The sequence below is a fragment of the Vicia villosa genome, unplaced genomic scaffold, assembly GCF_029867415.1.
Source record: "Vicia villosa cultivar HV-30 ecotype Madison, WI unplaced genomic scaffold, Vvil1.0 ctg.000622F_1_1, whole genome shotgun sequence".
NCBI classification, from domain to species: domain Eukaryota; kingdom Viridiplantae; phylum Streptophyta; class Magnoliopsida; order Fabales; family Fabaceae; genus Vicia; species Vicia villosa.
This window is the reverse complement of record NW_026705280.1, coordinates 585947-658035: the sequence shown is the minus strand read 5'-3', so window position 1 is coordinate 658035 and position 72089 is coordinate 585947. Positions and strand designations below refer to the sequence as shown.

General features: G+C 35.0%; 2 protein-coding genes and 1 long non-coding RNA gene across 20 annotated transcripts in view; 1 reads left to right on the top strand and 2 right to left on the bottom strand.

Moving 5' to 3' along the window:
* Positions 1-1076, bottom strand: part of LOC131629932 (putative F-box protein At3g25460) — a 1203-nt gene extending 127 nt beyond the window's left edge. Inside the window, exon 1 of the mRNA XM_058900739.1 lies at positions 1-1076. This exon is cut by the window's left edge and continues 127 nt beyond it. Coding sequence (XP_058756722.1) covers positions 1-1076 — 1076 coding nt within the window.
* Positions 1077-15245: 14169 nt separating this feature from the next.
* LOC131629922 (auxin transport protein BIG-like) lies at positions 15246-37616 on the bottom strand. The gene is made up of 14 exons (XM_058900725.1): positions 37124-37616; positions 36456-36565; positions 34352-34514; positions 28145-34239; positions 26880-27497; positions 26603-26783; positions 25407-25641; positions 20802-25328; positions 20496-20718; positions 19880-20278; positions 19646-19789; positions 17268-18293; positions 16552-17055; positions 15246-16295 (listed from the first exon to the last, which is right to left on the bottom strand). The coding sequence occupies exons 1-14, from the start codon at positions 37362-37364 to the stop codon at positions 15462-15464; spliced, it is 15300 nt and encodes a 5099-aa protein (XP_058756708.1). The 5' UTR covers positions 37365-37616; the 3' UTR covers positions 15246-15461.
* A 12226-nt stretch (positions 37617-49842) lies between these two features.
* LOC131629921 (uncharacterized) lies at positions 49843-55248 on the top strand. 18 transcript variants are annotated; one of them, XR_009292160.1, is made up of 10 exons: positions 49843-50297; positions 50413-50796; positions 51480-51786; positions 51995-52088; positions 52441-52572; positions 52722-52827; positions 52916-52992; positions 53135-53723; positions 53852-53940; positions 54147-55248. It is a non-coding gene; the product is annotated as an uncharacterized LOC131629921 (long non-coding RNA). The 18 variants fall into 18 exon arrangements; XR_009292157.1 differs by having other exon boundaries at positions 49844-50297; positions 52916-53723; positions 54147-55244; XR_009292158.1 differs by having other exon boundaries at positions 49845-50297; positions 52722-53169; positions 53281-53723; positions 54147-55241.
* Positions 55249-72089: the final 16841 nt, after the last annotated feature.

Genomic DNA, 72089 nt, shown 5'->3' with positions numbered 1-72089 from the left:
TTTCCAACTCCAATCGGATGCTCAATGTATGGAAAAGGCCAAACAGTATAGAATTTAATCCATGATTCTTTCACACCAACTTCTCCCAAAATTGATATATGAAAAATATCATCACTTGGATAGTTTTTAATGTGATTTGAGATTAAAGCAATGCAACCATTTAATACTACTAAGTCTTCCCAATAAAGCATAGATCTAAAAAAATTATCCTCGGGTATGGGTGTTATAAGGAATACCTCCTTACTTATGTCAAATGATAGTAGGTATGCTTCATCGTAATTTTCATTACTATAGCCTTCTTCACCCCACCAGTGACACATTCCGTCAAGACACAATACTCGATCTATATAATTATTAGGGAGATTAGATTTAAGTTTCTTCCAAGAGTTACTTTGTAGACTATAAATCTCCCAAAAGACTTGGTAATATATATCTTCAGATGACAAATCATCAATGTCACTTTCACTATCGCTATTTGGATTATACATTATTTGTCGAATCACCTTGTAGTCATCTCTATCAGAATCATAACCAAAACCATATCGAGTAATTTCAATATCCATATATGGTGGTACAGACTCACGAAAGCTGGTAGGAACAACCTTGAATTCCTCACTAACAGGGTTCCACAATACAAGTCTTGTATTTGTTTGGAGGGAACTAATTATTAGACAAAGAATCCCGTTAACACTACGAGACCCCAAAATATCAAATTCGAGATCTTCCTTTTGAATAGGATTTGGCCAATTTAATTTGATCTTATTCTCAAAGTGCTTATCTGATAGAGAATATAATAAATCGCTCGATGTCGTTTTATGATGTAGGTGTAGGAGAAGAGATGTATAACCATAGTAAGAATGATTATAGAGGTTTTTGCAGAATAGGCTCATGAAGTAAGAGTTTTGAAATAAGAGGGTCCATAATTTACATACACATTCAAAACGCTTCAAAGTTTTTGCAGATAATTTTGAAAGTATGAAGAAAGAAAGATCATTAGGTATGCCGATACTAACCTTCTTAATTCCCGTAGATAAATTTTTTTCCATCTCCAGAGGCTTTAAAGTTATATTTTCCATTGTAGTCATCTTCATTTTCAGATCTAAGAAAACTCAGTCGACTTTATTTACACTTTTGAGAGAGATAGATAGAGGGAGCGAGAGAGAGAGAGAGGGGGGAAACTAATACATTCAGTAAACTTATAAGATAATTTTATTATTTATTAATTTAATTTTTTTAAATGAAAATGCAAGCGTAATTGTTAAGCAACTCAAAATATGTTTTTTTACGAGATATGTTTGCGTAATTAAGAAGCAACTCAAAAAAAAATTCATTAAGTATGTTTTAATTAAAGTATTTACCTTTTTTTAAGATATGTTAGCATACTTGAGAAGAAACTTAAAAAAAAAATTAAATTTAAAAGATACTTTTATATAAATGTATATTTTTAAATTGGTAAAAAGTACTTTTTGTATAGGTATGTATAACTTGACATCTCAACTAGTTTGACACTCTAAGATCATTATTTAACCATACCGTAATCGATATTATTAAATTAAAATCACAAGAAAACAAACTTGGGTGAGTAGACCAAAACCTAATCATACAACCCTCTTCAGTCTCCAAACATGACACAACTAATGCTCTAACACTCTCATAACTATCCTGACATGAGATAACTACAATCTGAATAGAATCATCATTTCCCTTTTTCTCAGGACAATCCCTCATGAAGTGACCTAGTTTCCCAAAAGTAAAGAATTTTACCTTTGACTTGACAAATATCTTTGATTTGGACAACCCTCTAAGCTCACTTCCTCCTTTTAAGACACTTAAGCCTTCACCATTATCGTCAATTTTCAAATCTGTCACCTTTGAAAATTATTTAGATCGCACATTCATTTGGACTTAGTCCAAAGTAATAATATCTTCCTTACCATAAAGAAGGGAATCCTTAAAGTAATCAAAGGATCATGGAGATGATATCATCAATAAGAGTAGATTCTTGTCCTCATATTCAATCTTCCAAAAATTGTTAAAATAGATTACAAATGAATTACAAGAAAAAAACTTTTGATATGTGATGACATGTTGTCATTGCACGTCATTTATTAACAAAAATCAAACAAATCAGACTTAAATGAGCAAGTTAGAAGAAAACATGTGGAAAAAGCATGGAAACTGCTTTTGGGTGAAGAAAATTACTTATTGAGAAAATTGTTGTAAAAAGGAACAAAAACACATTTCTAGCTACTAGATTTTACATAGTCGCTCCATTCCATTATGCGACCGTGTTGAGCTATTCATTATTCAACGCGCTCGCATTGATACCTAGCACGCTCGCGTTGTTGCACTTTCCTGACAGGCTTTTGTTGGCTTTAAAAGGAAAATGAGAAGAAGAAAAAAGGTCTGATTCCATAGAGAGAAAGTGATAAATTTAGGAAATTTTGGAGCTTTTGGAGTCAGTTGGAGCCATTGGAGATCTTTTTCTTCGGTGATTCTTCATGTTATTTGAATCTACACTTATGGTATTGATTTATGTCAACATGAGTAGCTATATTCCTCTTAGGTTATGTATTATTTGATGATGACCTATTTTTATTTGAGTGAGATATATGATCGAATGATGTTAGTGTAACTGTTTTAACTCTTTGTTATTATTCAATTATTGATTGTACTTATTTCCTATTGTTTGTTACGACATTCAATTTGATTTTGATAAGTAATGACTATTGACCCTGGGGCTATTTATCTGAACTACTTTAACTATTGATTTCCCTGATTGACTAGGGATAGTATAATTATGAATTGTGACTTTAGGACTAATAAGCTTTGTTGCCTAGTTTGACGGTACAATTGGCCTGAGGGATCAGGGAATCAACGCTTAGCCTAATGAGATGCACACCAAAGGATTGGATGTAGTGGTAGAGTTAGTCTATCATGTAACTTTCTAGTCATTGCATGTTTGTTAACGTGCGTTTCATCAATCAAGTAGAAATAGGGGATTCCGATAATAAGACCTGACCGCCTTGATCATCATTGTTATAAAATGAGTCTCTTGCATTTTCAACCAAACAACCTGAAAAACATATGTTTAATATTTTTACTTACATCGTGCAACGTACCTTGTTATAAATTCTTAATTATTGTGGATACAAAGTTATTTTTATTAGTTCAATAACAATGCTAGTACTCTTGCTAGTAAATTATCCATCAAGTTTTGGGTGTCGTTTATGGGGATTATTGATATTTTTATAAGGCAATAGTGTGTAATGTTATTAAATTTTGTATTTAGTTATTTTTAGTTTTGAAATTTTGTAAATAGTTTTCCTTCTTTTCATTTTAATTTAGTTTCTAAACTTCTATTCTTATTGGGTTTTATCAGTTAGTGCAGTGGTACTAAGGTATTTTTCTTTTGATTGTATGTGGTAGGTAAATAAAAATGTAAAATGGAGAGGATATTCCACATGTATTGTTAGTATGCATTGAAACCTTAAAAAAAGAAAATTGCATCCTTGACTCTGAGTTTGAAAAATTTTAATCCCATTGGAGTGTTATGATGTGACTTCTTTGGCGAAGGTCACTAAAATGGTAACTGTACACCTGAGAGTTACATTGCAGATGCGCAGTGTGCGAGAAACCATTATGAGCCAAACATTTTCTTCAATACCTATCTAAGGTGGGATAAGCATTTGAGTTGTAACTGGGACTGTAACACCCCCAATTCTATACTAAACAAATAAGGCATACATTCGCATAAATCAGAGTAAAGAAGCATGCATCTCACGATGGCGTTACACATATTTTAAAATAAAACAACATGCAATGGTCATTTCCGAATAACACGGGATTTAAAGCAACATGCGAAAACACAACGGAGTAATCATCTCATCAAATAAATGGTAAAATCGGATGATTCCCATACATCATCCACCATATCTCAATATTTCGGCTCAAGACCATTCATCAACAAAATAATGTATTCAAATACGAAATACAATAAGAGTAAACAATTATATCATAACAACGAGTTATAAAATATAAACCCAAATCCCATGTGTTACATATGACCATAGCACAAGTGACTACTTAGTCACGACACCTTACAAGAGATCTAAATCTCTAAGATAAGCCTCCTTCGAAGCATCGCTATCCACGAAACCTGCATGTTACCAACAAAGGATAACATTCAAACAGAAGGGTGAGAATTCAAATTCTAATAGAAAATATAATAATGGGAAAATGCAACATAAGTAAGCATACATTTCACAATTTCTCACTCCTCTCAAAACATGCATTTATCTCCAATATAAAGTTAACATGTTTAATACAATTAAGTATCACAATCAAATTCACAACCTCATATATTTATGATTTACATATATACACATATATCACCCATACATATATATATATATATATATATATATATATATATATATATATATATATATATATATATATATTTCACATTCCATATCAAATATGTATTAATCACATATATCTCAATCTCATCACATTCCCTAATTCATATCAAATGGTTCATCATTCCACATAATCAAACATGATTACTAAACAATGTACATAATTATATTTCACCAACATATAGATTCTAAGTACATATAATTTCACATCTACATGACATATGTTTCAATCACATATATCACAATCATAACACAGCAATCATTCATATCAAATGAATCACCAAATTCACTTATCACATCTCATACACACATAACATAATCACACAACACATTCACACCGACACGTGCGACTCGAGTGTGACTCTATGCAACATGAAATGTGGATCCCTGCTTGTTATCATTACGGTAAACCGATTGCCACTCTCTACGGACAAGATAACCATCTCAAAGCTCCATTCGGCGTTAAGCTTTCAAATCCCATTCGGCGTTAGATTCGGGACAAGTAAATAATCCTCTCGAGATTACCCAACATTGCCATTTTCAAAGACTCGTGCTTGTGTACGTGAGCAACAAAACAAGACCCATGCATTTAAGACAATCTCTCTATATCTTAAACTACACAATCACATCTTTACAACTTTGCACAACATTACACAACATGACATTCAACTCAATCTCAAGCATCAATTATAATGTAGCAATCAATCACATAATTCACGGTTATCATATCACATAATGCATCCATAAACATTGATCATGCACAATTCATCCATAACATACACATATAATTACATGTTATTCCCAATTAACATCATAATTAAATTAAACAATTGCCAACCAATCCTACTCTATCATATAGACAATTATTTAAGTTTCACCATGCTTCAAACGACACATAAAAAGGAGTTACGGATCAAAAGTTATGCTAATTCTAAGTTACAAATATTTTTCCAAAATACACAGTGGAACTCGGTTCCTCCCCATGTGGGAACCGGGTTCTGACTTTCTAAAAAGCTCGTTTCTGGTTTTTACTATGAGAAATCGGGTTAGCACATCTAGTAACCGGTTCCCACGTAACAGTAGCATAAAAATCAATAGTTTTGACAGCAAAACACATTTCAAATCATACCCAATCCAACCCAAATGAACATAAGCATTTAGAATCATCAAATCAACTTATTAAACACCCAATTCATGCAACAATAACATCATTTATCACCACATAACAACATAACAACAAGAGATTCACAAAATGAGCAAAAGTTACATAAACCCTAACATTTCCAAAACTATGAAATTGAAAGATGAAGAGATTCACATACTCAAACAACATTTACCCAATCATAGATTCTACAAGAACTTGGATTCAAACCCTTACCTAATCTCTTAGTCCACCCTCTTGATGATTCTACAACCCCTCTTCTCTCTTCTATGTTCTTCTTCTTTTTCTCTATCTTTCTCTTCTTTCTATTTTTCTCTCTTTTACAAAATTATGACAAATGACCTAACTCTCTCACTATCTTCCCCTCTAATTTGGGCTTAACCCAATTATTACCCAACACTTGTTACTAATTAGGTTCAACAACTTATCTTCTAATATTCACTAATAGTCCAATAAATCAAATTAGCACAAAACACATATAATTAAATATTCAAATAATTATTATATCACATAATAACTAAATAAATAAATAATTATTAAAAAAACCAAATAATATAGTTACTAATATAATTAAATAAAAATACTAATAAAATCGGGCTGTTACAGGGACAACAATCACATTTAAGTTGTAATTGGGATAACAATCACATTCAAAAGCTAATCTAAAAACATACCAGAACAAGAACATCGAGGTCTCTATTAAGAATTTAGAGTTGCAAACCAATCAATTGTCACGACAAATGGAAGCCGTGGTTAGTTTGAGTGGGGGGTTTATTGCTAATACAATTGATAACCCAAAGAACGAGAATTTTAACTCCATTGAGTTGAGAAGTGGAATGGTGAGTTCTACCCACAAGACTAGTAGGGAGAGAAAATAAGACACATGCACACCACTAGATGAAATGATGGAATCAGGAATAGAAAAATTTGAGGTGAGGAATAGCCTTGGGAAAAGAGCAAGAATACCAAGAGAGGATGGTTTGGTTACGGATGAAGTTTCAAAGGCAAAAACTTTTTAGATTGAGATATCCAACCTGAAAATATTCAACCACAACATGTCTCCAAGAGCTATCTTGGAAACAAAGAAAATGGAAGCGAATAAATTAATAAATTATTGGACTCTATTTATGCTTTGTTTGCTATTATTGAGCTAAAGAAGATTTGGGAACCACGTCAATTATTCCTCAAGTTCATTGGAATCCTACCAAACAAGAGGAAAAATAAGGATGATGTGTTTTTCGTATCATATATACCACCATAACAAAGAAGCAAACAGATAAGCTAAGGACCATAAATAATTGGTACATGCGAGGCAATCCACTATTTGGCAATGTATTTTATTTTAGTCAAGTTAATTTCATTTAAGTCAATTTTAATTTTTCAGCATGTTTTGAGTTTTGTGTGTTTTGTTATTTTTAATGTGTGTTGAATGTATAGAAATTTGAAAGGGAAGTGGAAGCAGCAAGTAGCATTGGCTTTTTGACTTTTGTCGCTCGGATGATAGTATATGATTCAAAAAAATTAGTTGTATTTCTTTTCATTTTGTTATGTGTCTCATATGCACCAATCACCAATATGATAAAGAGAGGGAGATTATTGTAGAAGAAAGGCGGGGATTATTTGGGTGGCGGTGGTTTGGGGCATTTGGAAGTTAAGAAATGAAGTTATTTTCAAGGGAGGAATTTGTAATATGGACGATCTTATGTGGAAAATTAAGTTGACGGCGTGGAAATGGTTGCTTACCGGTAAAATTGCGAACTCCAAGTGTAATTTCTACGAGTTTAGTAGAAATCATTTGTTTTATTTCAAGTAGATTTCACTTGGTTTGTAATTTTCGTCTTTGAGCTTTGTTGCGCTTTTGTAAGCGGGTTCGAGTACCCCTAGTACTCGTTTAGTGAATTCCTTGCTTATAAAAAAATGATAAAGAGAGAGAGCAACTAGAATTTGTTGTGCACCAAATTTTGTATTGTTTCGTTCTCTCTATTCAATGAGTTTGTTTGAGCTGTCGCGACGCGAAAAATACCCGAGCGTAACAAACACTCGAAATAATAATAGAGTCGCCACTGAAGTTTATTTATTCTAAGAGGAAAGGGAAAATATCGATAAAACATTTAAAGAACAAAAATATGGTCATCGCAATCAAATTAAGGTTCGGGAGTTGGTTATGTCAGGAGAAGGTATTAACACCTTTTACATCTGTTGTACTCAACAGGAACCATTCATTTAGTTTTGTGAAAATGTTAGCGTAGTGTTATTTGTTTTCTTCTAGTTATTATTATGTGTTTAAAAAGAAATAAAGGACTAAAAAATAGATTTTGTATTAAGGTGTTTGACGAGACGTTTAATCTCGCTCCTACGTATCAAATGATGTGAAAAGAGAGACAAAGCTATGTAGTTCTTATTAAAAAAGAACAGGTCGGATTGAAACTCTGAAATTAGAACCCTAATCACACAAAAATGCCCAAATTAAACCAAAACAAACCCTTAAAATGTAACCCCTAACCACACTAGAACCTAAATTGGACCTCCTCAACAAAGCAACAATCTAAGAAGTCAATCAAGCAAAAATAAACCCCACACCTTAAGAACCCTATCCTCAACCACTTCTTGAATCGATTACATGCAAGTTACAAGATAATAAAGGAGAAAAGGGGTTCGGATCAACACAAATTAACAATAAAACATGAGCCTAGCTGTAATACCCCGATTCTCCGACACAAGTTAATTATCATTTAATTGGTTAAGTGATGATTAGAAGGCATATTGATATTGGATTATATTAATCTAAGAAGGATTATTAACAAGAGTTAGTGGAGTGGTTAGAATAAAAGATAGATTATTGGAATTGAACCAAGTGGCAAGGTGGTAATTCTCATTCAATTGGAGGGCTTAATGGACTTATGTATTACTTGCATGTGGACATAATGGACATTGGACTTTAATTGCATGAGCTTCAGTGTTGTTTGGCTTGCAAATCAGAATTTGAAAACAAGATAGGAAGAAGAACTCATGAAGCAAGTTCCATTTTCGCAACTATTGATACAGCTCCACTAAATCAGGTATAACTCTCAACTCGTAACTCCGATCGTAATGATTCTGGTCCCATTGGAAAGCCAACGAATTTCTCTTCGATTTGCACCTATGGTTCGCATTTATAGCTTCTGTTTTGAAGGAGGAAAACGAGTTTGAAGTTGGGTGGTCAATGCTGAATGTGTATGAAGGTGAGCTACGAATTTCTTGATGATGGAGATGGAAGTTTGAGCAAGAGGGAGATGCAATGGTAGCAAGAACACCATCTTAACCTCTATTTGATCCAAGGTGAGTCCTTTAGATAGAAACTTGGGAAATTGCATGCAAGGGTTGTATTTGGGGTTTTGGGATTTTGAGAGATAATTAATGAACCTTGATGCTAGTGTACTTTTGATGTGTAATTCTAATTGCATGTTAATAATCAATGTTTCTTTACTTGCTATATTCTGATATGTGTAGCTAGAAATATGATTTAGAATGTTATAGCATGTTGGGTTGGTTTAAATTAAAGTTAGAATAGATTTAGAACCCTTAAAATGCTGAAAAACTCATTCTGATGCAGAGTAATCGGTCACGGGTCTTTGGGTAACCGATTACGCTGTTAAAAATGCAATTCTGGGCTGTTTTAGAGCCAGTAATCGGTTACTGGACTCTGGGTAATCGGATACTCTGGGCGCAGAGGGGAAAAATCAGCAAACTTCAGAAATTCGTAACTTTCGGCTCGGGTATCGGAATTGCGCAAACTTTATATCGTTGGAAAGCTAGCGACGTGGACTTTCTAATAAAATTGGTCCCCAAACCAGAATGTTTGATTTAACAATAGTGGAACCCCACTTAGTGAATCAATGAATTAGTATGAGAACTTATGTCTCTATAATTCGATTAATAATTCTCATGTTATGCGTGGCATATATTATCTATTGCTTACTATGAATGTGACATCCATATTAAGAATGTTATGCCATTATGTTTTATACATGAAAATCTATGGACACCGTCGTTTTGGTTAAACAATCGGTATTGATTGCTTTGTTTGTGACCTTGACATTACGTCATATTTCTGTATGCTTGAATCGAAGTGGCCGGAAGGCTAGATTGGGACGCTGCTCCGACTATGTAGTCTATGAGCCCTCCCGGACCGTGTAGTCCAATGGAATAACCCGTTCATGTGTATTGTTCGATATGGTGTGCATCTGAGCTACCGTTGCAGTGTGCTCGTGAGTTTCCGTACGGGGTTTTACTCACTTGTCGTTAACACACTTGCGTGCTCGGTATGGTGGGGTTATGCGGCCATGTAGGCTAATGCATAATGAGGTAACTCACCTCTAGTGAAGTCACGTAGACTAATACTAGGCTTTCGCCCGATGGGCTCAGGCGTCAAGGTGGCGGTTTGTACTCGGCGTAACTCACTAGCGTGAATAAGGTTAACGGAACAATGACGCCATTTAGGCAAAAGTCATCTCGCGGCCATTTAGGCTTGTGCGAACCCGTTTAACCGTCTTGCAGTGTGCTTGTACAAGTCCCTTGACAATAGGCAGGAGGTTACTCATCGAGGATGCATTTATTCCATAATCTAGCCGAGGTTGTTACACTTCTGGATTCCCCGTGTGTGGATGCGGGTTTGCATACTTGTTTGCTATACAATGTGTATTTGTTTAAGGCAAGTCCAATGGTGGACGAGTCACTTTTCTCCGTACTTGTACCGGATGCGAGGATAAACCCTGGATCAATGGTGGATTCGATTTTGATGCATGTACCCTGTAGAACCGAGTGGACCCATAGGATAGGAGGACTCACTGAGATTTAGTAATCTCACCCCAATCAACTTATATTTTTTTTCAGGGGCAGTTAGTAGCGTTTGGTCAGTAACAGGTTTGGACTGAAGACTTAGAAGTGGTGTTGGCTCGAAGACCTCGTTGGTTTTGACATTCCGCTGTGCAAGATCCATTGAAGACTCATGTATTATGCTTCTTAGTAGAATTTCATGTTGTATTTTATATGGATCTTTCTATAACTATAGCTTTTGTATATACTCAATATCAATTTTAACGTTTCATGCATAATATACTAGTCAGTTATGTATGGGGTGTTACACTAGCTAGGTATACCAAATCAAGTGAATTTGTGTAGGGACCGCACAATTAACAACTTTCAACACAAAATCCAATTTTACAATTCAAATAATGAAAAAAATTCGTTGTTAACTTGAAAATTTGGACTTGTGATTTTCTTTGTTGTATTGGCGCTGGTGCCCACCTTGTAATATCCTTATTGCATAACAAACTTGTTTTCAAATGTTATTCAAATTTCAATGAACTTCAAATATGTTATTAGGTTCCCTATGTTTTTCATGACATCCCTTATTACCAATGCAAACATTCCATGAGTTTCAATGCAATTCAATTTGGCTATGAACAATCTTGTATTTACAACTTGTAATTAAATTCACATGTTAGTATGAAATTCAAATTCCCTTTTTTTTTTTTTGGTGCAATTTAAAGTCCAATTTAATTTGTATCAAGAATCACAAAATTGTAACTTGTAAGGCAATTATAAATCATATGCTCTTACCATTCACTTCATTTAAACTCTATTTGAATTTCAAAACAAAATGTTAAGGTAATGTAAAGTGACTTGTAATGAAAAGAAACAAAACTATTGCCTTAAAAATCCAATTTCAAATAGTCTCAACATATATTGTACTTATTTCTGAATTGACAAAAAGAAATTCCTTAGAAAAATTGCATGAATGAATAAAAAAAGATGCATGAATGAATAAAAATGTCAGGCGTTAACCCTTTTGACTTTTGACTCTTTATTCTTTTGTTTACCTAATGATAAATGTATGTAGATGAGTTCTAACTTGTAAATGAAGTCATAAATGAATGAACATGATACAAGGATCAGGTGAAAACTCAATTGTTGACCTTCTTTCCTTTTGGCGTTTAAGTTTTTTTTTTTTTTTTAATGTTGAATGCCCATGAGAATCATTGATCAAATGGAATGATCATGAGATGTTAATGTTGACGAATTAGATGCAACTAAACAGATGAAAGTCTTAGGAAAAATTTTACGGTTTGAAAGTTACTCCTACTTAGTTGTCTATGACTTAGATAACATGAAGGACCGAAGCATTTATATGATTTTTGTGAAAGATAATTAAATACGGAATACTCAAATTTTGTCCTGCGAAAGCAAAAAGATGAGGTATCGGAAATTTAAGAAGGATCACCAGCGTTGGGGATATGAAGGGTTACCACCCACCCATAAGTTAAGTTTTTTCCTTCAATGATAAATTTTAGAAAATAAACTACTGAGAAATTCTCTGAGGATTAACAGAGAATAGTCTACTGGGGATTGAAATGATCAACTACTCCAAATACTTTCGTTGGTGGGCTAATCAACAGATGAAATTGGAAGATAACAAGATTGTCTTCAACTCGAGAGTTGATGCTTAGATCATAAGATAAATTCAAGATCGTCTTCAAATCGAGAGTTTACGCTTATATCAAAAAATAAATAGAATATTGTCTTCAACTCAAGAGTTTATGGTTAGATCAAAAGACAAAGGAAAGATTGTCTTCAACTTGAGAGTTGATGCTTAGATCAAATGATAAAGACAATATCGTCTTCAACTCGAGAGTTGATGCTTAGATTAAAAGACAAGATCATCTTCAGCTCGAGAGATGATGCTTAGATCAAAAGACACGATCATCTTCAACTCGAGAATTAATGCTTAGATCAAAAGATAAATACAAGATCGTCTTCAACTCAAAAGTTGATACTTAGATCAAGACAAAACTAATCATCTTCAACCCAAAGTTTGATGTTTAAATCGAGACAAAAATGATCATCTTTAGCCAAAGGTTGATGACTAGATCAAGACAAAACGTGTCATCTTCAACCCGAAGGTTGATGCTTAGATCAAGACAAAATTGATCGTCTTTAACCCATAGGTTGATGCTTAGATCAAGACAAAATTTATCGTCTACAACCCAAAGGTTGATGCTTAGATCAAAACAAAACTGATCATTTTCAACCTTAAAGTTGATGCTTTGATCAAGACAAAGTTGATCATCTTCAGCCCAAAGGTTGATGATTAGATCAAGACAACCTTAAAATATAGCAAAATTGACTAGAGATTTATTAATTAGTGACTAGTTTTCCTTTTTTAAATTCTTTATATATATCAAAACAAGTCACTCCAGCACAAAATGTATCGAAGATGACAAGAAGAATCTGAAATTACAACCTAAAACACTGAAAAAGAAATAACAAAAAACTGACTACTAAACACCGAGAGCCAAATACTTTGTTGTATTCTGAAAAATGTGACTATTTCGCTTTTTCCATATAACCCAAATCACCGAGAGCCAAATTGTAAGAGATGATCCAATAACTTACCTTGAGATGTCGTTGAGAACCCTAACCAATTAGAAATAATATGCCATAATCAAACAAAAAATAAAATTTTACAAACAAATAATTTTTGTCTTCGTCCATGTCACAATTCTCCACGCATCTTTGATCATTCATAGGAAGAATTTTCCGCCTAGCCAAATTATCCTTCGTTGAAATACGATTCAGTAACAATCATCAGACAAAAATTAAAACCATGGGCGGCACAGTCTTCAACCATAAAATTTGAAAATTAGCCTAATTGTTATTGTCATTTATAAGCACTGATGATCGTGTAGCTAGAAAATGTATGTATATTCCATAACCAACGATCTTATGTGTCCACTTACAAAATGGTTGAAGTAAACCGCTCAATACACTCTCCCACTAACTCCTCACAAGAAAGCAACCTCCTACACCACTTACACGCCTCATCATTCTCCCTCACCCCAACTCGTCCATCTCTCCTATAGTTTCCATCTTATTCTCCACTAAATCAAACAACCTACAAAATCTAACCTTCAAAGAAATATCGCCACTACTACAGAAAAACCATTTCACCACGGTTGGAAAAGAGATACCGTCATGGTTGATCAACCATGGTGAGATAGAGTGTGATTGTAAGTGTGTGGTTTACAACCACGATCTATTGTCTGTTGTAGTAAGCTAGAAAGCATGTTACAATAACCACGGTTGTATTAAACAACTGTTGTAAAATTATTTATAGGTCCTGGGTTCGATACCCAGCAACGACATTTTTTGCGTTTATTATTCGAGATAGCATTCTACCTATAACAACTGTTGTATTAAACAACCGTTATGCAATTATTTGTTTTTTTTAAACATATAATTTTTGTAATTTTACATAATTCCCAATTTTTTAATCTGAATTTTTCTGAACCGTATCAGACTAGAAACAACAACACACCTTATCCCTGAATAAACATAACAAAAATATTAGTGCATCAAGAAGGAAAGAATTTGAAGATGTATCTCCAAACACCAGAACAAACACATTTCGAAGATACATCTTCAAAAAAAACTTTTTTTCATTTAAATGGGAGATACATCTCTACCTTTGCCCTAGCCATTCAAAACTCATCCAAATGATAGAAACAGATCATACACATAATCTATTTCAAATGCTAATAATATCTAATGCATTAAGAATAACCTATTTGAGCTAATACATTAATCAAAACTCAAAATAAGTTAAATGGGAAACTTACTCAAAAATGTGTTGATGGGATTTTAAGTGTTTAATGCAGTAGTTAGAGGGGGTTGGGAAAATACAAGCAAAGGATCTGAAGTTGCTTCAAAAGTTGAGGAAGAATGTGAACTGAAAATGAATTGAGGGAAAAGAGACAAAGTTTCTGAACTGAAAATGAAGGAGAAAAGAGGGAGATTGTGACGCGCGTTTAAATATGTTTACCTAGTTTGGAGATGTGTCTCCGAATTAACTTTTTGAATTTTAAAAAAAATGTTGATTCGTTGCAAGCATACCCTAAAATCCCTTCGCAGATACATCTCCAAATTAACCTTTAGATAAAATGAAGAATTGGTTCGTTCGGAGATATATCTTCGAATACAGGGGCATTTTAGAAATTTCGCACGAGACTTGAGAGAAACTATAAGAGTGCAATGAGAAATTTCCTTTTCTAATCGATATGGAACTTCCCCACACTTAGTATTTCTAAACACTTTTAGTTCTATGTTTTTCTCAACAAACACAATACTCTCTTTGTGAGTATCAACAATACTTTCTCTCAAACAGAAATTCTTTTATTCACATACAATTATACCACCGTTGACACCTTTTCAACAGGACATACCTCATACCCACCACCATGTGAGGAGGACTTCTAACTCACAATTGTGTTTCTCAACAAAAATGCCATAATTTGCTAGGCAAGGATTATAGTTTGCGAAGCAAATCTTATTTATTTTACCTCTAATATTCATGTTTCCAATTGATTAAAGAAGAAAGCTACAAATTATTCAAATAACTCGTAGAATTAGCTAAACCAATAAAGACACTGAAAACCTGATCAAGAGTTATAGGAGGGTGGAACGGAAAACATTTTCCTTTTCTTTATTCATTTATTCCCTTCAAGATCATTCTAAAAATGAGAAACTAATGCTCGTTTAACCAGATTTATAATTTAGCCTTTAGAAGTTATTATCGCTTTGATTCAAACATGTTAGTTTTCATGTAGTAATAGATTAAGCCAATATTCATCACAATAACCCTTTTCATTTTATATCAGCATTGTGCTTTCAAAAGAACATAGTACATAAGCGTTTTACATTCTCTCCAAATATAAGATATGCTCTTGATATTTGTATATATGAAAAGAGAGGTTCATAATATTTCAGCTTTTTACATGTTCTCTAAATATAAGATATGCTCTTGATATTTGTATATATGAAAAGAGAGGTTCATAATATTTTCAGCTTTTCCCTGCATTGATTGCAGCCTGCACAAAGTCTTCACACCGAGTGAACCCGCCGGACAAAACCTCCGGCAGAACCCCAACGATATCAAAGGCCTCCTGCAAATCACTAGCAGAATTTATGTCATCAAGCCAGGAAAGCATTTCCTTGGGGAAACTGAGTAGCTCTTTTACATTTGAGAGGCGCTCTTTCATAACCAATTCCCAGGCTTCCAGGTTCCCACTTTCATCTTCGCCTTCAGTCACAGAGGAAGCCGCCACACCAGTACTTGTAGATGTTGCAGTAGTCGATTTCTTGAACTTGAAGAAATGCTGTAATTGCTCAATCAAACCAGTGTAAACAAGCATTGGACGAATGATAGACAAAAGCTCATCATTCTGTCCTGTTTCTGTTGTAGCACTTTGGCCTATACTTCCAGACCCTACACCTTGTACAGAAGCTGAAACGGACGATGGGCGAGCAGTGGTACGGCCATGAGTGTGCTGCATGTATGCATGATAAATTCCGCGTTGCAGGAAAGCACGACGATGCTGCAGCCAAGACTCGTAAGACTCTGAGAGAAGTGAGTTCACCATCATAAATTGGACAGTTTCTTCTGTTCCCAATGTAATTTGGGTGCCAGACAGAGAAGAGGGTCTTAGATCTGATGTAGACGAAGTAATATATGCTGATACAGCCCTGGCCATAGTTCGACGCTGCAAGGGGCTTCCTTGATCAAGCAGATGACGTGCCATTTGGAACATAAATGGGAGGAACCGAGAATTACTTTCCTGTCCCCCGCCTCGGCAATCCGCACTGAACGATGCTCCTGTTGCAAAGCGAGCTAACATCTGCAAACATGGGGAAGATGCATTAGCACCAGAGTGAGGCAAAAACACATAATTCAATCAGTGTAGAAATAATTGCAGGAACGTTCCTTCTATAGATAATATTTAAACCCAGAAAAAGTGAGTTATCTAATTGATCCAATCATTTACATCTGTTGATGTAAACAAGATCCCTTCAGTTTTTCCTTTAATTATCTTGACAGTCAAGTTCACCATTTAAAAAACTAAAAGATAACATGTTAGACGCAGAATAACATACCAGAACAATGTCATATGTCAGCAGGCGGAGCCTATTTCCATCAGCTCGTCCAAGAGCATTAAGGTTGTCCCAGTGTTGGTCAACAAATCGGATATACTGTGTCAATGGAACAGATGGACCTCTGACAGGGAATAAAGAATTACAGAGAGATTCATTGTTTCTAAGTGCTGCACCATCCCACTCTTTCTTGGGAATCTTCAAAGCAGCATCAGCTCTTTTGGCCTCTTGATGGCACTGGAAATGAATAATATTAAAGTAACTTACGGTGGTATAAACACACTCTCCACGGGCACTTCCTGAAGTGGCTACCCCTAGATTCACACGCTTACTATAAGAGTAAGCACCCAGTAAATCAGTAGGTCTTAAACTGTATCCTTCCCGACAGACCATGCATGCCAACCCATCCTCCTCCTCCTGCACATCTTCTAAACCTTCAAGGACAGGCCGAGAAACAACAATGCGCTCACCTCCATCTGAAGACAATTCTTGCCGCCATCCTAGCCCCTGCATCATACACAACAGACAAGGCAAAAATAGAAGAGAAAATCAGTTTTCTAATACATTTCGAGTAAAACAATCCAGCATCACATGAAACATCATGTTCAAGAGTTGAAACAAAAGAGTGCTAGTTCCCAATCTCTTTTATTCAATTATAGAAAATGCCAAATTATGAAAATCTAAAAACAATGTAAATTAAGACATTTTAGATAAAATACCTGAAGCATCTCCTCTCTCTTACGCAAAGCCCGACGCCTCATTTCATTTCTAGTTGCGTGCCGCAACTCACTCACCTCCTCCACCAGGAATCCATCTCCTTTTCCTTCCTTGTTAGATAGTGTGTCCAACAAATTTTCAGCCCTTGCCCCAATTTCATTTTCTCCTGGAACCCCTTCCAAGGCATGCAACAAGGGTAAGATACCTTCCTCCTCAATACACTTTTGAGTGGGGAGATGTCCCATTGACAAACCTCTCAGCATTGACAATATAAGAGGAATGGAAGGCAGTGTTAAACCCTGTGCCCATTCGGCACTCGTCTTGAAGCCAGTTTGCCCAGCATTGGCAAAACGATCTTTCAAATGTCGCATTGCGGTTTTAGTTATACCCTTTTCTAGGATAATGTCCTTCAATCTCTCACCACAGGAACTCGTCTTAAGTGACTCTGAAACCCTAACAAAATTTTCCAGTGTGAACCTCTGCTTTGCAGCTAGCTGAGCAATATTGTCATCATTTGGATTGTCCAAGTGTTGTTTTTGCAAACTGTCAAATGCATCCCAATCTTGCAGGTACGGGCTAAAATGCTGGATTAGAGCATCCATTGCAGCAGGTTCACCATAAGTCAAGTAAGGAAGTATCCGAGCAACCATCTCTGTGTTCCTCTGCTGTTTGTTTGATTTCTTAAGCCCCAATGGATGAGATAATCTCTCCAAGAACATAAGAACTATCTTCTTGGCTTGTTCACCTGTCCCAGCTTCTTCACTGGTGACAGTAAATGCACCTTGTGTGATGCTTATACTGTCGCTTTCATTTGCTTCTAAAGTCAAACTTTCAACAATCAAAAGTATGCCTTCGGCTGGCTCCATGGCATCAACTGAGAAAGCCCGTCTTGCCGTTTCAAGAAGCAAACCTAAGGCCCCTAGCTTCAACAACGCTAATCTATTTTCTCTAATTTTGCAACAGTACATAAGAAGATTAAGAACTGCAACCAATTGCTCCTGATTGGACTTGAAATCATCTCTCAGACGCTGTAAATCAGGAAAAGTAAGAAAACCATACTTTATCAATATAAGTTTACAAGCAATGGAATAGGACATTTATGAAAATCATCAAAGATACATAGTATTTATGCATGAGAATGTCTGTAAAAATAAATAAACTAAGCAAAACACAATTTCTTTCAAAGTAGATGGCTTAAACAATAGAGATCAACAACATAATCATATCATCAAGGCAATTACAAAAGAAGAATGCTAGCTGCAAATTTGTTTTTGAAACACCACACCATTATTGATTCTTTCTATAAAAAGTCAACACTCTAAAGTTATTTTACTTATTAGGCAACTAGATAGACTTTTTAGATAATGGACCTATATTAAAGTATCGGAAATGCGGTGATGCTAGAATTTATCAATACTAAATGATGCTATCAAACACAATGACATGATCAACGTAATATAAGAAAAATATATCAAAAGGAAAGAAATCTTTTAGCATTTGCATCGAGTCTAACTCAACTATACAAAAATGGTCTGCAAAGAGAGGAAGCTCCCACTTGAATACACGTTTTCAGGCAAGACCACATCCAATGTAGGACACCCAAAGCACAGCCCAGATTGAACATTTGGAGCATGACCTGAGTTACCCGATAGCATGTAGCCCAGCAAATATTGAATAGACACCGATACCATCTTAGGATTAGGGTGAGCCTAACTCAACCGTACAAAACCGGCTTATAATGTCAGCAACACCTCTCACTTATTAACACTTTCGACTCTCAACAAAATCAAATTACATAATTCCTTCAGAAGTACATTCTCAATGAAAGAAGCATAATATGTGGTGACAGGTTAGATTTTCCTCAGAGTCAGGGTATCCTTGTCTTTGATAGTTGTGGTTCTTAAAAGGATAAACAGTGGTGACTTATTGACTTAAGACCTAACTCAACATGTCAAAACCAACTTGTATGGATAGTCAACAGTGGTGACTTATTGACTTAAGACCTAACTCAACATGTCAAAACGAACTTGGAAGGAGAGGGTTGTTCAAACCTTATAAGCATAAAAATCATATCTCTAGGAAATGTGGAACTAAACCAACCACCAGAACCCACTAAAGGTGATGTGCCGCTGCACTAATGAAAAACCAAGAGGCCCAATAAGACAGAAAAGGTGGCCTCAACAAAAGTAGGTTTTACACAAGTTTTTCTGTAATTGATACTTCAAATCCTATAGAGCTCTCATAGTTATAGGATACATAGTGTTAAAGACAATAAATTGAACAGAAAAAAAAAAAAAAAGACTTATTTCCTTGACTGAATTATGTATGTGGTGTGTGTTGAACCAAATCCACAGATGTAAAAGAAAGCAATCCGATCTACCTGAATCATGCCCAACAGTATCTCCAGTCCACCACATTCACGGACAGCGCCTGCTATGGCGAACTCAACCTCTGGATCCTGAGATTCTTCTCTATCTTCCTCCAATTCTTTAATCATAGGCTCAGTTGCTTCACCATCCAATCCCTAGAAATTGTACACATATAACAGATAAATTCAAAACCAAATGTTTAAACAAATGAGCTGACTCACAAGGTCACTGATAGAGAAACACACCTGGAGGCGATAAGTCACTGTCATAGGTGGGCAATATCTAGATGAGGTGGCAGCATTTGATGACACCAAGTTAGAGTTTGTCAGATTTGAAGACTGATTTGATTTCTTCCAAACTAGCTCATAAACTTGTGCAATGCTCAAATCAAGAGAAATAATGTTACCAGCAACCAACAATTCCATTCCATAGTCATCCTCAAGAAGACCTAACAACTCCAACTGATGGCAGATCTTATTTTTCACATCACGCATCAGTGGACCAATTTCGGTACTTGAATATGGATTTTTGGTCATTGATCCCCTGATGAACTCTTCCTGAGTATGGGCCTTGTTTAGGACCAACAAATATACAGGCTCGGGTTTTGTGGGGCAGATCAGATTGCAAAGCTGCTCTAAGATAAACTGCAAATACAGGTACAGATCGCATCAAAGTTTAGAAGGACCCTAAGTAAAAAGGTTACAATAACTTAAATATCTAATCTCTTTGTTAGGCCTAATCCCATATAACCAAACGGATACCCTCTTCTGGGATAGAAAATAGTCACAACTGATTTTAGAAAGGAACAAGTTATAAACTATAACACTTCGGAAAATGAAAAGAAAAAAAAAAAATTCATACCAAACAAGCACGCCCTTTCCTCTCCTTTCCGTGTATTTGCAAGCCATTGATACAGGCCCTAATGAAGTGTCCCTTATTCTCACTGCTTTCTAGTAACAAACTATCCAAAAGATCTTTAAGAAGACGATTGCAATCACTTATCAACTTTGTCTTTTGAACAATCAAGCCACGAATTACAATAAGGGCTTCAAGAATTTCAGAGAGTAAGTTCTCTCGCATGAATCTGGAATGAAAAATACTACTATGAGATAATGTTAATAGAAAAAAACTAGCCTCAAATTAAAGCTATTCAAGCAGCAATCTTACCTGGATCTAACATTTGGAACCTCAAGAAATTTACCAAGAAGCTCTATGATTTTGTGAAGGATGAATCCCTGAGTTATATCAATGTGTAGGCTCCTTTCCAAAGACTCAACATTACTTACTTCTTGGGAAATTAAAGTGCAAATTGTCCGTAGACACCCTCGAACAGTCAAAAATAAAAGAGCATCCTCTGAATCTACCATCTTGAATAGCAATTCAAAATATTCCGCGGCACTTTCACCAGCGGAAAGTGTTGCAGGTAACAAAGAAACCACTAGGTTCAGCAGCCGAAACCGTTTGGAAGAACTTTGACCACAAAGCAAGCTTATGAGTGAGCACATCTCGGATCTGATAGATTGAGAACATGCACTCAAAACGAGTTCTTTAACCCATGATCCCAACTCAAACACTGATAACTCACTTTTAGCTGCTTTACCAACACGACGCTTCCATCTCAGAGCATATTTAAGTGCCAGGTAATCATGGCGTTGGGGTCTTGACCTCTGGCCTGTAGTTTTGACTGCCTGAGACACTTTGTACTGCCTTCTAACAAAATCAAGATAGGTAGCTCCGCTCTCCCATTCTGAATAGCTCAATAACTGAATATCTTGAGTCTTCGGTGAGGCATCCCAATTTCTTTCTGATGAGTCTGGAAATGTCTTTGTTCCACCGACACTGACGGCACCGGTCAAGGACCCAGGTAAATTTTGAGAAATCTCATCCTTTGTCTTTGCAGAAGGCTTCCCAAGGACTTGCTCTTTGTCTGGCGTCTCAGGTTTTGGAGGTGTGCATGCCTGAGAAATAATTCTCAGACAAGGAAGAATGACATGCTCAGATATGGCAGGATGTTTGGCACCCAACTTAATGGAAGAAAACAACAACTGAAAAACGAGACGTAATCTTGATTCCCAGTATTCATCAGCCAAAGAACACACCTCAGAAAGTAATAGCAACTCCTCACGTGTGGTAACTGCAATGTCCATGGAGCGATGATGCTCAAGGCAGTACAAAACTTTCTTTTGTATCAAACAGTTCAGCTCAGTAACTGCATTTACATCACCTTCAGATAAAGAACAAAGTACTATTCTTGCTTGGACCCGGGCAGCTTTAGGACCTTGATGAATGTTATTCTCAAATAGCTCAGACAAAATGCCAGCCGAAACAAGTTGTTTCTTCGAGTTTGGATGCTTTGCCAGCACCTGTAAAAATTCTAGACATTGTGTTACAAATGTAGTTGCACAACCATAGCAGTTATTTGGTGATCTGGACACCACAAATCGTGAAGCCCCGCTATTATCAGAATTCTTCTGATGCAGATAATTCATTAGCACCTTGCGTAGCCCTTGCAGTGTCTGGACACTTTTGGTGACAGAATCAAAAGCTGCTTTACACTTTTCACCATAGAGGACTCCAAGAAGAGCAATTTTCCGGTTGATTTTACACGAGGGGCCAGGTAAAGATACCATCATTTGCTGCACAGAATCCTTCTGTTGTGAGTCTATTTCACTATCACCAATGCTTGATACAATTTTAAGCAAGGGCTTTTTGAAGCCCAGAAGTTGCTGATATCGCCTATGAGCATTCTCTGACTCAGATTCTATGGCTGCTAATCCCTTTTTCATATCTTCGTCATTTTCCATATTATCGAATGTAAAACTTGGCTTAGCCATGAAATTAAACTCAAATCGTCCATATTTGCTGTACCCACACTCATTGCACAGAAAAGAGTCCAAATTCTCATAATTGATGTTGCGGCATTGTCTGCATTGATATGCATTTTCGTGACAGTTGCCACATATACCATGCTTATCTGTGACTGGACGACTACAACGTGGGCATTGCAATGGTTCGAGAGACAAAGCCTGAAGATTTTCATAGAATGAATCCAGTTCAATCATGAAGTTACAAGCTGTAATTGGAATAGGAAATTCAACTTTAAGCTCAGTCTGATCAAATGTAAGATGACAACTTTTTGCACGCTTCCATAAAGACCAGTTATTTTTCAACTCTGATAAGTCGGTAACTGGTCTGTTATTATAGTATAGGTTCAAAACCTTCACTGATTTTGACTTTCTGGTATCATGAACATTCATGGTCACAGTCTGGATTGTGTAACTTCCAGTGCATTTCACTATGATGCGATTATCCGTGAATTTTGTTTCTGATTTCAGGGATTCCAGCTTCATCCGGCTGTAAGGTACTTCTGGAGAGCTGCAGGCGACGCAGGGTTCACTCTCAAGATAGTATCCATCAAATTCCACTAAGCCACTCAATGTATTATATATGCGAGAATTTGGATGGTTAGCTAACAGCTCATTCTGTGAATGAAGTGTCTCAAAAATGCACCTAATTACATCAGCAGTCAAGCATCGGTCTACAAGATCAGAAATCTTGTGTTTTGAACTAGTATCTGGGGATCTTCCAAGCAACCAAATAACAAGTTCTGTATACTCCACAATATTCTGGCCAAACATTGGGAGGGACTTGACTTTCTGCAAGAGAGACAATAACATAGTTTCCTTAAACATTGGTTTGGCATGATGCCAGACACCATATAAAACTAATTTGGCCTCTGCACGCACAGTAACTGAACTCCACTCCAGAAGGAAACTATCTATGAACTGCTTTAAGGTATTGCCACTCTTGTCAGTGAAGACTTCTACTGCTGCCTCCATATCCAAATAGGACTTCTCCAAACTAGATTCAGCCCCATCTTCACCTTTCTTTTTCTTCTTTGAATCTTGAGATACAATACTCGATTTGGTTGAGCTTGAGTCTACTGACTCTGTTTTTTGTGAAGTCTGACCAACATCTTTTCCTGTATAGAAGGCATAGTTGAGAAGTTTAAGAGTCTGAATCACAGACTCTTCACCAAAATAAAATATTCCATTCATCAAGAAAGACAAAATATCCCCATGCCTTAAACAGTATTTTTGCCAGTTCCGAGGACGGGCAGCTGCTACTTCTGCCATAGTGGAAAGGCACTTCACAATCTTCACACTTCTTTCATATGGAATTGGATTATTTTGAAAACCACCAGACTTGGTTACGTGTTTATAAAGTCTCTTCACTTCACTAGAGTACTGCCAAGAGTCCCGTACACTGTAATAATGAGACTTGCTCCCACAGAGATGCAGGAAAAGCCTCCTAGCATATCTTCTAACAAAGTTGGTATGAGGATTGTTGATGTAACTGCAGAGAACATCTTGATATCCATCAAGCTTCAAATCCTTACCATAAGACAACTTGTAGACTTTATCCTTTTCTCCAGTCTTGTCATGTTTTTCTGGTCGAACAAGTGTGTACACCAGTCGGAAAGCATTCTCTAGTAGAAGCCTGTAGTAGTCCATAAAGATGTCTGTTCGATGCACTTTCACATACGAATCAGAAAAGAAAGGTGAAAAATTACCGGCAGGTAAATCTCTACGTACTGTAAGCAAAGCCCCGCATCCAGGTCCAACATTACTATGCCCGCCTTCACTGTTAATAGGAGATCTGAAAACATGCACTAGTTGCTGCAGTATATCCATCAAATAGTTTACAAAAGATTGCTGCCTAAGAGAATCACAAGCTTGAAGCAGCTGTGAGGCAAAGTCGTTCTTCTCATGGTCATCAACTGAAGTCTTGGAAGTGGATGAAGAATGTTGGATTACATTTTTATCATGAACATCAGTAGTTCCGCTGTGTCTTGGCATGGAACCGTCACTACCAGGCTGATGCCAATTTCTAAGCATCAATGTGAAAAACATGAAGACCAGGATTGCAACTTCCCCAATTGAAGACCGGGTTCTGGCTACAAATGGTCTGTTGAGATTAATCTCATCCAAAAACCATTTGATTAGTTTCTCTAAATCTAAACTGTCGGGCTTTGAGCTGTCTATGAAAGGTCCACCCACGGCAGATGAGAGCCTGTAGAAAAGCTGCATAACAGGAATTGCCCGGACTCCAGAAGTTGATTCCATCCATCCTTTCAATTGTTCAAGAAGTTCAGAAAGTAATAAGGAATTAATTGCCCGTTTTGAAGCAGAGATTGAGACTGGATCAGTCAATGCAGCAGCAAACTCTCCAGAATCATTGGGCTCCAAGACATGAATTGAGGGAGAAGAACTCTGCAAGTTGCTATCAGCTGGTACAGGCAGTGAGTCACTAACGTCATCAGGTGTGAAGTGAAATTCATTGCCATCTCCCACTGAGTCCACTTCAATTGGAATTGCTGTCATAGGATGATCTCTAGAGTGAGGTGGAGGAAGTCGGTCTGTATCTAGTACTTCAAAGCAAGCCTCACACAAATCAAAATCAGGACAAATAGTGCAATGCCACCTTCGCCTGAGTATAGGTACAGTAGAACAACCATCACAACAATATTGAACAGATGAAGTGATAGTGTCTTCTTCAACCATGACTTGGTTATTTCTAGCACTTGTGTCAGCTGAGCTAGGAACTGGAACTACACTCTCAACACCATCATCTGGAGCTAACAATGTCTGCTTGGGAAAAGGGACCTGAAGCAATCTCGAAGATATGGCCAAACTGAAAGAAACAAAATGTTTAAAAACCTGAAAAATCAAATTCTGAATACAAAAAAGAAAACAGAACGAGAAAAAATACCTGCTAGCAGTCTGAACAGCTTCATCGGACGAAAAAAGAAGCTTCTTGAGTAATTCAACAGCAGGTGCTACACTGTGAACTCCTGAATCTTTTCCATGCAGAGCCAAGCATTCAGCATAACAATAAATAAGTTCAACTGCAGACATAACAATGTTGTTCATGGTTTGTGTGTCTGGCTGCTCAAAGTCCAAAATTCCCCATAAGACTTGCATAAGTGCATCCACCACCTCTGAGCCTACACCAGCAAAAGCAGTTAATATAATGTACAAATGGTAGTAATTATATCCACATAGGACAAATAAATATTCAACATTCACTCTCTTAAAATAGGTTGGGTCTAACTCAGCCATACAAAACTGACTTGTAAGGGAGGGATTGTCTTCACTTATAAATACATATTCAGGTCATATTTATCTGATGTGGGACTCTATAAACACACCCCTCAGGCCTAGTACCACTGGGCTTGGTGTGTGGATATAAATTGTGGATGGTCCGCACACAAAAACCCAATAGCATGTGGACCAACGGATCTTAAAATTGTGATCAGGCTCCTAAGGTGGTTCTCACGTATCTCTTTATGATGTAGTACTCTTTATGATACACTCTATTCTCTTGATTCATAATAATAGTACCTCAATCACTTAGGGGATGTTTGGGAGTTGGTTTTTGGAGGGTTTTGAAGGGGGAAGCTTTGGAAGGTTGCATCTATATATTGAAATATGTTTTAAAATGAGAATATGATTTTATATGATAATGTAGTATATTGTTTTTTAAACTTTTTTAAAATATCAAACACATTTAAAGAAATAAACGCCAACCCTCCAAAGCATTTCCCTCCAAAAACCTACTCCCAAACAGACCCTTAAGATACTGTAATCTAATAGGTAGCATACCGAAAGGATGTAGCAAGAACCAGCCATGCAAAATATACAAAACCTTAGTAACCCTTTCTTAACAGCAAATATGATTGGTGCAGATATCAACTCAAAAATTTCAAGAATCAGTTGTAAGGTCTAGTTGAGATGAAATTCTTATACTAAATTCTAATAGAGATTTATTATAAATTTCACAAATTACGACATAAGAGTATAGAAGTATCTCAATAAAATAATTGCATGCAAAGGACTGTTTATATTGACCAAGTGTGTCTCCTTATCTATATATTTAAGATTTAATCAGCGATAACTAAACAATACCATTTGTCTCCAGAAATGTTGCTAAATTTGAACGGCGTTGCAATGCAATCCTACAAACTGCACGCATCTGAGCAGTGAACTCTTCGATGATCCAACTTCCTGAAGTACCACCTATCACAAGCCTTGACAACAGTAGTGAGGATGATTTGACCACTCCAAGGAGCCGCATGGTATCCTTAACCTAATGTAAGAAAAGTCAAGATAGTAATAATTAGCATAACATTGACATGAAGTAGAAATAACAAAATAGAGAACCAAGTGATCCTGTATATGTTACTTGATGGTATATCTCTTTCTTGGGGAAAACTGCTTGTAAAACATGACTAGCAGAAGCCTGCAGAATAGGTTCCCTATCACACTCAAATATTGTTTCTAGTAATGGTTTGCACTTGAGTTTTCCCAGCTCTGTTTTTGCTTCTTCAAGCCTTGTGCAATCTTGTTTTCTGCATGATGAATAAACCTTGGTAATCAGCTTTAGCCCATCTGCTATTACCTGCTCCTGAATAGGAGCAGATTGCATTGATCGGCACTTCTTTACAGATCCACCGAGTGATGCACTAGAACCAAGTACTCTTGCTTCCATATCTAAAATTGCATCCATTTTCTCTTTCCAACCAAATTCATCTTTAGCTCGGCCATAAACTTCAAGTGAATCTATTCTGGAAAGTGTTGAGCCATTAAAGGTTGACCCAATTGACACTGAAAATTCTTCATCTGCAAGAAGAGACTCCGCAACGGTAAATGGAATATCATACCAGGACCTCATTCCTTCATCTAATTTAATAACCCTTTGGAAAATAGAAATACTAGAAGGTATGTGGCTTGCGGATGTATTGCCCACATGAACTCGGAAACCAACCATGACAATATCAGGGTTTGAATTGAAGATAGATATCTGTGAAAATGTATAAAAAAAAAAAAATAAATCAGAAAAACAAAAGTGATGTATGATGTATCCAACCACTTGAAAGACAGACACACATCAGCAAAAGCAGATGACATTGTAACAAAAATATAATTGTTGGTGTTCAAACTAGTTGCACATAGAAGTACGAAAACTAAGCAGTTCAATATTAGGGTTTAAGTTTGGTTTAAAAATGCTTAAATATAACTCCAATGCAACAAAAACCTATTCCCAATAGGTGGGATTCAAAACTAACTACTGTACTATATTATTGAGCATGCGGAAGATTATCGTTGTCACAATTCAAAAAATTTGGCATGCTTATTATTGACCATCAGAGGAATGAGTGGTCTCGCCAACTAGATTTCATCTAATAACAAGCACACTTAATTTGAGTTGAGTGGTCATAATTCAAAAAACTTCAGTAGGACTTTTTAAGAGCTAGCTTGATCTTAAGCTTAGTTCACTATTTTAAAATTTACTTGATAACCAAACAACTTGCATATATCTAGTGTTTAAAGGATGTCAAACACACCCTAGGCTATGGTGTTCTACAGTGTTATCTCTAACCTCAGACTAAAAAAGAGCATGCCACAGGGTATAGTAATATATTCGCTTTGCTAAGTGATAGAGGATACCTTAAAACCTGCAGGACTGGGACTTTCTAGAAATCCATCCTCATTTACCAAACTCTGTTTAGCTCCTTCAGAATCTCCATTTCTGATGGCATCACCACCCAGTTTTACATCTGATGTGATGCACATGGTCCTCTCAAAAAAGTCAAGAGGAAATTCAGGATTTGTTCCAGCATAAGCTTTAGTAAGGATGCCAGAACCCAATTTCTTCACTTTCTCAGATGCTGCAATAACGCCAGCATCCACACCCACAGGAGCATGAGAATATATTTGAAGGCTACCATCATCATGTAAGACAAGACAATGAATTTTATCCTTTGATAGTGGTTTGTATGCAGTCATTCCAACTATAGGGGAGGTTGAACCCACTGAATGCCTCATACTTTGAGCAAGTACAGCATGTTCCTCCAGGGACACCGCAAGTGCAGAATTTGATTTCACAGTTGATAAGCAAGCAAATAATCCACTGCCAGCCAACAATTCTTTCCAATGATGTACTCCAGCAGGCCGCATCTTACTTTCTTGCTCCTCAAATACAGAAGACATCTCTACCAGGGAGGCTGCATCAGAGCTTGGTCGACCTAACAGTGTGGTACCATCTTGAAAAGATATGAAGAGTAGCTTGCAAGTTGAAGAAAAGTACAATGATGAACCCTTTGCGTGAATTTCTCTTCCCTCGAGTTGTACAAGTTCTTTTAATGGCACAGCCCCAACATTTCCTTTGACTGACAACTCAAACCTGAATATATTTCCATTTTCTGACAGAACAACAAGAAACATTCTGCCCCGGGAAGCTGTATAGAGAATGGCATCCACAATCATGTCGTCTGACAGAGTGAAGTAGTGCACTGGACTGATGTTGTCCAGGGACAGGTCATATATCTTGACAAATCTGTTAGTCACAACCATTAATTGAACTTGTGAGCCTGGAACCCATTCCACCCGTCTAATATATGCACCTTGCAAAGCAAGTTCAATGGCAAGGCGGTCAATCACTTCACCACGAGGGTTCAGTGTCAGGACCTGGCAATCCTCATAACCAGCTACAACAAGATAGTTCTCGACTACAGGATTGAATACGAGTTGTAAAATTTCAAAGCGGACAACATTTTTAGAAAGATGTTTTACATTGGTCTTGTCAGCTGTCACAGGTGAAATGGTGGCCTGGCCAATTAACTGCCCAACATCATATATAGCAACTTTATCACCTTCACCAACGGCAAGCCGACCACGTACACTAACACTGAGCAAGGACTTCACAAGAGAACCGTTTGCTAAGTGTGACTTGAGATCCTTGGAATTAGAATAATCAACCTTTATCTTGAGATCAAATGATCCACTTTTATAAGCTTTCTTCAACTGCAAGAGATCAATGCCATGGGAAATCACTTTGTCTTCACCCAAACCGACATTCTTATCCTTAGAATGGTGGAAGTCTCGTCTACTAATTACTGATGGCATCAAGGCGGAGCAAATATGGAGCACCTGACTCTCAACATCGAGTTCTTCCAATAACAATGGAATCCCTTCTTGAAGCTCTTTTGTAATACATAATTTGAGTGAGTTATCTACATCTAAATTTATGTCATCTTCAAAATCTGAATCACTATCTGGCAGCTGATCTCCATCTTCAGTAAAGGGTAAAAATGACTGAAATGTGTTAGAACCACGAACAGGTGCACTGTTATCTACAGTAAATTTCCGTGGTTTCAAACATTGACAATTACTACCCCTAACACCTCCAGCTCCACAGTCACAAAAGAACCGGCTTGAGCGCGAGTAGACTACGCGGTGACCTCGATGACAAACCTTTGCACAGACAGAGCAGCAACCTTTTGATACAGTCAGGTCACATGTATAGCAGAAATACCAATGCTGCTCCATGAAATTGCTTCCACTGGAAGTAAATGTGCAAACTTTAGAGGCAAGGGCCCTCTCACTGTTGGCATCCTCTTCATCATCTTTATCTATGCTAAGAACCTCTCCATCAGAAGTTGCATCATCCTCATCCTCATCTACAGAAGTAGCATCACATTCTAGAGAGGTTGACCCACCTTGATTGGAAGAAACAATGAATGTCTCAGAATTTTTTCTGGACCCAACCACTTGAGCAGCCACATGACCCGCCCCAGCGCTATTTCCAGAATAACATTTCTTAGTTGTCCTTTGCAAGGAAATTTTACCAGATCCACATTCGTTCAAGACAGTTGCAATAAAGACAAATAGAAACTTGAGTCCTGGAAGCAGACTCTCATTGCCCGCCAGTTTCCCCATCAAGTTTACGGTCCTCGTCAAAAGTTGTTTCATCAAGAACTCTCCCCTTGAAATTTGAGCAATGAAATTGAAATATGACTTGGCCACATGTATATCAAAGAGCAAAAAAGCATTATCAAGTAATAGCAGTGCAGAATTGAAAATATGATGTTGCAACTCTAACGACTGTTTTTCAGATGGCGGAGATACAAGGCATAAAATAAAATTCATGGTTGAATCTCGGAGAGAAATGGAGCTCCCTTTTGCACTGATCACCCCACTATCTGATTTCATTATGCTTCCTAAAAGCCTTTTCTCCAACCATTTAGATACGCTCTGTATATCTCTGTCAAGGAATTTCCTTTGTATCCTCATTCTGAGATGAGGAAATTGCTCTCCAGATAAAAGATCTACAAAGAAACCAAGAACCTTCACGTTCACTGATTCGGAGAAACATGTATCTAGGGAGTCAATTAAAACCAAACAGTCACCAAGATGCAACTGCAACAGCTTACTCATCTGCCCAGGAACATTTTCAACACCAAGACAAAAGTGAAATATAACAGACTTTGAAGGATCTTTTCTAAGACTGCTTAATATCTCAACCATTTTACAGATTATCCATTCGTGGATAAAGCAATCACTTGCTCCTCTAACATTCATGTCCTTCAGAAACCCTTCCATTTGCTTCATTAGAACTAAGTTTGTATAATTTGACAATTCCAGTTCTGCACTTGAGCTGGGATACATAGTGTCACATTTCTGATGAACACTTTCAAAAACTTTATCGCACTTGATAATCATTATTGTATCAACAATTTGTAAGAAGACTTCAGTCTCAGAGTCAATGTTTTTTCCTTCTTCGCTTATTTTATGTAACCCATCTAGAACAAAGATGATTCCTCTTACACTAAGAACACAAGAGAGCAGAACCGCACTAGAAGTAGAAATGTTTAAAGGAAAACCATGCAATATGCACTCCCAATAAGCTCTGGGATGAATTCTAGAAGCTTTTTTATCAACAGCAGCGTCTAACCTTGATATGAGGCTCAAAACAGACTGCAGCTCACCTGCATTTGAACCACTCCTCTCCAGGAGCTCATCCTGCAGGCTTTTGTCAATTCCAGTATATTTCAGCAGTAAGAGTGGTAAGAACCCTGGAGCCACCTTCTGTTTGTAACTTAGGACATCTAGGAAAGCTTTCTGATAAATTTGCACATATTTGTTTAGCAAGGATGAGAACAGCCTTACTACCAATACAAATTGACCAGATTCAATCATGGAGGAAATCATGCTTCCAGCAAGCTTAACATATTTCTCATCCCCAAATGCACTCTCAGTCCAGGTTAGATCGTGTCCAGAAATTGCATTGTCTATACAATATCTCCATATGCCAACATTAATGAAGGAAAGCAGTAGAGACAGCCACATTCCACTTCTGAGGAAATCCCAACCTAATTCCTCAATGCCTTCTGGTATGGGCAAAGCATTTAAATTCTGAAGCAAGCTCAATACAACATCTGGAATATTAGTGAAGTTCCCAAGGACCTCTGGATGGCCTAGGAGTAAATGGCTGAAGTGGAAAAAATGCAACATATCAGATAGATCTACAGATTCCCCTTGATTCCAAGATATAACTGGATGATCTGCTTCAGAGCCTATATAAGGAATATCCCAACAAAGGTTGAAAATGTATCTTTCAACAATTTGATCCTCCACTGTAGTGGCTTTTTTGCATCTCCAAAATCCAAGAATCAGTGAAGAAGTACAATATATGTCCTTCCAATTCAGAGCTAATTTGTCAATCGTCAAATCATCCATGCTGAGAGGAGCAGAAGATTCAGAAACATCAATTAACTGTCCAATCAAGCTACCGATAAAAACCTTCTCTGCCACCAATCCACCTGTAATGCTTTTTAATGCAGTTGATGACCAAGATGACATGTGATCATTAACTTTATTTAGCGAAGATGGGATAGACAGTGGTGCTTCCCTCAACTTAGACCGCACATCTACAAGCAATGATGTAGGACAAGTTTGTTGATGAAATATCATATGACGAAGAACTAAGATCAATCTTGAAACCACTAAAGCCCAACATGTTAATAATGAGCCGTTCAAATTCAATACCGGGTTAGCAACTTCTTTGAGGGTTGAAAATATTAAGTTCGCCATCACTCCCTTTTCTTCTTCACATGACAAATGGAAGGCCATAAGAACTACCTCAATATGAAACAATGAAGGAAGAGTACCAATGAGTTCATTGATGCTTGGGCAATTTTCATAAACAGATTTTGCCTTCTCGACAACAAAGGCAACGTACCCCCTACAAATCTTGGCCCTCAACTGACTGCCAGCAGAACCAACCCTACTAAATAATGTGTGAGCAAGCAAGGTGAGAGTCCTATCATTGTAATTAAAAGCACCATTTTCAACAATAAGGATCGTCTCCACAAGGTAGTCTTCAAGTGAATCACTCAATGCATGGTTTGTGAGAAGGTTGTGCAGAAGATCAAAGCATAGTTCATGGATGAGCCCAATCTTCCCATCTTCATTTGAAGGGATACAACCATCAGACATATTATCTTCAGAACAACAGCCATGACAATTGAGTAGGGAAAGCACAATATCAATGTCTCTGCTACTGAGTTTGCTGCAAGCATCAACAAAAAGAGAAGAATGCCATTCGGTAGAGAAGATACATGTTTTAACAAAGCTCAGTAGTTCTATAGCAGCCTGAATTGGCATATTCTGATTGCTGGAGTTAGAAACTAAGGCAGCAGCCGGAGGTTGTTCACATCCATCTGTAGATCCAACAGAACGCACTGTCTCAGAAAAAAGATCACCAAAAAGAGCCTCATCCTCATGGCACACTGCATTTTCAATTTCGGATGGTCCAGCAACTTTTGCAAAACTAGAATTGAACCTTTCTGTTTTTTGTCTAAATTTCAATCCTTCAGAATGAAGGAACAAACAAAGTTGCATCAAATTTTCAATCCATTGGCTTGATGGAGGAAATATCAGTTTTATAAGCTCTTCAAATGTGTGTCCCTTCAGCAAAGGAACAGTCCCACGATGAACAAGGCATGAAAAGGAACTGTTTCGCGAGTCAGTAGAGCTGCCAACAAGTTCTACATCAAAGTGTTTTTGCTCAAAAGGAATCTGGGGCCTTTGTTTTCTGAGATCATTAATAAGTTTCAGAGTATATACAACAAATCGGGGGAAAAAAGCCAAGGGGGGCTTTGAATTTGGATCAGTTTTGTCATAAATCCAAACAGAAGAATCCAAACTTTCTAGTATAGATGCTACAACACATGCTTGAATATTCTCAGCTACGTTGCTATTACCGAAAATAACCAGAACATCTTGAAGAAACTCTTCTGTAACCATTAAAACAGTGCTCTCTAAACTTCCCTCAGTAGTAGCATAGGTATTTGCAAACTCGAGTTTAATTCTAAACAAATTAGACAAAGTATCGGTAAATGAGGCGACCGCACTCAACAATGAAGCATCATATTCAACATATGGAACATCTGTCATGAGACTTCCAAGTATCTTCAACATTCTCAAAATGAATGATAGCCTCCTTCGAAAATTTTGGCCCAGTGCCCGCTCATCAAATGCATCTTGTACTTTAGCTAGTTTATTGCACAGCAAGATCACGCGAGGAGTGCATTTTCCATGGACAACAGCCCAGTGCTGGGATAGAAAGACAAAAGTGTTGAGATATTGATGATTAGTCTGCTCACTGAATCCAGATTCTTGCCTATCATGTGGCATGTGTTTAGAAGCTAATGTCTTCAGAAGCCAATCCATTGATTTTTCTTCCATTGAGCACCGGAAGCCTTTATGAATCAGTAAAAAAATGAAAAGAAAAGAAAATGAGCACATGGTTAGGTACGCAGGAAAACCATGACAAGACAACAGTGGCGTGATTATTGAGTAATAACATAATACCTTCTAAACGGCATTTTTTGTAGTCATCTGCATAATCACCACAACAATCATCAACCATTGGCAGCAAATCTACTAAGGAACTTGCAGTTGTAGGTTGTAATATGTCCACTACCATATTTATTCCATCAACCAAAGCTATCTCTAAAAGATGTATCATGTTGGCCTGAAAGGTTCAAGATGAATTAGTGATACACAAAAATAGCCACCACTCTACCAGAAAAATACATAGACCAAGACAATAAGTTCTATCACAATAAAATAAATTTAAGCTATGCCAGTCAGACTTGTTTTTTGTTATTTAAATGAATTTGAGGAGAGAACCTTTTCTCCTTCCCTACCCAGGTATAGAAATCAGAAAAACCTATTAGCACAAAGTACCATACAGCAGAGCTATGCATGAGGCAAGATAAATAAAATCAGGCCCAAAGTTCAATTTAGTCCTGGAGTTTAATAAGTATCTAATAAAGGCTTAGAACAATATGGTTTACTGAACTCTAAGAAATCCATTTTTTTTTATTTTGTCTAACTCCTTTTTATTGTTCTTTGGTGGTTGCTCAACATCTCTTTTGGTAATTTTTACCTTTCTCCACCATACTGGTTGAGCATTGAGTAAGTACTCCATCATAGAAGTAAAATAAAACACTGAAATCCTATAGAGATCAATTGGGAAGAGGATATGCCCTCCCCCCTATACTTTAGCTTCCAACCTTAATGATATATATTTCACCTATTTAATATGTGAATGTGTGTGAGTGCTCGCACGTGCGCAATCCAACGGGGTGGTTATACAGCTGACAAGATATATGAGTGTGTGCGCGCGCAATCCAACGGGGAGGTTATACAGCTGACAAGTTTATTTTTCACAAAAATATTTGGCGTTGTTGCTCCATTAAGTTTCAACATAGTTAAAGGTTCAAAAGCAATCTTCTGGAAAAGTAATTACTATGATTTTTAACTTTATAACTAGATTAGGTATCATATTCATTTCCGCCTCCCAATTATGACTGTGCAAACAAGCTAAGATAATCATACGACGGGCGAGATTTAAAGAAAAGGTTTGCAAAATTCAGCAGAGACGTCAAGGTATTTGAAGTCTCTAAGACCGCAATTGAGGCTACATTTAATCACTGTTCTAAGAAATATTAACAATCATGATGCAACCACAACTGCAATTTAAAACATTGATGATAAATCCTAGTGGGCGGAATAAATAATCTTCAATCTAACAGAAAACAACAAAAAGTCCAGAGAATGATTAAAGAAAAAGGATGAATTAAACATCTTTAAAACCCCTTTGCTGTTGGTAGCTTTTTCTGCAGACATATAAAGAAATTAATGAATTATTTATAAACTTGGATATTATTTAGCATTTCGCATTCATCTTTATTTCAACAAAACAAATGCAGAAAATCTAATAAACCAAGCACACTACTCTTTAACGCACTCTTGTCGAATAGTAGTCCCTAAGATGTTGTGCTTAATAACTGGATTGGGATCATACTTATTCCAACATCCCAATTATGATTACGCAAATAAGCTAAGATACACATACGACGAGCAGGGTTTTAAAAAACAGGTTAGTGAAATGTCGGCTGCATCACCATGGTGTTTGAAGTCTACAGCCGCAATTGAAGCCCATTTTTCCTAGATTTTCAGAATGCGACCGCGACCATAATTTAAAACCTTGGGAATGAGTTTCTAACAGAACTAATAAAAACTCATTGATGAAACATAAAACATCAAAGAATTCCTAAAAAAAGGTTAAAGAAAAAGGAATAAATAAAACTAGACTTCACTAAAATCATACTCAAAATTCAACAAACCATGCAAACTACTCTTCATCAAATTGAAGCCCATTAAACCTAGATTTTCACCATGCAACCACCATTTAAAACCTTGGCAACAAGTTCCTAATGGACGTAACGAATACTCATCGATCAAACAGAAAACAAAATATAAATACAGAGAAATGATAAAGAAAAATAAATAAATTAAATTAGATTTCACTTAAATCATACTCAAAATTCAATAAACCATGCACTCTGCTCTTCATCAAACTTCCATACTACAAAACTTTCAGACTCCTAAAATGTGAAAAGCATACCTGAATTCCTAGATCATCATCGTCGTCGAATCCAGATTTCTCCAAATAGCACAGAGCAAATTCTATAGACTGCTGCACAATCGCAACAAGTACTCCTTCCGCTTGCTCAACTATTCGCACAAACAACCAAAAACAACATCGAATAAAAAAGTTAGAAAAAAACAGCACTACACATAAAATCATTTCCAAGCACTTAGAAAAAAACAACAAAAAATGCGTCGCATCGTTCAATAATTAGCAATTACAACAAGAATCATAAGAACGAGCTAAATCACACATTGCTCAACTATTCACACAAACAACCAAAACAAAAGCCTGAAAAAAAGTTAGAAAAACAACACTATGCATAAAATCATTTCCAATCACTTCAAAAAATGCGACTCATCGATCAACAATTAGCAATTACAACAATCAAGGATCACGCATTGCTCAACTATTCACACAAATAACCAAAACACAAGAACAAAAAAGTTAGAAATAAAAACAACACTATGCATAAAACCATTTCCAAACTCTCGGAAAAAAGCAACAACAAAATATAGCTCATCGATCAACAATTAGCAATTACAACAACAAGGATCATACAAACGAGCTAAATCACGCAACAGCAACAAAGAATTGAAGTTCCGATGCTGATGATGATGACGATAACAGAGAGAAACAAGTACCTGACAAAGATCGAGAAGAAGAAGCGATTGCGTTAGCGAGGGAAGAAACCGCGTGAATCTGAGAATCAGTCCACGACTGGAGACACAAACTTCCATCGCCGGAAGACTCGATGCCGCGACGGAGAAGGCAGTAGAATGCATCGAGACCTAACCTAACAGCGTCATCGGAGCGGAGCTTGTGAAGAAACTCGCCGGACGGTTGAGAAAGAGCGTCGGCGAGAGCATTGAGGTTTTCAGCCATGGAGATGCGAATCGAGAATCGAGAAAGTACTAAGAGTGTGAAGGTGAGAGTAGCATCAAGGAAAGTAGAAAGGGGTTTATGGTAATTTGAAATAGCGTGATGAAAACGGTTATGGAGAATTTGAGATTGTGAAAGTAAAAGAGAGTGGTGTTTATAGTGATGAAAGTTTGCTTAATGAAGAAGAAGGTGTTTTGATTTTTTTTACTAGACACCGATTTTTGTGATTGATTGTTCCTATTACCGAAAGGAAGAGAAAAGAAAATGCTAGTGGTTTTTTCTATCTGTATATCTGTTTTTACAGAAAGAAATTTTAACACTTTTGAATAGATTAATAATTACTTTGACTAAAATTATACTTTCAATAAAGAAAAAAAATAAATCAAAAAACAAGAAATATTTTGAAATATTTTAATTATTTTAATAAATTATTTTAATATTTGAAAATAAATAAATAATATTAATGATCCAATCAATAATTAATTTTATATTGTTTTAATTAAAATTGACTTATTGAATAAACATGCACGGTAAATATAATGCCAATTGGGATATTGGCATTATTTTTAAAGTTAATTTATAAGCTTTTTTTTTTAAGCTAATTAGGCTTTAGAAATGTTAATTTGTACATGCAGTGGGGATTAATGGGGAGAAACATTTTTCAAGAGCACTTTGAAGAATACGATGAAAAATATATCTTCTCTTCCACTTAAATAAATTATTATAATATCTTAAATAAATATTAAAATAAATTGTTTATTTAATTTTTTGTTTTTAATATTTATATATATATATATATATATATATATATATATATATATATATATATATATATATTTCTTCCATTGTAAATTTAATTTTGTATATACATAGTTCATTTTCTTTTTTATAATGAAGAAGAAATTTTCAATAGAGTGACTTATTTATTATTAACATGGTATCAAGTTCCATTACCTCGGGTGACCACTTTAATTTTTTATGTTTTTATCAATTTCATTTTTATTTTTTATGTTTTTATCAATTTTATCGTTCATTAAGACTTTGTTAATCTCTTTTATTTATTGTGAAAGTCTTGCATTGATTCTTATTGCTTCTCTTTTAGATAACAAAATTATCGCGCCTGAACTCAATCCATGCAAATCGCTTAGATTTCGTAAAATAAAAACAAAATCAAAGATAGTACCTTTTCAAATCCTATGATCCAGATTCTTTGTACACACAATGGAATCGTTGCAACGTAGTGGTTTTTGCATTGATTCAACGATTAATTTCAGGTTCAATTGCAAAATCAGTGTTATGGATTGATAATGCAGTTGGAGTATGGAAAAACTTTTTTATTTGATTCCCGTGGAATGGCATCTTTTGCATATCAGATATTCAAGAGAATCTTTATCGACTTTGCCAATGTGCTTTTGACGTCTTTGATTATTTTACTCAATTAAAAGTTTTTCGGATGAACTTGAAAATTATTGACTTTTTTTATGTAAATGCTTATTTTTATGTACTTGTGGTGTAATTGATCTGATCAAAACCTTTAAAGAGCAAGATTATGTAATTATGTTTTTGAGAGGGTTGAATGAGTGTTTCTCACATTCCAAATCATGATGATGAATCACCTTCTTGATATTGATAAAGCATTTTTGTTGATGATTCAACAAAAACATGAAATGGCTAAAGCCACTGTTGGTGAATCATTTGACATTGCAAATGCATTGAAAGTTAATTCTTACCAATGTAATTATAATGGTGATTACATTGGTAAATGAGGACAATTTAATAAATGAAAATGTTTATTAGAAGTGGAACGACCAATAAATAGTTCATTCTGTTTTTGGATAATTTTAGTTAATTTTCAAAAGGAAATAAAAAGTATTTTCACTTATTTGAAGAAAAAAAATGTTTACATTAATGACATTGCATATAGAACAATGATATTACATCATTACTCTTGATACACAATTTAAGTAAATTTTGTTTAGACAAGTAAGACAACTTCAAAGGTAGAACACTTACCAAAAGTACAAGAACAAACAATTTTAGATTTATCGTTGTCAACATATAGGAGACACGACCTCCTTTTTTAAGAGTAAAAGAAGAAAATATATTTTTGTCTCTAGTCATATGCTTTGATATTCACTATTGAGATTTCATTTTGAGTTCGAGCTATAAAGCACACATACATCACAGACTAAGTTTTGACATTTGGTACCTAAATTATTTTGGATCATTTAGCGTTCCTATAAAACATGTTGTCTTTTGGAATTTATTTTCTTGTGACATATGTTTCATGATCGTTTATTATATAACGGGGAGAAGAATTATGGTCATGTTTACCACGGTAAAATTATTTAGGTGCAGTATAATTAAAGATTCTCTTTGGGTGATAAAACTTTGTAAAATATTTAGCATTAGTTAGGTTGATAGCCCAATTTAGCTTTATTATGTGTCTCTTTTTATTATCTAATATGATGTTTAAGTTATCTCTCCCTTGATTAATTTATCATGAGTGTTATGCAAATTTCCAATCTTATTTTTTAAGATTTTGTATTCTACACACTTGATAGATTTATCTTGTAAAATTTTAAAAGAAGTAGAGATATAGTTTTTACTTAAGAAGATTTGTGTCTCTTTAAGAAGATTTATTTCTTTGGTTAGATTTTCATTTTCAAAATAGGAAATGGCCTTTTTAGAGTTAGAAACAACATTTTAAATTTATTTAATTCTTCACATAAACCCGTCAAAAAGGTCACAACCATAAAAATCTATGAAACCTACATAAACGTTGGAAATGCCAACATACTCGGGTCCTAAAAATTCATTCGCAGATACAAGTGTTGATCCGCTTAAAACACCATTGATAATGACAATGTCTTGTATTACACAATAATAAGACACAAGATACATGACATCATACATGAGGTATCTAAAAAAAACTCATTGAAATTTGTAAACCCTCTATTCACAATGAGGTTCATTAAGCTAGGGAGTTTGAGGCTAAACTAACCAAATCTTGTAATAACTTTGTCAATTCTATAATTTCACAAGTACAAGGGATTACACAAACTTCGGTTGTTCTCTCTATCTTTGACATAAATAATGTTTATATGATATCCTCTCTCCCGTCAAAATCTATACAAATTTGGAAACACATAGATAAATGTTTCCAAGATAGATTTTACTAGCATCATCATGAAGTTACAATACCTTATTTGATAAACCTGAAATAGTAAGCAGATGAATCAGATGTATATTTTGTAGAAAGATTTAGAAAGGCTGGAAATGTTCGCTATAATTTCATAATATGAAGTATGATTAAATGACCATACTAAAGATATTACTATAGTGGACGACACATTTCACATAAGATATTGAAACATGGTCGGATCATTTTGGAAGAGTTCACCAAGTTGAGTGTCATTGAACGAGAAGCAAATAAGCAAAAGTCGAATCACCAATAGATTTAGGCAGTGACTCAACTTTTGATGCGTTTTAGTTGTAATCTAACAACGTAACATGTTTTTTTGTAAGTAACGCACTGCATAATGTTATAAAATTGGATGGTATGTTTTGAACATTTTTTGTTTTTCAAATTCTACTCTGCATAATTAGCATGGTCCTGTTCTAATAATATTTGGATGGATCCAGATATGCATATCCAGATACCCCTTTATTAACTAAAAAACAAAAGAAGGGACCATTCAGAGTTGAATCTCCGGAGAGACTCTTGTTCTTTTAAATAAGGCGAATCTGGAGATGTATCTCCGAAGTATATCATGCAGACATGATTATGTATGCAAGGTCCTTGTTGCTCTACAACTTATATAAATAGGATCTCTCAATCCATTTTATTTATTCAAACCAGAATGTCCACATATCCCCATATTGCTTTTTTGTATTTTAATGGAACAACACCCCTACTTCAATTTCGAATCTGCAAGGACATACTTCTTGTCGATCTAAAAACCAAAACTGAATACTCTCCTGCAATATCTAGAAAACCAGAGAGTTTTTAAGCTCGAGTATCGTTCACCCTCGATACACAGCGAAGGGAAGATACATTTCACAATGCCTGAATCGAAGACAAATGATGATTTGAAGGTGATGTGGAATAGCTTTTACTATTACTCAACAAAGAGTCTGATTGAAATGGATCCGATAATTTAAAGATCAGCCGACGATATTATAAAAATGTTGCAACGTCTCAAACCATCTTTTTTTAATAACACGTAATGTTAAATTTATGTAATGTTTATCAATGTAATGTTTATTTCGGAGTAAATTTAAGCTGGTTCAATTTCATTCAACTTGTTATTTTAGCCTGTTTATGCTTTGATCTAACAGAGCATACTTCAGAGATGCATCTCTGAAAAGTTTGTTGACTAATGAACTAAGGGACATTTCGGAGATGCATCTTCAAATCAACCTTTCGTGCATACGAAGGTATATTTCCGAATTAATTTTTTTATACAAAATAAGAGTTTCTCACCATTTTTACTTAAATTGTGTGTGAAAAGATGCGTCAGGAGATGCATTTCTCGATATTAGAGACATTTTAATTTTTTCACGGTGGTGTGAGAGAACCACTAAATGTGGAAAGAGCAATTCTCAATTTTTTTTATTTAGGTACTTATATAACGACTATTTAACCTGTCACCCCCTCAATTAAACCTGACACCCCACATATTTTCATAATTTTCGAACTGCCTATGAACAAATTTGAGTTAAGCGAACAAAATTTTCGACAGTTCATTCAAAAAATTTAGCAATAGACCAAAATTCTAGTAAATCATTTTAAAATTGTCGGTATTGAATTTTATCTGAAACTTTGAAAATTTCGGTAAAAACTCATACATTTTAAAATTTTGATAAAAAAATATAAGAGTTTTTATGAAAAATTTCTAAATTTCTAGTAAAAATTCATACATTTCAAAATTTCTAATAAAAAATATAAGAGTTTTTATTAAAAAATTTCGGTAAAAACGCATGAAAATTATAATTTTTTTCTAAAAAATAATATAAGTTAAAATTTTTCAATATTTACTCGTGTTTTTTTTTGTCTAAAATTTTTGGTTATAAAATCGATAATTTTAGACAAAAATATAATAATAAAAATACGCAATATGTGGAGAAGTTATCTTGCCACCCTCATTTTATACATGCTACCCTCCAAGTGGACGTTTTTACCAAATTATCTCGGTAAAACACCGGATTTTTTGAAAATTTTGGTACCGTACTAGAAATTTTGTCGGATTTACCAATTTACCGTGTCTGATGCTACATACCAGAAATTTAAAATTTCGGATAACGGATATTTCAAATTTCCAGTATGTAGCAACAATTAAAATTAATACCGAAAATTTGAAATATTCGGTATATGAAAATTTCAAGTTTTAAAGAAATTTCCGATACACACCAGAAATTTGGAATTTTCGGCATTGGTTTTTCTACGGAAATTCGTGAAATTTCCGGGACGGGTAATGAATTTTGTAAAATTACCAGAATTTTTAAAATCTTCATAAATCGCACCGAAAATTTTGAAATTTCCGGTAAATGAATACCCGAATTTTGTAAAAAAACCAAAGAATTTCCGGTATTGGCCAAAAAGAGGTACCGGAAATTTGCTCTGCGGTACCAGAAATTTGTTTTTTGATGATTTGGGCAACAGTAATTTTTTTCTTCATAAATGGTAAAAAATTTGAGTAAATAGTGTTAGAGACATTTTGAAAATAATGTAAAATGAGGGGGGTGGCAGTATAACTTGGGGGTGGTAAGATAAATTCTCCAATATGTGGAGTGCTAAGATAATAATCGAGGTGGTAGGTTAAATTCTCTTATATAACACTATTAAAACGAGAAATCTACATGTCATCCCTCATATTATACATGCCACCATCCCCATATTTTTTATTCCAATTTTACCTCTGATGAATAGAAAGAATTTCTGGTATGCCCTGCCAAATTTCTGATACGACATACCAGAATTTTCAGTTAATGATATTTCTGGTATGACATACCGGAATTTTCAGTCATAATGAAATTTCTGGTATACTGTAAATTACAAAAAATTTGGACAGTACCGGAAATTTCAGTATCACTGAAATTTTCGGAATGTTTCAATATTTGGTTTTTTCAACGGTTGAGATTTTGCCGACACTTTTGGAGGGTCCTAGTTGCACCGACACATATGTGTGGTCTAGAATGAACCACCATTTGTATAAATAGGGGTCTTATGGTTATTGGATAACATATCTCAACAAAATGCCTCTTCCTTAATATATGATAAAAGTATTTATGTATTTTAATGACTTCAACCCTGATGTTCAAACAAAGATTTCAGATGACACTGAATCCTTTGCCACCTTGAAAGAAACGTTGAATAATTTGCTACCTGATTTCGATAACAGAATGGTGACAAAGATGGAGTTATGGGAGGACTGGATTGATACAAATGGAAGAGTGAAATACAACTTAATCGAGTTGAAGAATGATGAAGATGTGAAGGTCATGTGGAAATCATTTCGCCGTAGGATAACTAAAGATCTGATCGAGTTGGACGCGCAGATTCGAAGATCCGTGGATGACATAATGAAGTGTCTGAAATGTCCAGAGACATTCGTTGGTGCCTAGGTTTTCATGTTTCGGAGTACTGTTTATGTTTGTTATATGTCGTCTGATGTTTGTTAACTATGTATGTTATTGATGTTATTTTCTTTATCTACTTAAAACACGTACTAGCAAAAAAGATTATGCAATAAAAAAGACGTTCGAACAAAATATACATATAACACAATCACAAAAAAATAAATCTACATAGGTCCTCCACGGGTAACATCGTCCAACCTAGATAAAATACTATGAACCTCACCATCAGGGTTCACCAAACCCATGAGGCTATCTAAGTGAATGACGATGAACTGTAGGCGACTGTCCAGGTCACCTACGGAAGGTGATGGTGGTAGTGGATCGGAAGAATCCCTGATACGTGAAGGCCCTGGAACATCAGATGTTGCGGCATGTGGTATGACCTCAACGTGTGACATATTGAGGAACCACTACAAGTATCCATCCTCGCTGTAACACCCTATTTTTATTAGATTTTAATTTATTAAGATTATTTGATAATTGGTATTGTTTGTGTGTTTATTTAATTATTGTTTGAGTAGTAATTATTTGATTTTGTGGTAATATATTACTTAGCTAATTAATAAATGGTAAAATTTTATTAGAATTAGCTATTGGGCTTAATGGGAATTAGAAATGAGAATAGTGGATGGGTTAAACCCAATGAGATAATGAGAGTTAGAAGAGAATTTATGAGTTAACCTAAATTAGATAGAAAGATAGAAAGAAAAGTAGAGAAGAGAAAAGAGGCAAAAGAATAGAAGAGAGAAGAGAAGAGGATTGTAGATTTCTTGAAGTTAGAAGGAGAAATTCAAGAGGTAAGGGTTTGAATCCAAGTTCTTATATTTACATGATTGGGTAATGTGTGTTTGTGTAATCTTTCATCTCTTCATTTCATAGTTTTGGAAAAATGTTAGGGTTATGATAAAACAATGAGATTTTATGATTTATTCATGTTTAATGTGTTGTATGAATGACCCATGGTTAGAAACATGATTAGGAACATCATATGTGTGCCAATTTTGCTTTCAATTGATGCATGGGTTGTGTTTGGGTTAATGGGTGTTGTATGAGGGGAATGGGGAAGAAAAATGGTGATTTTCTGAGTTTTACGCAACATAGGTCGACCTACACAGAGGCATGAGTCGACCTGAGCATCTTAAAACAGCAGAAAATCCATTTTCCTTCAGCATGCGTCGACCTATAGGTTATGTGAGTCGACCTATAACATCCTTGCGTCGACACATGAGTCGACGAGCGCATACCCGAGAGAGATGGAAAACAGTAATGCGTCGACCTATGCTTTTCCTTGCGTCGACCTGCAGATTCCATTTTTGGCAGATTTTTGTAAAGGCCATAACTTTTGATCCGTAGCTCCGTTTTATGCGCCGTTCGAAGCGTTAGAAAGCTATCGTGATATTCTATATGATAGTATAGGATTTAATTGCACTTGATTGATTAATTGTAACTTTATTATATGGAATGACATGTAATTGTCTTATGTGTGTTATGTTTGTATGTGATGTATAACAATTGTTGGAACACTTTGTGTAGATGTATTCATGATGTATGTGATTGGATATATGATGGTTGCTATGCCTTGTTGCAATTGTTAATTGTGTTTGTGAATGTTGTGTACAATTGGCGGATAATTCATAGAGTTGGATTATGGTGATACGCGGTAAGTTAAGATTGATGAGATAATCTTAATTGCATAAATTGTTGGTATTTGTACATACATTCATAGCATTGTCGGCTTTATGGTGGAAGCGGTGAAACTTGGGTTGACATGGTAAGAGACGTTGATCCTTGAATGGAAATAGGCGTAGAAGACGTGATCCTTAATTAGAAATAGGCGTATTGGCTTTGATCTTGTCCGGATCGGGAGCGTGGCTTGGATTCTAAACATTGAATCGGAAAGCGGTGAAACATTGGATTCACATTGGGTACCACATGCATTGAGTCACATTTGTTGCATTTCGAGTCACATTGTGTGTTATGTGATTGTCTTATATACATGTGATTTGTTTTGGAGTGATAATTGGTATATGATATGTGAATTGCTTAATTGAGAAGTGTGATGAATAGTAAAATGTATGCTTGATTATGTTTACATTTCCCATTATTATGTTTTCTATAAGAAGTTGAATTCTCACCCTTCTGTTTGAATGTTATCCTTCGTTGATAACGTGCAAGTTTCGACGAGTAGTAGCTTGTCCGAGGATTTAGCCGAGGAGCTCCTGAGTTTGTTATTGGATTAGGTAGCGAGTCATATGCTCTGATCATGTAACACTTTGGGGGAATTTTCTTTAGACTTATGCTTATGTTTGGATATTGCTATTTCCTATGTTTTGTTGGATATTCAGATGTATTGGTTTGAGATCTCGGATATGTTGTTTAAGGCTATGTGGCCAAGATTGTGGACTTCAAATTAGTATGTGGATTTAAATGTTAATTTGAATTTGGTAGATGAATATAGTATGGGATATATTCATTGAATCTTTTAATAGAAATTCAATTGTTTTCCGCAAGCGTTTATGCATAGTGTATGAAAGCATGAGATTTACATAGCGTTACAATATGATCTTTGCATATTAAAAATATTGGATGTTTTATTTTAGGTTTTCATTATGATGAAAATAACATGTGACGCCCTTTTTCCTTTATGCATGCTTACTCTGCTTGATTGTATGATATATTTGGGGTTAGAAAAGGGGTGTTACACTCGCACTGCCCAGGCCGCTGAACCTCAACAGCTATATCAGTGATCTCACGGGGGGAGTTGATGATGTGACTCTAAAACCATCGATCAATGCCACTGGCTCGAGCCTCTAGGACCGAGCGTGGGATCCCCTGTATATAAGCATACTGGCATAGACACCTCTCAGGTAAGTGTCTAGCCACATGGCTCTTCCATCTGACATACCTTGAATATAAGGAAGATAAATCAAAAGGACAATGAGGGCGGTGACTTGTATACGATGTCCAAATGACATCACCCAGCATCAGAGCATCCAGCCTCCGCCTATACTGAATCAACCCTCCTGGAATGGCCTATTTGGCCTTCCACCTCTTCGCACATGGGTCACCATCCGCAACACGCTGGATCTTTCACTCACAAATGTGAGGGAAGTGCTCGTAGATCCAACACTGCATAAATAAAAACAATCAAGCTCAGATAAATTATAATAAAACATAAAAAACCATGTAAAAAATTATAATATACTTGTAACAAGCTTAGGTAACCAGCAAGTTGTCTGGTGTCAGGACGAGATGCAACATCAAGCGTCGTGTACAACATCGTCCATGTCGCCACTCCCTTAGCCCAACATGGGGTGTCAAGGGCGCTGAATAGAGAAAGATAGTGGACATCTATATAAACTCCAGACTTGTCCACAAAAAGAGTACATGTCACTAGCTGTAGCATGTACGCTGTTATACCCCAAAATTTGCCCACATATTTTTCAAAGAAAACTCCAATCTGAAAATTAAGGGTCTCATATAATCATGGATTTTTATTTCAACAAATATCCTGACATATGAAATACTTAGTTTTTAGAATTTTTCTTATACAGTAATTTGGCTTGCAGTTGAATTTATTCTTACGCAAACACCAAATACTGTTTATTACTTCACACATGCTATTTATTTATTTACAGATAAATAGTACTGACACAATTGGTACAGAGTTAAATCTTTTTGCAGGCGCAGAATCAGGAAACTCAGACTGTACTGGTAACAAGTAGATTATTATTATCTTTTGTTTCCCACTAATTTTTGTACTATATTCCATTATTTTCAAAAATCTTTTCAAATCTCTTTTTCAAAAATCAAATCTCTCTTTTTTCCAACACTATCTCCACTTTCTTTCAAATCTTACTTCCACTCAAATTTTCCTTTTGTACGGAATCACGCTATTCCCCAACGTCTCTATCCTTCTTTCCATTCTATAAATACCTCTCATTTTCTTCCATAAAATCTCACATCAAATTCTAACTCATCTTTCAAATTCCTATCTCATATCCATCTCCTTTTCTTCCCTAACAAGAATGGCAAAATGGATAGAGACACTACTTCTTACAGTCATCACCATTGCTACGGTGATCATGACTTTCTTCTGCCTGCATAGTCCTGAGGAGTGTGGACTTGCAATGGCTATGCTCCCAATCATCTACATGTTATTGTTCATAGCATGGGTCATTAATCGTCATTCTTAAAATTTGCCGTATTTCTTATTTCTTAAATGTACCGTTCATTCGTCGTACTGTTCAATATAGTATGTAATATTTGTACTGTCAGTATTAAATGTTGTGCTATTTGTCATAATATTGCTTAATTACTAAGATAATATTTTGTGTATTTTCTGCCAGTCAAATATTTCTATTTCTGTGCATTAAATAATTTTCAGGTTATTATCGGTAATTTTGCCCGCATACCGTAAATATCAGTTATTTATTATGTTTCTGTTTTCTAACAAGTCATGTAAATAAATTTTCATGCTTCACACCAAACAAAAACAAAAATAACAACAAAAAAAAAAAAAAAAAAGAAAATTAACTTTGACGGTTGATTTTTCACTTTAACTGCTGCTTCAGTACACGAACAGTCGGTTGACAGACAAACTGCAGACAGTACAATTCACAGTGATTTGTACAATCAATCAAATCAATCATTCACAATTCAAATTTCCAAGATTTTTGTGTTAGAAGTCTTCTGAATATCACATGATTAGCAGAAACTCAACACTGCACAAAAATCAGGTACGCTTAACTGCCTCCTATACAGACAGTCCCTAATCAGGGTTTTTCTTGTTTTAACAGGAGCAACAAGTTTTGAGAGCTCAAATGGATTTCATATACATCCATACATCTCAAAGTACCATCATACAAATTTTCAAACTTCAATTCACTCAGACGCACCGTCAGCAGCTCAAACAGTCAACAGACGACCCGTTTGACCAAAAAAGTCAACTGACAGTCAAAAATGAATTTTTTTGTCAAAGTCCATATTTTGTCAAAGGATTCAACATTTGATCATTGGATGATCACAATTCATCAAGGAAAGATCAAAAATCAACAAAACCCTAAGATTCAAAATTAGGGTTTTTGCCTGAAAAGTCAACTCAACTTTGACTGATCATAACTCTCTCATCCTTCATCCAAAAAATGTCAACCAAAGCTCATTTTGAAGGAAATTCAATTATCTTTCAAATGCAATTGATCCCATGGTCATAGCATTCACCATTTGAAAAATATGGCCAAAGACATTACAGGTCATTTTCAAAGTCAACAAAAAGACACTTTTTTCAAATGGACACACAAGGAGAACCAAAAATCATTTTGATATGAGACCAAAGACATTGGTTAGAGGACTCTTTGAGGTTTCCAAAAAGTGCAAGATCTCCTTCATATGACAAAAATTGAAGGATTTACACCTTGTTGAAGTTGGCTAAATTTTGGGAAAATGCATGAAATCAACATTGCTCAAAAATGTTTTTTTTCCAAATGAGTCCAAGTTTTTATGGTCCAAACATCTTTGCCATGTTACTATGGGCCTCCCACGACCAAGACAAAGCCCACATCTTTATTGGCCATTTTTTGCATAATTTTATCTTACTTTAAGATTAAAATTAAAAGGAAAATGCATGGATAATTAGTAGCTTGATCTCTAAGCATGACTCACCTCCAAAGTCTTCAATTTTCTGCAGAAGATTGGTGTCCAAGGCAAGAGCATTGCAGAAGGACTTAGCAAATATGTTTGTCTTCTCATCCTAATTGCTTGCACTTGATGAACCCTTTTGGTTTGTGCAATTAGCTCCAATTACTATCATATTCTCTGATAGTCTCGAGTATGCATTAAAACAAATGCTCACTCATGAGTTTGAAATGGTTCCTTTTTCCATCAAGTTAAAAAGAAAATAAATTTTGACAAGAGATATGAAATGATGCAAGCTTGGCTTAGACTGCATCTCTACTATTTTGATTGTGTTCTACTTTGATTCAATTCAGGGTACAACTTTGTATTAGCAGGATTGCTTGCTTCCCTTAAGTTAATCAGAGGAACCTTAGCTGATCACACATTCTCCGTAAGTGAAATTCTTACTTCTATATTTTGGTTATTGAAGGCTGGAACTGGTATAGCAGAGTTGATAGCTTTTGAGATTTCTAAGCAGGTATAACTTGGTTTTAATACTTAATTGTTTATTTCTAAACGTATTCTTTTATCTCAAGTAGTTAAATTAAATTCTATCATTTTGGCCACACAAAAGCCCCGGTCGAAGAGACTTGCAAGAAGATTTGGATTGTGGACTCCAAGGTAATAAGAGCTTCTCATTTGTCTCCATTGTTTTGTTATTGGTATGCAGATTTTTCTTCTCATATTTTTTTGTTACATCCCTCCTGATATTCCCTTATCTACCTTTCTGTTACAGCTTTTGTTATCCCCTTTCTCCGTTAAGGCTTTTGTGCTGAATCCGGTTTAGTAAGCAACTCGGTTCGGTTTGTTTTGAATTCATGCGTAGCTACTGGGCTTATTCTTGGTTCTGCACTGCTGTCTAATTGTTGCAGGTGCAGAGCATTTGGTTTTCTCATTGTGTCGAGTGCAAGGTTGATTCGGTTTGGCTTTGGTTTGATGCTTTCAATTTTCTTATGTACTTTAATTGCCAGTTCTGTTCCATCATTTGTATAGCAGGCTCCAAGGAACGGCTGCAGTAAACTATAGAATGTTGTTGTAATGGGTAGAAAATCATGGGAGGCTCTCCCTCTTGAGAGCAGGCTTCTCAGTGGACGACTTAATGTTGTTCTGACTTGCTCAGGTAGTTTTGATATAGCAACTGCAGAGAATGTTCTTATATGTGGAAGTGTATCGTCATAATGGAATTGTTGGCTGCTTCTCCTTACTGTTGGCTGATTCTCCTTATTGTCATATCGTCATAATTGAACACTTGAGCTTGGCTTTTAATATAGCTATAGTTGTGGCTTGCTAATTAGCTATTGTTTTGCTCTCCTTATGCCGTTGTTTAATCTATGTAACCTGTGAAGTGGAATTCATTCTCTTGAAATTCGGTAGCTGTGATGATTTCACCTGTGAAGTGGAATTCATTCTCTTTTTGAAATTCCTCAAATGTTCTACAGCTGCCATGACAATAAAATGTCCTGACTGCATTCACTTCTAATTTAGATCCTATTTTATGTACAATCAAACTGGCTGTGATGATTAGTCTTTTTGCTTTCACAAATTAGTTGCTTGCCTTTAATTTGATCATATATTATCTATCATATGAAATGTTTTCAATGTTAAAGACAATCAGCCAATTGCAAACGATGGGTCAATAAGTTCTCCAATGCAATCTACTTCAAACTCCCTAAACCCCCAATATTCCCAAAATGCTAAACCCCCAATATTCCCAAAATGCTAAAACCCCATGCAGGCAGAGGGAATTTAAGAGACAATCAGTTCAATGTTTTCATAATGCTTTGATATGTGATCCACATGCAGGCAGAGGGAATTTTTGTGAGTCCGTATGGTCTGAGGAAAGCCCTGGAGAATGTAACTGTTCCAAACGGCAATTCATCGGAGGATAAATTATCACTGGGCCAAGTTAACAAGTTCGATATTTTCTCTGTCCAACTCTTCAAAGAATTTTGTAGTAAATGGTAATATTATAAGATTTGTTATAGACTTGAATTAAGAAGCTTGATGTCAAACACAGTAGATACAAAGAACAGATCAAGAAAGCAAGGTATGGTCCTACTCTCGAAGCTATTAAATCTAGAGCCATGCAATTTCTTAAACAAAAGAGAATGTGAGTCGATTGTTCTTTGTTTTCTTAGTTTATTTGTCGTTGTTGAGTTGTCACATTGTACACACACTAACAATACTTTGAGTTTTTACTTTAAATACGCTCAACTACTTTATCATGCAGCTAATAATCTTCCTTAGCTCAATACATTATACATGAATTGAATATTATATTGTTGTTTTAATATACCAATACACTATGCTTTGATCAGGTATGAAGGTCAACGCGACATGTTGTACAATCAGACATTTAACCTCGATCAAGTTTAATTTGCTGCTGGGGGAATTAAAGATGCTCAACAAACTGTATGTATCCAGGAGCTTAGTTTTCTCTGCGTTCCATGTATTGATTTAACTCTTTTCATGGATCCATTTGTATGACATCTTTATTTATACCAGTCTTTGAAGATGGGTTTATTCATAAAGAAGGCATATTTTATAATTTTATGCCTACTTATTCAGTCAAACAATTTTTGGCATAACTTCATCCCATCCTCTCAAATAGCAAGTCTTAAGATTTGATGCTTTTATAATTTATTCTGAAGGAAAACTTATCTGTGATTTTAGAAAGGGAAAACTTAATCAATTTTGTGTTTCATAATTTATTATGAGGGTGAGCGTTGGCTAAAAGGTGCTTCTTTGGTACCTGTGATCACAGATAAGGTTTCCACCAAGTCGAAGACATTTAGGTCTCCGCAACGCATGGCACACCGCAGAATTAAGAAACTGTTGTCTTCTAAATACTGGAATGTCGCTCCAAAATTGAAGTTATGCCAACTGTCTAGATCTGGTAAGAGTTAAATCAATTGCATACAAAATATATCTTTGAGTTTCTTGATAGTTTTTAACCGAAAATTACTGAAAACTATGGCTCTTCTTTTTATACTTGATGTAAGTTATTTTGGCTATGCAAATGATGATAAGGTTGTGATTTTGTAGGTGCTGGCTGAATCAGATATTAAACCATGTTGGATGACTGCTGAACCGAAATATTACGACTGTTGTACCGAAGGATGCAGGGACTGAACCAAATCATACAGCTGCTGTACTTAAAGATTTTCTGTAGATTGATTAAACACTTGATTTCAATGTTGATGTTTCAACCTCTCTTCCCTTGATGACTTAAATTTCAGGAAAGAAGAATTGTTACGAATTTTGGATCAATTGCTAAGAGACAAGGATGATATAATTATGGCTACACCTTATACAGGTTCTATTTTGGATCAATTACTAAAAGACAAGGATGATTTTAGTTGTGTTTTCCTTATCCATATTGAATTATATATCAATTGCTATATCGATATTATCTTTTGGGGCCTATATCAAGCTTAAAAGATGTTGATTATATACAGCTAACACGAAGAATATTGAAAGTATTGCAAGAATGGTTAGTGGAAAAGTATCTTGATTTTGTGGAATCAATATGGCCACATTATTTTCGGATGATCAGATTTTTGATGTCGTCTAATCTTATTCGAGTTTGAATGCATTCTTAAAGGTACTGTTCAGGAGAGTTAAAGGGAGTTTGATTGGAGGCGGTATTCTATAGCATAGAAATTTTCCATTGAGATGTAGTCAATCACATTTTATCCTCTGGGGTTTGAGCAAGTTAATGATAATGAGGAAACAAGTTCCTAATTCATGTTATCTTGAATTGATTTTATTCTTAGATTAGGTTGGAATTGATTTTATCATTGAATGGTTGCTTAGTTTTCAAGGTTCTATATAAGATTGACAGTCGACTCATACAACTGAGTTTTAAAAAATCAATTGACACAATGCAGGCTGCATTGTAGTGCTTTCAACAATGGAAACATTATCGTAAAAGTCTTTGGTCAGTCGGTGCGGTTAAGAAAGCAGTGATACATTGACGTTTAAAGAGAAAAGGCTTTCATGCAAGAAGATTACATGAGGATGAAGTTGGCACCCAAGCAAGCAAAGGTAATATCTAATTTTATTCCATCACTCATAGAAATAGGAGGATTTGCTTTTGCACCGCGTGTGCATATGGACAAGGATTTTCCTTTGTAATGTGATATTGTGATGCGATATTGTGATTTATGATGTAGCGTGACTATAATGTGACCATAATTGAGGTTGCACAGTTGTTATTCTATGCAATATCGAGAGCTGCGACCTCTGCTTCCAATGCATTCAGGTTCTCACTCTCTTTCTTCTTTCACTTTCATGTTTTGTTATTAGATTTAGTATGTACAAATATGGTTATTTAAACAATGGCTTCCCAAGTATTTCATAAATGTGACTTATAAGAATTTAAATTTAATTGAGAAGTTCTCATGAATAGGTAATTAATTTAAGTTGGACCTAATTTGATGATGTGTTTTTTGGAGTTTCACTTAGCAGATTGGTTTTCACCTGGAACAATGAAGAGAAAAATGAAGAGGATACAAGACCTACAAGGCAGCATAGTTCCTTCAAGCTAAGTGGGATCAATTCCCATTGAATCTAACTTATGTGTTGGTAACCTCTAGGGGTATCTGGACTATGTCAACAGAAAAGCAAAACTGATAACATCAGAGTAAGACTTCTTAATAGTGTAAGTTCACAGGCAGGCTAATGTTAGTCTCAAACTTTATTTCTTTTTACACGAACACCACTTCTCAAAAACAAGGAACAAGAAAACTGCAGACTGCATAAATTCTTGAGATTGAATTGTGGCATCGGATACGCAACAATCATCATCAGCATCATCAACATCTTTAAAGGGTTTGATGCATTGGAGGTGTCTGCAGGGAACCGTTACGATAACTGGAAGCACGCGTACACCGGCATTATTGCAGCATTGGGGGACATTGCGGTACTTTTAAAAGCTTACACATGGATCATTGAGATTGTAGTTGCACATTAGAATCTGATATTGAAGCTGCACATGGAGCTCTATGTAGCATAATTTGTACTCAGCCTAGAAGAATATCTGCTATATATGTTTCTGAAAGAGTAGCGGCATCCATGAGCTATTTTGTTAGCATGCTTTTGGTTTAGATTTTACATTGTCAGTGGAGTATACCTGATATATAGTGGTGTGAAAATTTTGATCTCTTTTATTTTCTCATTATTTGCTCTGTAATGACTATTTATGCTCTACACGCCTGGATCTGTTGGTTTTTCTCTAAATTTGTATGTAATCATTTCCTGCTTACTTTGCTGACATTGTTTTTCAGTTTACGGTAGAACTTTTTAATAACCACCATTATAGCTGCAGCGTGAATTTTAACAATAATCCCCAACATTGAAAAGATGACTATGAATGGTGTCTTGAAAAATAATTTCTAGACATTTTCTGAAATACTACTAATCTTCTAAAATGCTTATTGAGTAGGTTTAGTATGTGTAAATACTAAGTGTTAATTGAATATAATTGAAATTCCAACAGGACAATTGAAATGTTTAGTTATATTACATATTACAATTTGCTGAACTTATATCCTCATCTTTGAATTTAGTTTAAATGGTTCATCTCTTATATTTTCTTCTTAGAAGAGCCGAAGAGATTTGCTTAAGATATTTTAAACCGGGACTGACAGAATTAATACCAATTATTTACTTAGTATAAAATTAAACATTAATTAATTAATAATTGTTATTATAAATTATTTATAACTTTAAAAGATAATTAATTTGAAAATGAATGCAAAATAAATAGATGATATTTAAAAGATAATTTTTATACACACCATTTTTCTTTATCATAACCTCTAACCTAACTTGTAATATTTTTGTAATATTTTCCCAAAATTTATGATTTTCCTAAACTCAAATGCGCGGAAACAACGGGTACCCGTGCGAACGCACGGGTAAGACACTAGTTTGAGATTGTGAAAGTAAAAGAGAGTGGTGTTTATAGTGATGAAAGTTTGCTTAATGAAGAAGAAGGTGTTTTGATTTTTTTTACTAGACACCGATTTTTGTGATTGATTGTTCCTATTACCGAAAGGAAGAGAAAAGAAAATGCTAGTGGTTTTTTCTATCTGTATATCTGTTTTTACAGAAAGAAATTTTAACACTTTTGAATAGATTAATAATTACTTTGACTAAAATTATACTTTCAATAAAGAAAAAAAATAAATCAAAAAACAAGAAATATTTTGAAATATTTTAATTATTTTAATAAATTATTTTAATATTTGAAAATAAATAAATAATATTAATGATCCAATCAATAATTAATTTTATATTGTTTTAATTAAAATTGACTTATTGAATAAACATGCACGGTAAATATAATGCCAATTGGGATATTGGCATTATTTTTAAAGTTAATTTATAAGCTTTTTTTTTTAAGCTAATTAGGCTTTAGAAATGTTAATTTGTACATGCAGTGGGGATTAATGGGGAGAAACATTTTTCAAGAGCACTTTGAAGAATACGATGAAAAATATATCTTCTCTTCCACTTAAATAAATTATTATAATATCTTAAATAAATATTAAAATAAATTGTTTATTTAATTTTTTGTTTTTAATATTTATATATATATATATATATATATATATATATATATATATATATATATATATATATATTTCTTCCATTGTAAATTTAATTTTGTATATACATAGTTCATTTTCTTTTTTATAATGAAGAAGAAATTTTCAATAGAGTGACTTATTTATTATTAACATGGTATCAAGTTCCATTACCTCGGGTGACCACTTTAATTTTTTATGTTTTTATCAATTTCATTTTTATTTTTTATGTTTTTATCAATTTTATCGTTCATTAAGACTTTGTTAATCTCTTTTATTTATTGTGAAAGTCTTGCATTGATTCTTATTGCTTCTCTTTTAGATAACAAAATTATCGCGCCTGAACTCAATCCATGCAAATCGCTTAGATTTCGTAAAATAAAAACAAAATCAAAGATAGTACCTTTTCAAATCCTATGATCCAGATTCTTTGTACACACAATGGAATCGTTGCAACGTAGTGGTTTTTGCATTGATTCAACGATTAATTTCAGGTTCAATTGCAAAATCAGTGTTATGGATTGATAATGCAGTTGGAGTATGGAAAAACTTTTTTATTTGATTCCCGTGGAATGGCATCTTTTGCATATCAGATATTCAAGAGAATCTTTATCGACTTTGCCAATGTGCTTTTGACGTCTTTGATTATTTTACTCAATTAAAAGTTTTTCGGATGAACTTGAAAATTATTGACTTTTTTTATGTAAATGCTTATTTTTATGTACTTGTGGTGTAATTGATCTGATCAAAACCTTTAAAGAGCAAGATTATGTAATTATGTTTTTGAGAGGGTTGAATGAGTGTTTCTCACATTCCAAATCATGATGATGAATCACCTTCTTGATATTGATAAAGCATTTTTGTTGATGATTCAACAAAAACATGAAATGGCTAAAGCCACTGTTGGTGAATCATTTGACATTGCAAATGCATTGAAAGTTAATTCTTACCAATGTAATTATAATGGTGATTACATTGGTAAATGAGGACAATTTAATAAATGAAAATGTTTATTAGAAGTGGAACGACCAATAAATAGTTCATTCTGTTTTTGGATAATTTTAGTTAATTTTCAAAAGGAAATAAAAAGTATTTTCACTTATTTGAAGAAAAAAAATGTTTACATTAATGACATTGCATATAGAACAATGATATTACATCATTACTCTTGATACACAATTTAAGTAAATTTTGTTTAGACAAGTAAGACAACTTCAAAGGTAGAACACTTACCAAAAGTACAAGAACAAACAATTTTAGATTTATCGTTGTCAACATATAGGAGACACGACCTCCTTTTTTAAGAGTAAAAGAAGAAAATATATTTTTGTCTCTAGTCATATGCTTTGATATTCACTATTGAGATTTCATTTTGAGTTCGAGCTATAAAGCACACATACATCACAGACTAAGTTTTGACATTTGGTACCTAAATTATTTTGGATCATTTAGCGTTCCTATAAAACATGTTGTCTTTTGGAATTTATTTTCTTGTGACATATGTTTCATGATCGTTTATTATATAACGGGGAGAAGAATTATGGTCATGTTTACCACGGTAAAATTATTTAGGTGCAGTATAATTAAAGATTCTCTTTGGGTGATAAAACTTTGTAAAATATTTAGCATTAGTTAGGTTGATAGCCCAATTTAGCTTTATTATGTGTCTCTTTTTATTATCTAATATGATGTTTAAGTTATCTCTCCCTTGATTAATTTATCATGAGTGTTATGCAAATTTCCAATCTTATTTTTTAAGATTTTGTATTCTACACACTTGATAGATTTATCTTGTAAAATTTTAAAAGAAGTAGAGATATAGTTTTTACTTAAGAAGATTTGTGTCTCTTTAAGAAGATTTATTTCTTTGGTTAGATTTTCATTTTCAAAATAGGAAATGGCCTTTTTAGAGTTAGAAACAACATTTTAAATTTATTTAATTCTTCACATAAACCCGTCAAAAAGGTCACAACCATAAAAATCTATGAAACCTACATAAACGTTGGAAATGCCAACATACTCGGGTCCTAAAAATTCATTCGCAGATACAAGTGTTGATCCGCTTAAAACACCATTGATAATGACAATGTCTTGTATTACACAATAATAAGACACAAGATACATGACATCATACATGAGGTATCTAAAAAAAACTCATTGAAATTTGTAAACCCTCTATTCACAATGAGGTTCATTAAGCTAGGGAGTTTGAGGCTAAACTAACCAAATCTTGTAATAACTTTGTCAATTCTATAATTTCACAAGTACAAGGGATTACACAAACTTCGGTTGTTCTCTCTATCTTTGACATAAATAATGTTTATATGATATCCTCTCTCCCGTCAAAATCTATACAAATTTGGAAACACATAGATAAATGTTTCCAAGATAGATTTTACTAGCATCATCATGAAGTTACAATACCTTATTTGATAAACCTGAAATAGTAAGCAGATGAATCAGATGTATATTTTGTAGAAAGATTTAGAAAGGCTGGAAATGTTCGCTATAATTTCATAATATGAAGTATGATTAAATGACCATACTAAAGATATTACTATAGTGGACGACACATTTCACATAAGATATTGAAACATGGTCGGATCATTTTGGAAGAGTTCACCAAGTTGAGTGTCATTGAACGAGAAGCAAATAAGCAAAAGTCGAATCACCAATAGATTTAGGCAGTGACTCAACTTTTGATGCGTTTTAGTTGTAATCTAACAACGTAACATGTTTTTTTGTAAGTAACGCACTGCATAATGTTATAAAATTGGATGGTATGTTTTGAACATTTTTTGTTTTTCAAATTCTACTCTGCATAATTAGCATGGTCCTGTTCTAATAATATTTGGATGGATCCAGATATGCATATCCAGATACCCCTTTATTAACTAAAAAACAAAAGAAGGGACCATTCAGAGTTGAATCTCCGGAGAGACTCTTGTTCTTTTAAATAAGGCGAATCTGGAGATGTATCTCCGAAGTATATCATGCAGACATGATTATGTATGCAAGGTCCTTGTTGCTCTACAACTTATATAAATAGGATCTCTCAATCCATTTTATTTATTCAAACCAGAATGTCCACATATCCCCATATTGCTTTTTTGTATTTTAATGGAACAACACCCCTACTTCAATTTCGAATCTGCAAGGACATACTTCTTGTCGATCTAAAAACCAAAACTGAATACTCTCCTGCAATATCTAGAAAACCAGAGAGTTTTTAAGCTCGAGTATCGTTCACCCTCGATACACAGCGAAGGGAAGATACATTTCACAATGCCTGAATCGAAGACAAATGATGATTTGAAGGTGATGTGGAATAGCTTTTACTATTACTCAACAAAGAGTCTGATTGAAATGGATCCGATAATTTAAAGATCAGCCGACGATATTATAAAAATGTTGCAACGTCTCAAACCATCTTTTTTTAATAACACGTAATGTTAAATTTATGTAATGTTTATCAATGTAATGTTTATTTCGGAGTAAATTTAAGCTGGTTCAATTTCATTCAACTTGTTATTTTAGCCTGTTTATGCTTTGATCTAACAGAGCATACTTCAGAGATGCATCTCTGAAAAGTTTGTTGACTAATGAACTAAGGGACATTTCGGAGATGCATCTTCAAATCAACCTTTCGTGCATACGAAGGTATATTTCCGAATTAATTTTTTTATACAAAATAAGAGTTTCTCACCATTTTTACTTAAATTGTGTGTGAAAAGATGCGTCAGGAGATGCATTTCTCGATATTAGAGACATTTTAATTTTTTCACGGTGGTGTGAGAGAACCACTAAATGTGGAAAGAGCAATTCTCAATTTTTTTTATTTAGGTACTTATATAACGACTATTTAACCTGTCACCCCCTCAATTAAACCTGACACCCCACATATTTTCATAATTTTCGAACTGCCTATGAACAAATTTGAGTTAAGCGAACAAAATTTTCGACAGTTCATTCAAAAAATTTAGCAATAGACCAAAATTCTAGTAAATCATTTTAAAATTGTCGGTATTGAATTTTATCTGAAACTTTGAAAATTTCGGTAAAAACTCATACATTTTAAAATTTTGATAAAAAAATATAAGAGTTTTTATGAAAAATTTCTAAATTTCTAGTAAAAATTCATACATTTCAAAATTTCTAATAAAAAATATAAGAGTTTTTATTAAAAAATTTCGGTAAAAACGCATGAAAATTATAATTTTTTTCTAAAAAATAATATAAGTTAAAATTTTTCAATATTTACTCGTGTTTTTTTTTGTCTAAAATTTTTGGTTATAAAATCGATAATTTTAGACAAAAATATAATAATAAAAATACGCAATATGTGGAGAAGTTATCTTGCCACCCTCATTTTATACATGCTACCCTCCAAGTGGACGTTTTTACCAAATTATCTCGGTAAAACACCGGATTTTTTGAAAATTTTGGTACCGTACTAGAAATTTTGTCGGATTTACCAATTTACCGTGTCTGATGCTACATACCAGAAATTTAAAATTTCGGATAACGGATATTTCAAATTTCCAGTATGTAGCAACAATTAAAATTAATACCGAAAATTTGAAATATTCGGTATATGAAAATTTCAAGTTTTAAAGAAATTTCCGATACACACCAGAAATTTGGAATTTTCGGCATTGGTTTTTCTACGGAAATTCGTGAAATTTCCGGGACGGGTAATGAATTTTGTAAAATTACCAGAATTTTTAAAATCTTCATAAATCGCACCGAAAATTTTGAAATTTCCGGTAAATGAATACCCGAATTTTGTAAAAAAACCAAAGAATTTCCGGTATTGGCCAAAAAGAGGTACCGGAAATTTGCTCTGCGGTACCAGAAATTTGTTTTTTGATGATTTGGGCAACAGTAATTTTTTTCTTCATAAATGGTAAAAAATTTGAGTAAATAGTGTTAGAGACATTTTGAAAATAATGTAAAATGAGGGGGGTGGCAGTATAACTTGGGGGTGGTAAGATAAATTCTCCAATATGTGGAGTGCTAAGATAATAATCGAGGTGGTAGGTTAAATTCTCTTATATAACACTATTAAAACGAGAAATCTACATGTCATCCCTCATATTATACATGCCACCATCCCCATATTTTTTATTCCAATTTTACCTCTGATGAATAGAAAGAATTTCTGGTATGCCCTGCCAAATTTCTGATACGACATACCAGAATTTTCAGTTAATGATATTTCTGGTATGACATACCGGAATTTTCAGTCATAATGAAATTTCTGGTATACTGTAAATTACAAAAAATTTGGACAGTACCGGAAATTTCAGTATCACTGAAATTTTCGGAATGTTTCAATATTTGGTTTTTTCAACGGTTGAGATTTTGCCGACACTTTTGGAGGGTCCTAGTTGCACCGACACATATGTGTGGTCTAGAATGAACCACCATTTGTATAAATAGGGGTCTTATGGTTATTGGATAACATATCTCAACAAAATGCCTCTTCCTTAATATATGATAAAAGTATTTATGTATTTTAATGACTTCAACCCTGATGTTCAAACAAAGATTTCAGATGACACTGAATCCTTTGCCACCTTGAAAGAAACGTTGAATAATTTGCTACCTGATTTCGATAACAGAATGGTGACAAAGATGGAGTTATGGGAGGACTGGATTGATACAAATGGAAGAGTGAAATACAACTTAATCGAGTTGAAGAATGATGAAGATGTGAAGGTCATGTGGAAATCATTTCGCCGTAGGATAACTAAAGATCTGATCGAGTTGGACGCGCAGATTCGAAGATCCGTGGATGACATAATGAAGTGTCTGAAATGTCCAGAGACATTCGTTGGTGCCTAGGTTTTCATGTTTCGGAGTACTGTTTATGTTTGTTATATGTCGTCTGATGTTTGTTAACTATGTATGTTATTGATGTTATTTTCTTTATCTACTTAAAACACGTACTAGCAAAAAAGATTATGCAATAAAAAAGACGTTCGAACAAAATATACATATAACACAATCACAAAAAAATAAATCTACATAGGTCCTCCACGGGTAACATCGTCCAACCTAGATAAAATACTATGAACCTCACCATCAGGGTTCACCAAACCCATGAGGCTATCTAAGTGAATGACGATGAACTGTAGGCGACTGTCCAGGTCACCTACGGAAGGTGATGGTGGTAGTGGATCGGAAGAATCCCTGATACGTGAAGGCCCTGGAACATCAGATGTTGCGGCATGTGGTATGACCTCAACGTGTGACATATTGAGGAACCACTACAAGTATCCATCCTCGCTGTAACACCCTATTTTTATTAGATTTTAATTTATTAAGATTATTTGATAATTGGTATTGTTTGTGTGTTTATTTAATTATTGTTTGAGTAGTAATTATTTGATTTTGTGGTAATATATTACTTAGCTAATTAATAAATGGTAAAATTTTATTAGAATTAGCTATTGGGCTTAATGGGAATTAGAAATGAGAATAGTGGATGGGTTAAACCCAATGAGATAATGAGAGTTAGAAGAGAATTTATGAGTTAACCTAAATTAGATAGAAAGATAGAAAGAAAAGTAGAGAAGAGAAAAGAGGCAAAAGAATAGAAGAGAGAAGAGAAGAGGATTGTAGATTTCTTGAAGTTAGAAGGAGAAATTCAAGAGGTAAGGGTTTGAATCCAAGTTCTTATATTTACATGATTGGGTAATGTGTGTTTGTGTAATCTTTCATCTCTTCATTTCATAGTTTTGGAAAAATGTTAGGGTTATGATAAAACAATGAGATTTTATGATTTATTCATGTTTAATGTGTTGTATGAATGACCCATGGTTAGAAACATGATTAGGAACATCATATGTGTGCCAATTTTGCTTTCAATTGATGCATGGGTTGTGTTTGGGTTAATGGGTGTTGTATGAGGGGAATGGGGAAGAAAAATGGTGATTTTCTGAGTTTTACGCAACATAGGTCGACCTACACAGAGGCATGAGTCGACCTGAGCATCTTAAAACAGCAGAAAATCCATTTTCCTTCAGCATGCGTCGACCTATAGGTTATGTGAGTCGACCTATAACATCCTTGCGTCGACACATGAGTCGACGAGCGCATACCCGAGAGAGATGGAAAACAGTAATGCGTCGACCTATGCTTTTCCTTGCGTCGACCTGCAGATTCCATTTTTGGCAGATTTTTGTAAAGGCCATAACTTTTGATCCGTAGCTCCGTTTTATGCGCCGTTCGAAGCGTTAGAAAGCTATCGTGATATTCTATATGATAGTATAGGATTTAATTGCACTTGATTGATTAATTGTAACTTTATTATATGGAATGACATGTAATTGTCTTATGTGTGTTATGTTTGTATGTGATGTATAACAATTGTTGGAACACTTTGTGTAGATGTATTCATGATGTATGTGATTGGATATATGATGGTTGCTATGCCTTGTTGCAATTGTTAATTGTGTTTGTGAATGTTGTGTACAATTGGCGGATAATTCATAGAGTTGGATTATGGTGATACGCGGTAAGTTAAGATTGATGAGATAATCTTAATTGCATAAATTGTTGGTATTTGTACATACATTCATAGCATTGTCGGCTTTATGGTGGAAGCGGTGAAACTTGGGTTGACATGGTAAGAGACGTTGATCCTTGAATGGAAATAGGCGTAGAAGACGTGATCCTTAATTAGAAATAGGCGTATTGGCTTTGATCTTGTCCGGATCGGGAGCGTGGCTTGGATTCTAAACATTGAATCGGAAAGCGGTGAAACATTGGATTCACATTGGGTACCACATGCATTGAGTCACATTTGTTGCATTTCGAGTCACATTGTGTGTTATGTGATTGTCTTATATACATGTGATTTGTTTTGGAGTGATAATTGGTATATGATATGTGAATTGCTTAATTGAGAAGTGTGATGAATAGTAAAATGTATGCTTGATTATGTTTACATTTCCCATTATTATGTTTTCTATAAGAAGTTGAATTCTCACCCTTCTGTTTGAATGTTATCCTTCGTTGATAACGTGCAAGTTTCGACGAGTAGTAGCTTGTCCGAGGATTTAGCCGAGGAGCTCCTGAGTTTGTTATTGGATTAGGTAGCGAGTCATATGCTCTGATCATGTAACACTTTGGGGGAATTTTCTTTAGACTTATGCTTATGTTTGGATATTGCTATTTCCTATGTTTTGTTGGATATTCAGATGTATTGGTTTGAGATCTCGGATATGTTGTTTAAGGCTATGTGGCCAAGATTGTGGACTTCAAATTAGTATGTGGATTTAAATGTTAATTTGAATTTGGTAGATGAATATAGTATGGGATATATTCATTGAATCTTTTAATAGAAATTCAATTGTTTTCCGCAAGCGTTTATGCATAGTGTATGAAAGCATGAGATTTACATAGCGTTACAATATGATCTTTGCATATTAAAAATATTGGATGTTTTATTTTAGGTTTTCATTATGATGAAAATAACATGTGACGCCCTTTTTCCTTTATGCATGCTTACTCTGCTTGATTGTATGATATATTTGGGGTTAGAAAAGGGGTGTTACACTCGCACTGCCCAGGCCGCTGAACCTCAACAGCTATATCAGTGATCTCACGGGGGGAGTTGATGATGTGACTCTAAAACCATCGATCAATGCCACTGGCTCGAGCCTCTAGGACCGAGCGTGGGATCCCCTGTATATAAGCATACTGGCATAGACACCTCTCAGGTAAGTGTCTAGCCACATGGCTCTTCCATCTGACATACCTTGAATATAAGGAAGATAAATCAAAAGGACAATGAGGGCGGTGACTTGTATACGATGTCCAAATGACATCACCCAGCATCAGAGCATCCAGCCTCCGCCTATACTGAATCAACCCTCCTGGAATGGCCTATTTGGCCTTCCACCTCTTCGCACATGGGTCACCATCCGCAACACGCTGGATCTTTCACTCACAAATGTGAGGGAAGTGCTCGTAGATCCAACACTGCATAAATAAAAACAATCAAGCTCAGATAAATTATAATAAAACATAAAAAACCATGTAAAAAATTATAATATACTTGTAACAAGCTTAGGTAACCAGCAAGTTGTCTGGTGTCAGGACGAGATGCAACATCAAGCGTCGTGTACAACATCGTCCATGTCGCCACTCCCTTAGCCCAACATGGGGTGTCAAGGGCGCTGAATAGAGAAAGATAGTGGACATCTATATAAACTCCAGACTTGTCCACAAAAAGAGTACATGTCACTAGCTGTAGCATGTACGCTGTTATACCCCAAAATTTGCCCACATATTTTTCAAAGAAAACTCCAATCTGAAAATTAAGGGTCTCATATAATCATGGATTTTTATTTCAACAAATATCCTGACATATGAAATACTTAGTTTTTAGAATTTTTCTTATACAGTAATTTGGCTTGCAGTTGAATTTATTCTTACGCAAACACCAAATACTGTTTATTACTTCACACATGCTATTTATTTATTTACAGATAAATAGTACTGACACAATTGGTACAGAGTTAAATCTTTTTGCAGGCGCAGAATCAGGAAACTCAGACTGTACTGGTAACAAGTAGATTATTATTATCTTTTGTTTCCCACTAATTTTTGTACTATATTCCATTATTTTCAAAAATCTTTTCAAATCTCTTTTTCAAAAATCAAATCTCTCTTTTTTCCAACACTATCTCCACTTTCTTTCAAATCTTACTTCCACTCAAATTTTCCTTTTGTACGGAATCACGCTATTCCCCAACGTCTCTATCCTTCTTTCCATTCTATAAATACCTCTCATTTTCTTCCATAAAATCTCACATCAAATTCTAACTCATCTTTCAAATTCCTATCTCATATCCATCTCCTTTTCTTCCCTAACAAGAATGGCAAAATGGATAGAGACACTACTTCTTACAGTCATCACCATTGCTACGGTGATCATGACTTTCTTCTGCCTGCATAGTCCTGAGGAGTGTGGACTTGCAATGGCTATGCTCCCAATCATCTACATGTTATTGTTCATAGCATGGGTCATTAATCGTCATTCTTAAAATTTGCCGTATTTCTTATTTCTTAAATGTACCGTTCATTCGTCGTACTGTTCAATATAGTATGTAATATTTGTACTGTCAGTATTAAATGTTGTGCTATTTGTCATAATATTGCTTAATTACTAAGATAATATTTTGTGTATTTTCTGCCAGTCAAATATTTCTATTTCTGTGCATTAAATAATTTTCAGGTTATTATCGGTAATTTTGCCCGCATACCGTAAATATCAGTTATTTATTATGTTTCTGTTTTCTAACAAGTCATGTAAATAAATTTTCATGCTTCACACCAAACAAAAACAAAAATAACAACAAAAAAAAAAAAAAAAAAAGAAAATTAACTTTGACGGTTGATTTTTCACTTTAACTGCTGCTTCAGTACACGAACAGTCGGTTGACAGACAAACTGCAGACAGTACAATTCACAGTGATTTGTACAATCAATCAAATCAATCATTCACAATTCAAATTTCCAAGATTTTTGTGTTAGAAGTCTTCTGAATATCACATGATTAGCAGAAACTCAACACTGCACAAAAATCAGGTACGCTTAACTGCCTCCTATACAGACAGTCCCTAATCAGGGTTTTTCTTGTTTTAACAGGAGCAACAAGTTTTGAGAGCTCAAATGGATTTCATATACATCCATACATCTCAAAGTACCATCATACAAATTTTCAAACTTCAATTCACTCAGACGCACCGTCAGCAGCTCAAACAGTCAACAGACGACCCGTTTGACCAAAAAAGTCAACTGACAGTCAAAAATGAATTTTTTTGTCAAAGTCCATATTTTGTCAAAGGATTCAACATTTGATCATTGGATGATCACAATTCATCAAGGAAAGATCAAAAATCAACAAAACCCTAAGATTCAAAATTAGGGTTTTTGCCTGAAAAGTCAACTCAACTTTGACTGATCATAACTCTCTCATCCTTCATCCAAAAAATGTCAACCAAAGCTCATTTTGAAGGAAATTCAATTATCTTTCAAATGCAATTGATCCCATGGTCATAGCATTCACCATTTGAAAAATATGGCCAAAGACATTACAGGTCATTTTCAAAGTCAACAAAAAGACACTTTTTTCAAATGGACACACAAGGAGAACCAAAAATCATTTTGATATGAGACCAAAGACATTGGTTAGAGGACTCTTTGAGGTTTCCAAAAAGTGCAAGATCTCCTTCATATGACAAAAATTGAAGGATTTACACCTTGTTGAAGTTGGCTAAATTTTGGGAAAATGCATGAAATCAACATTGCTCAAAAATGTTTTTTTTCCAAATGAGTCCAAGTTTTTATGGTCCAAACATCTTTGCCATGTTACTATGGGCCTCCCACGACCATGACAAAGCCCACATCTTTATTGGCCATTTTTTGCATAATTTTATCTTACTTTAAGATTAAAATTAAAAGGAAAATGCATGGATAATTAGTAGCTTGATCTCTAAGCATGACTCACCTCCAAAGTCTTCAATTTTCTGCAGAAGATTGGTGTCCAAGGCAAGAGCATTGAATGGAGTCAAAGTTGGTCAAAAATTCAAGGTTTTTTAATATTAAAGAACCAAACTTTCAACAAAGGCAACAAAGCTTCTTAGCTTGAGTTCCAAGCAACTTTGGGCTATAAATGAGCTATCATACTTCAGCAACAAGAAGAGCAAAAAAAAGAGCCAAAGAGAGACACGAAATATAGCAAGAGCATAGCCAAGAAACCTCTAAAAATTCTCAAAATTCTCCAAACTTTGTAATTTTCGAATTATATATTTCAATCACTATCAATACAAACCAATTGCTCTAATCATCTCCTGGCACTTAATATAGTAAGTTAGAAGCAATAACCATGGCTATATACTCATAGAACTCGTGTTTAAAGAATAACATATTCGTGCATATTATCAACTTTTGATATCTATACTATAAGCTTATTTAAACAAAATCTAATGCCTTTGCCATCCCTTTGAGATCATATGGGGTAGATCTAACGTCTAACATGTGAGTTTAAAGCCCAGAATCGTGGGGTGCCATGGTTGAAGCTTAAAGCTTCAACCTTTTCGTTTTCATACTTAGCGTGATCAAATGAGAAAACTAACCTCACCATTGGACTCAGGAGGTCATCTTTAGTAGATCTGGGCCATTGTGGTTTTTATTTTCATGCGTTTTTGTAGGTTTCAAAAAATCCAGAAATTCGAAGGTGGAATCCGCAGGTAAAATCGCAGGTAAGTCCGCAGCTAAATCCGCAGGTAACTTGGAGAAGATGATGAACAGTGTAGTTGAACGTTTGACTGCACGCGTGGACAAATCTTGCTTCTCCATTGGCCAGTTTTGGCGCGTGTGGACCCCATCAAGAGTTTGAATTCATTTTGAATTCAGTGCATGCAGTCTTATCATTATGTCATGTTCTCTTCAATCTGGGCCATAGATCTTCATTAAAAAATGAATCCAACGCATCACAACACGCAGCCTATACCATGGGCTTCACTAATTTCCACACCAGATTAGTATCCTTTTAATTTTCTATTTTATTTTATTTTTATTGCAAAAATAATCAAAAAATAGTCTTAAAAATTCAAAAAATTCCACAAAAAATATTTTAAACTTCTAAAATAACATATTATTTTCTGAAATAAAAATATTTTACTTTTCTTCAAAATTTTAATATTTTACATAATTAATTAGTATGTATTTATATATTTGCTTATTAATTATTTTAATTAGTCAAAAAATCATAAAAAAAATTGTTCTTTATATTAAATATTGTTTATATATCATAAACTAATTTTGTACATATTTAGGATAATTTTCTCTTTAAGTTTTAATTATTTGTGTAATTATTTAAATAATTATGTTTTAATTAACTTAAAAAATCCAAAAACAATTTCAAAAATTCCAAAAAAATTAGTTTTGCTTTAAAATTAATTGACAAATGTTTTGTACATATTCTAAACTTATTTGCTAGGTTTAATCATATTTCCATCTTTTTTCTTTATTTTAAATTAATTAATAACGCATTAATTATATTTAAAATAAATCACAAAAAATCCAAAAAAACATGCCTTTTATTTCTTGCAATTTAAAGTTCCTAGATAAATGTATAGGATGTCAAATTCATGTAAATAGGTTAGTTTACGTTTCCCGCAAAATCGATGTAATAGTGTAGATTTACTTTCCGCACTTTACATTTCCGCATTTTAATTTCCAGCACCCATATAAACTGCGTGTATGTCAAAGATAAAACTGAACCGTCAGATCACTAACTTCAAAGATAAATATCTGAATTCAATCACAATCACATTTGCACCTCCTAGGGTAACCCCTTTTCACTCTTTTCAAAATCAAAGTTACATTTCTACTGTTTCGAGTACAAAATCGAACCTTTTGTTTATATCCGACGAATGGATAGATTTTTAAAGGGAACAAGGATAAAGACCTCCTAACTCAGGGTAGACCTCCTAGTTTGCTTGCTCAAAATCAAAACAAACAAAATTCTCATACACTGTTGTTTTTTTAAAACGAATTTTCCAAAAGACAATATTTTGTATACATCCAAACACGGATCATTACAAAATTAACGATCTTTTCAAAACATCTTTCGAAAGATAAACAAGTATTTGTATATATCCGCACAAGGATCATTACAAATTCTATTTGCAAAGGTATTTCAAAAACACAGGTAAAGCATTCCGAATCAATTGAAAAGTAAAGCAAATGAGCTAAGCAAACTAAAGAGCCCATGGATAACCATGGATACAAAGGGTGCTAACACCTTCCCTTTGTATAACCTACCCCCTTACCCAGAATCTCTCAAAGGTCTTTTTTCTGTTTCTTTTATAAACCTTTCCTTCATTGGATAAAATAAAAGGTCGGTGGCGACTCTGTAAACTTTTTCAAAAGTGACGCGAAAGCGTCCGATCGACAAAAAAGAGTCAGTTCACGTATCCCACCCACGGAGGGGTATGGCCCGAAAGGACGGTCCACAGAACTGGCGACTCTGCTGGGGAATACAAATTCAAAATGTTTTCAAAAGGGGTTACCTTTAGAGTATAGATCATTTCGATGTTTTCAATTGTTTGATCTGATTGCTTTACTTTTCACAGGTTTGCTTGGGTACTTTGCTTGTGTGAAAGATTCTAACCCGAATCTCGAGATACCTTAAGTATATGACAATAGACCAAGGAAACTGTACGGCATGTACCGATACGGTTGATCTGGTAGTCATCGTTAGTGTGATACTTTGGTTTATACTGATGTCCCTTGAAAGCGATCAAGGAGTATATTAGGCTTCCGAAGTGTCATTAACACTAATTTGTCTTAGAACCTTTTAGTTGAACTTGACTTGTGGCCTATTAAGTGGCTAGCTTTGAAATTGATCGAAGCTAGTTATCCTCGAGGAATATTCTTGATCGGCCGTCCGAGCGCCGTATTGAGATGTTGTCTCCAAGGATCATAGAACCCGAATACTATTCTAGGACAGGTTTTCAACCAACTCAACTTCAGAGGGGAGGGTATCACCTATCAACCTCATGCAAGCCTTTAAACCTAAGGCTATTGTTTGATTTGTTTTTGTGTGCCACATGTTTGCATCATAAACACATCATTTTTCACTACACATTTCAAGGATCAAAGAGTTTACTTTTGTTTTTGCAGGTAATGGCTCCCGCCACCAAAGATTACATCCGAATCAACATCTCAACGGTACCGTCTGAACTAAAAGACTTGGTGTCAGAATTCCCCAGGAATGTTCAATTCACTAAAAAGCATGGTCACCTACTCCATTTGGTTACCTCAAAATTTGAAGAAGACATGATACGGGTCCTGTTCCAGTTCTTCGACCCTGAACATCATTGCTTCACATTTCCTGATTACCAGTTGGTACCCACTTTGGAAGAATTCTCTGAATTAATTGGATTACCAATCCGAGATCAATTACCTTTCACTGGTTTAGAAAGAAAACCAAAACCTGAAGTCATTGCTGCTGCTTTACATCTGCAAAAGTCAGAAATCAAATCCAATTGGGAAACAAAGAGTGGAGTTGAGGGTTTGCTTGCCAAATTCTTACTGGAAAAGGCTCGACTACTGCTAGAAAACAAAAGTTATCCAGCTTTTGAAGAAGTTATGGCTCTTTTGATCTATGGGTTGGTTTTGTTCCCTAATTCCGACCAGTTCATAAGTGTACACATCATCAACCTTTTCCTAATTCGCAACCCGGTACCAACATTGCTGGGAGACATCCTACACTCTCTACACACTCGTACCACGAAGAAGCGAGGAACTCTCATGTGCTGTATACCACTGCTGGCTAGGTGGTTTACATGTCATCTTCCCCGATCAGTACTGAGAAATGAACAAAGAGCACAATGGTCTTACAGAATCATGTCTTTATCTCATTCAGATATCCGATGGAACAACTTCTTTCAAAGAGACATTACTATCATTGATCATTGTGGAGAATACCCTAATGTGCCACTCCTTGGCATTAAAGGAGGTATCACTTACAATCCCTCTCTAGCTCTACGCCAATTCGGATATGCAAGAAGCAACGGTCCTCATGACATGATTATCCGTGGCATTGTGTTTGATTACGAGAATGATTCTCACAGACACCGACGAAGATTCATACAGGCTTGGGACAGTGTCTATAGAATAGAAAGCAAAACTCTGGGGCAATGGAATTCTATTCCTATGGAACTTTACCTCAGATGGGTGCGTACTCATGCTCAAAAACTCATGATGCCCTATCCCGCTGTTCTACCTGTGACTA

Coding starts and splice junctions, on each gene's coding strand:
- LOC131629922 (XM_058900725.1), bottom strand. CDS start 37,364: ATGGCTGAAAACCTCAATGCTCTCGCCGACGCTCTTTCTCAACCGTCC. Junction 36,566..37,123: donor TTCTTCTCGATCTTTGTCAG/GTACTTGTTTCT, acceptor TTGTGCGAATAG/TTGAGCAAGCGGAAGGAGTA. Junction 25,642..26,602: donor AACATTTCTGGAGACAAATG/GTATTGTTTAGT, acceptor TTGCTGGTGTAG/GCTCAGAGGTGGTGGATGCA.